The following is a 71,555-nucleotide window of genomic DNA, read 5'->3' as shown; positions in this document are numbered from 1 at the left end:
ATTCAATATATCAAACGAAGATTATTTAGTGTATTGGTATCATTACTATCTTATTTATATTATTTCATTATTTTGTTTTTTGAAGTTGGGCACGTGATCTTACTGCTGTCGAACTCAATCAACGCGGGATCGGTGTAAACCCTACATTCTCTGGAGATGCCGAATGGGAAATACCTCGAGCCAACTTGAATGTTGAGAAAGTAATTGGTCATGGTGCATTTGGCGTGGTGTCACGTGCTTTGGCCTTGGATTTGCCTGGAAGGCCTGGTTGGACTGTTGTAGCGGTGAAGAGTGTGCAAGGTACTTTAATATTTCTCACCTTTACAACTAAGCTGTGGCTTAATTTTAAAAATAGTTCCAAATAACACGTCAGTCGATGATTAAGACCAACAAAAAAGCAAACAGATGCAAAACTGGAACACAATTCTCATCGAGGTTTCGTAAAAAAGGGAGCCCATTTCACATAGACGTCAGAGAATTGAAAAGCCGTAAATCATTTTCTGTCTTCGCCATTTGCAACAATAATGTTACTGTGGTAAAGTGCGTTTCGGAGAATTGACTCTCACTGACGGCGAATGACGAAAAAAAACACTAAATATAAAAACAAAAACAAAAAACTGCGAAAGAAAATAAAACAAAACAGACATGAGCAGATACATTTAACAAAAAAAAAGGAAAATACGTGTTCAAGTTCAGAAGTATTTCCTGGGCTGTTATTGGATGAGTTGCGTGGAGAAAAACTCGTACGTTTTCATTCTTTGTCATCCACGACGATTCTACGAGAATTCTACGTCTGTTATCGTGAAGATATAATTTTTTAATGAAGGTTATTGAGTTGACCGTGACGAGTGCTCTTTCTTGGGATTTTCGGCGAACTCTACGGCGGATGAACATGTCTCTGTGATAGCCACATCCCAAAGGTATGGTAGCCACCACTTTGGTTACCACACTCCATAATTCGACAAATTTGTTTTAACCCTCAGTTATACTAACGCTTGAATGGCTGAAAGAATCACCCCTTCTCTTTTTTTTTTTTAATCATAAAACAGAGGACGCTTCAGAAAAGGAAAAGCGCGACCTGTTATCCGAGATGTCAGTCCTTAAAAACCTTGAACCCCATCCTCACGTCATCCGATTGCATGGCTGTGTCAGTACTGAAGGTTGGTTGATACTTTGAGACTTTGCGTCTCAGTTGCGTATCAGTCAAGTTCACAAATCATAGTAAATTATTCTAATAACCTCACAACCAACAAATATTATACCTTTCTATGAGAGATAAGCGACAGACATCATCTGAATAGAGTACGGATTCGATTTTCATCTGCACATTGAATTTTACTCGACGTGTTTGGAACTCAGAACATGGTTAAAAGCCACCGTGAGAGCTTTATAAAAGATAAATAATAATGAAGTGCGTAAACTATGGGCAAACGTCTTTTTTGCACACGAAACAACCAGAAGCAAAACCGATGAAGCAGTATATAAATCAGTAAACGTGGTGAGATTATGATGGAATTTTTCACTTGGCTTCCATTTCAAGTTATCTTAAAAATACTGTCGAAATATCTTTAAGAGGCCTTCCAATAATTTGTTTTTAAAGCTCGTCCTTTGGTTGTCGTGGAGTATGCACAATATGGTGACCTGCTTGGTTACCTCAGGAAGAGTAGGGGCATGCGTGATAACTATTACAGTGACCCTTCAGTCAAACCTCAGACCAGCCTTACATCCAGGCAGTTGCTGAAGTTTGCCTGGGAAATCAGTGATGGAATGGACTATCTTTCGACAAAAAAGGTGATTTTTGACTACGATTTATGATAAGTACCTACTGACTGTGAGGGCCTGATGATAAAATGTGTCATATAAAAAAAGGTACAATTGGTTGCGATTGCTTCGTTATACACCCACCAAGTCTCACTGCATTAGCCTCAATGCCTTTGAAGTTACGAAGAGGGGGAAGGGGGTGGGAAATCCCCCTCCCTCCCCAGAGGCTCAAGAATGAAAAAAGTCTATGATCAATAATAGCATCGCTTGGTGCCTATTTATAATGGCGAGTAGAGAGGGGGACCACATGACCATATTGAGTAATGTTTGTCTAAGGCTACAACGCCACAACTATACCTGACTAATCTAGCCATGAACCAAAGACCCTCCGATCTTCCGATCGATATTCTAATCAAAAGTCCTTTACAGTAACTACTATTCACTGCACCTTCGCGAAGAAAATTTATTTCACCACAACTCAGGACCTTCTCTTGGTTTCGATTCTATCGTATGTTGCGGTTTATTTTAAATACTTCAATGATTTTATTTTATTTTCAGATTATTCATCGTGACCTGGCAGCGAGAAATGTCTTGGTCGGTGAAGAAGAAGTGTGTAAGATCACTGACTTTGGAATGGCCAGAGACGTCCAAGAAGAGGACATATATGTTCGAACACACGAGGTAATGACACTTGAATATTGTTTCATAATCATGGGAAACACTTAAGTTAGCTTTATACGTTGAAAAGATGAACGTTCCTCTTTGTATTCTTTGTTGCTTTGAAATTTTTATGAAAAGAGTGATCTTTTCTTTCTGATTTCAGGGTCGCCTGCCAATCAAATGGACAGCACCAGAGGCCTTGTTTGGCAGTGGAGCGTACACAACAGCGAGTGATGTGTAAGAATGTGTCGGTGTTGTTTTTAAGCGGCGCATTTCAGTTCAAGGCTTGTGCCACTTGACATTCTCTGAGTGCTTTTATTTGGTAACCATGTGAATGCGAGATGGTACCCAATGGTGATCGGTTTGGTGCACTAGTGTGTAAATAGTGGAAGAAGGAGCATGACCAGCCATTGACCATCATTCAGGATGTTTCTGTGCGAGAGCAGTGAGCAAAAGTGTTCGTCCTGTTCCTGTGGCTTAGTGAAAAGAGATAGGCCCGGGAAATGCTGTTTGACTTAGTTTTTCTTTCATTCTTTCTTTATTTATTTTGTGTCTTTTCATCGTAACTGCCGAACTAATTCTAGGGAAAATTGCATTATGAATATGTTGAAACCAGACTAGCCTGAGATAACTCTCAAATTCTTCGTATTTTGTTCTATTCAGGTGGAGTTATGGTGTTGTCTTATATGAAATATTCACTGTTGGTAAGTTAAAGCCCATAAGTCTGAGATTCCAAGAAATATGAATAACATGGAAAATAAATTTACAATAATATGTATTTGACTACAGGATAATACAGCTTCACGTAATCACCCAAAGTGTTTCAGTTATATCAAAAAATCGTCAGTCTCAGCCACGCATGCAACCAAACTACTCTGCTTTGTTTTAGGTGGAGATCCTTTTCCTGGTGTATACATGAGAGAAATTCCGACCTTGTTAAAGAACGGCTACCGGATGTCACGCCCCAAATTCGTCAGTCCTAAACTGTAAGTTCAATGTACATATAGACCTCGATCTTAATTCTAAAGTGTGTAGATCATTACAATTCAAACGATTTTTAAATTGAGCCTCGGAAGGTGAAGAGCAATATAAAGTACTGTGCATACCAAAGTTCAGTCGATTTCCGTCGAGCTGAATGCAACTCAAGCCTTTAAGCCTCTGGAAAACTGATAAAAATCGCAATTAATCGGCCCAATAACCACGCTTTATTTTGAAGGGTCGATGGCCTTAAAATCAAACAGAGTCCCGATTGATTCTTTTACGTTAACGCAATTCTGTTAAACTGACATAAGTACACCCATTAAATGGGGCACTATTGTGTTATTAATGTAACAGCATTGCTCTGTCAAGCGTGATGTAGATGATAGGCTGATCAGACCGTCGTACAGGATTCGGCGACGAAAGAACAACCAAACACAAAAGCAATGACCTTAGTCATGAAAAAAAACAATTCCTTGCGCAAACCAGGTCCACCCGTGTAAGCTAAAGGAAAAATACGTTAACCTCTATCAGTCAAGAGTGATGAAGGGAGTCAGTTTCACAAGGGTTTGGATATGTATTGTCACTGTTCGCTTTTGGAAATCTATTTTTGTTAAGGTGCAAATGATAAACATAAAATGACGAGCGCTTAAAAATGGGAATTAGTTTTATAAATTGATAGCCGTTCTTGTTATAATAGGCACGAAATTATGATGGAGTGCTGGAATAACGAACCCTCTCATCGCCCCAGCTTTGCTTCCTTGCGTCCCACACTGCACCATATGAAGGAGGAAGAGGAACAGGTAAGTGGTTCATATTGATTTTAAATAAACTATCAATTAGGTATCGAACCACGCAACCAACCAACCAACCAATAACCACTTATCCAACGTAATGCAGCGACCAATCAACCAAATTACCTAAGAAACTTTCCAACCAACCGATGAACCGATCGACTACCCACCCACCCAACCGTCTTTGAATTTTCTGGCTATCAAAATTTAAGAGGAATCCAGCGTAAAGTACGTGGATAGAAAAACACGTAAACAAATACGCCAACATCTATATTTCAATAAGTGAGCTTTTCGTTCAGACTCTTACACTGTTTCATCATTTTTGCTTGCGTAGGAATACATTAATCTGGAGGAGCTTTTCTACGAAAATGTGCTGCCAACCAGTTGCTTGAAGAGCACAGACGATGAACGACAAGAAACTTGCATTTAAAGTAAAGGGTGTGGGGCGGTGGGGTTAACTAAGGACCCCAAAGTTTTTGTGTTTCAACGATCGTATTTGCACTCAGTTTAAAATTCTAGTTACTGATAAACCAAAACTCCGTGGAGGATGTATGAAAGCAAGCCCTTTTTTTTTGTTTTTAAGTATTGCATTTTTAAAGGAGTAATGTCACTTATTTTATCGTCTTGGGTAGAATGAAATGATGGTTTCGCTTTGTTAACAATTAGCCTACTAAAGCACTCAAGCTACAATCGTGGAGAAATCTCGTTAAGAAATCTGAACGCGGCCCACAAAAAACAATTATTCACTATTCCTCCCCTCGAATTTCTACAAGTTACTTCTCCCTCTCCCCTCCCCCTATACAATGTTGAGAAGTGTTGATTGCCGGGAAACTGTTTGTGACCCACCAAACAACTTGAGTCGGGGGGAGGGGGGCAGGGGAAATATGGTTGTTCGATTGTTTACTTGTAAAAAGGCTTGGAAGGGTACGTTTTCTTAACAGTTTTGTCCACAATTGAAGCAAAGTCAAAGCCCGGTATTACGGACACCGTTGGAACCAAAAAAAATTTGTCTGGGTTACGGAGTGTCCTTATTAAGCGGGTTAATTTTAAGGAGAATGTATGGTGTAAGACCAAGAATCCTGTCCGTAATACGAGATGTCCGTATCAAGCGAGTATTCGTTAAGCGGAGTTCAACTGTATTAATTATCTTTTGGAAAAAAAAAATAACAAAGGTAATTACGGTTTGGTCTTCTTGTGATAAAATATTTGATATTCTCTACTCGATGCTCTAAGAGAATTTTCATACTGACGACAGAGATACTTTCTCAATATTCTGTACAGTGTTGACCAGAACACATCAAAATCCCCTTGACAATGCCCCTTTAATGAAGCAAACAATTGTTAAATTTTACAGTGCCAACAACTGTTAACTGACCCGATAGCAAACAAACACAACCTAAACCTTGAACTCTGCAAAAAATGCAAGCAACAGAGCCTTTAATACTGTAGACATAAACTGATGAAAAATAATAAATTATTGCTCTTGTCCCTTTGGTAACCTTAATCAGCAATTGGCGTATAATATAAAACGTCGGTGTTCGAGTGTTATTGAGGGCCATAAAATACAGTGTTCCAAACAACCTTGTGCACACACAGCGTCAACCGAAAGAAGGAAAAAGCCAGCCGCGCTCAACAGCTTTAATAATCGTCTCAAGGAGCTGCGCATTTTCATTTGAAACATTTTTTAAGCTGGCTTGAACTAGCAGTATTAGGAATGCAAAATGTACCAATGGACTCCGGTTTGCCGACTTGCCAACTCCCTGCTGTACATAGTTTGATCAACTAATAGTTCGAAACTAGAGAAGGGCCTAGTTGGTCCTAGATTAAGCTGGGTAAACGCGAACTTTGATACGAGTTTAATTACTAATAAATTAACATTTTTTACAACGCTATTTTTGGCACCCAGTTTAGAAGTAAACACTTTTTAACCATCAACTTTTTTTGTATTTTTTTTTTCACAATTTTTCACTAGCGAGATTAGGACCTCGGTTAATTTTTAATGGTTGATTAGCGTTAATCGGCTATAGAAAAACGGGGCTCACTTTGGTATCATAAGTTCGGCTATAGTGTACGTTTATAAAAGTAGTAAGTGCCAATTAGGAAATGCCAAGTTTACTGAATGAATGTAAAAAAAAAAAAGAGTAGCACAGTCATACGGAAAGACCTCTCTTTAAGAACTTCAATAGTAAATAAAGTGTTTCTCAAAATAATTATGCTTCTTTGCTTGGTTGTTCATCTTGGTGAAAAACTGGGCGTAGCGAACAAACACCATTACTTAACTCTTGGGCCCGTGAGAATTAAAATTTCCGTGATAGATTGATCACTATTCTTTAAAGGAACGAAAGTGATGTTTCAAACTCGGTCTCCAACTTTTTAGTGACGTTTCCTCAGGGTTACCTGTATGAAATGGTCTCAGACTATAAATGAAGCCTGAGACACATTTAAATTCCCATTGTAATCAAACTTCTTCTGTACACCTTGTCAGAAATTAAGTCGGATCGTAGCAATGTCGTGACTGTATCAATACCATTCCGACTATATAACTAGTTCTAAGAAAGTGAGAGTTGAATTAATTTCGTCTTCTATTTTTTAACTCGTAAATGCGCTTGCCCAGTGAACGAGTCAATGACGGGAGGTACTTCATGTAAAACCTATTTGGTTAGGTTCGGGTAGTTGCCGCGATAGTTCAGAACAATATAAGTGGTTTTACTTGAAGTAACTCGCTCGTTCCATTGGTCACTCACTCAGCTGTAATCGTTCGCTCATGGACAGTGCTGGAACCTTTCACCAGATATGGCGTACTCTCACGGCAAGCTTAACTTTCTCTCTTCCTTTAGCTAAAATTCTCGTTTGTTGGGGTTCAAAATTACAGTGCGACTACTATTACCGGGGTCACTTAAAACTGCACTGCACTGTAAAAGAAATAGCCTAAAAAACACTCGACTGATGTATACAGGGTTGGTAGGTTTTTATTTTGGAGAGCAAAACGCCTTATTAAAAGGCTGAAGCAGAATGATCGAGATTGTCGTCCAAGACAGTTCCAAGTCAACAGGGTAAAGAGGGTAAAGAAAATCAATTTGATAGTCCATATCTTGCTTTTGAAACTATATAAAGATTTCTGGAGACCAAAAATATCACCTACAGTTATTACGTTCACAAGGTTTCATTTTTGCATGCCCAGCAGATTATCTGTTTTCAATTTGCAGCTTGTTCACTGCGTTAATTGCGCAGCAAACACCAATGACGAACATCTCACGGCAACACGACAAACTCGGTAGTTCTAGTATTATTCAGTATTGAGGAAAACACGACACTCCTGCGTTTTACAGACATGTTTTGGCAGTTGCCTCTGCCATCTTCAGTATGAAATAAACAACAAATTTCAGTGAAATAGAAATGCTAGAGAAATTACAATAATAATAGCAATAATTAAGACTATAACAATAGTAATTAAAAATTAAATAGAAAGTTTTAAATTAACATGTTTGACCTGTGCGTTAAGTGTTGGTTTGTCCCAAACTATGTGCAACGCCTCTTTGATTTTAAGGGCAAACTGCGAGGATGCCTGATCGATGATGGCAAAATTGTCACGGCAGCATGCAGAGCGACATGCTGACAAAGTCTCCAGATGCTTGAAGATATGTGAGGCTCTGTCCGTTTCCAAGTGTTCTCTTACACGCGTGTGTTGAAATGTCTGGCGGTCTCACCGACATACCACGCTGCACAACCTGCACACGAAAATTTATAAAACACACATGATCGGAGTCCATTGGGGATAGGGTCTTTCACACTAAAGAGGCTACCTACTTTGAAGGAGGAAAACGCTAACAAAATGTTTGCATTTTTACAATAGAAATGGGAAAGTCGACGAATGCGCTTTTGAGCGATGCTAGAAAAATAACCTATGTAACCTATTCCATTCACGAGTTCGCGCACAGAGCGCTTTAATTTCACTTTAAAAGTAGTGTCGCGTGGCTGTTTGTTACCTTTCCCAAGGAAAAATCATGACCCATTTCTAAGGATAACTTAGAAGTCCAAATATACCCCCCGCCCCTTTCTTCCCTCTCCCCACCCCTATCGCCAGCCCACAATCAATACGCGCCCCGACAGTAAGCAGAGACTTTTAAGGTCATCTGTTTTAAGGTGGCTCACCTTAATTCTCCAAGGGCGCGCCTGAGAGGCTATACGAAACTGCAAAGTTTAAAAACGAAACTCTGCAAAATTGTGCATTGTGGAGTTGCGAGTTGCGGGATGCAAACCTAGAAAATGAAAATATTTCTAATTCCAGTCAAGATAACATATAAAAGTTAGGGATCACAAAGACGTAAAAACGAACAAAACACGCAAAAAAGTAACAACCCCTGGGTGGGTACTTTTAACTTTTTTTAGGTTCAGTTTTCATATCTGCTTAGTTACACCCTCGGTGTTACCTTTTTGAGTAAAAGAAGTGCTGGGAATCGATGTCGTTGCTTTATAAATGTCAGACTAGTCAAAACATTGGACGAATGCAGACGTTAATTTGTATCGTCCTGTGAAATCTTGGCCTTTTCGGGCAGTTTGTCCAAGGAAAACCTTTTCCTCGTCCTCAGAGTTACTTTGATTTTGTGCTGCTGTCCTCCTGTTTGCCATCTTTTTGTTTAGTCGATTGACCAACGATACGTCTTTGATTTGTAGTGCGTGTAGTGTTTTATGGAGGATTTCTTTAATAACCTAATAAACCTTTCTCCAAAATGGCGGTGGAAAATTCAAATAATTTAAAATTAAAAACGTATACCAGCACTAGAAAGAGCACTTTTACTTCAGTAACCCTGCAAAGTTTCGGCTAACCTTCTGGCTACAACGGGTTTTACTTCGTCTTTTTGTTTTTTTTTTCTGAAAGCTCACGTCTCTGCGATCAATAACTTTTTTTTTTTTTTTTTTTTTTTATAAATAAACGATATCTTGACTGGAAATTTTCATTTTCTAGGTTTGGCAACCTGCAACACCAACTGACAACTCTACAACTCGCAAGTTACTCAGTCCCATAAACAAAATAAAGTATTTTCAGTCAGTGCCACAGGCATACCCGCTGAACGATAATCTGAGTTCTTTTCCCGAATATGGGTATGTCGATGACTCAAAACAATAAACATCTTTCATTTATTGCGAAATAATTCATATGGAAATAATTTAATGGCCTAGCTCCCACGAATCTCCTATAGATCAGTGATCCGAAATAGTAATCGGCAGGTCATAGGCCCGAAATATATCTTTTAGATTCTGTTTCGTCTTGTTTGTTTGTCGAGTCAAGAATTTTAGTATATTATAGGTGTGGCACTGCATCACGTTCAATTTTAGTTAATAGTTAACACTTGAAAGTGTCTTACCCCGGTTGCCATCGCGCCGTAGTGAAATTTTACAACACTTAATTCCGCGCTTCCTTGTTTGGACTGTCACAGGATTTTGCGTACAAACTCTAAAACATTTCTAGAAGAAGGACGATAAGAATTCACCACAAATTTTGGCTGTACCCACTGGTTCAATAAGAGGAGCTTCATATTAACATCCCTTCGCGATAGAGAATGGTTTGGGGTGTGTCCTGTATCACGAACTTCACCTATTTCCTTTTGCTGATTTGTAAGTAAAATCCATATGCCAATTTACTGTCAAGGTACAAGTCATCTAAATTAACACCCTTACTTCACAACGTCAATAACGTAACTCGTAACGCCTTTCTAACGTGAGATGTCCTGTCAATAATACTCCAACGCATCCATGCAATACTTTGTCAAGTGAAAGAAGGGCGTGAAACACATTAAATGAATAAGGTTAAGAAAAGATACAGTTTACAACGGTAGAGATACTGAGACGATTGTATAAATGTCCTGGCTGGCATCAAACCTTGCCGCATTATTTGCTCTTAAGATCAATCCACAGTTTGCCAAAATACTATTAAATACAACTACAGACTGACTAATAAACAATAAATATCTTTTCCCAGATAAACAACAGCAATATCTGGCCTAAGATATTAAGTCTTTTGTATCAGTATTAAGAACTGCGTTTTTTGAATTTATTTTCTTTGCATATCGATCCTTAGTTTTAAATCTATCTACAATATTTCCCCAGTGCGATACGCCCCTTAACTGTGATCGTTGTATTTTCATTATTATTGTTATTATTATTATTATTATTATTATTATTATTATTATTATTATTATTATGCGCAGTAAAACTATCTGTGTGCACAGTATAAGAAGCACCACAGGGCGCGTAGCGTAACCTGTGAGCCAAGCGAAACTTAAAATATCACGTAAATAAATCAATAAAATATATATACATATATAAAAAATATAAAATAAATAAAAATATATTATTATTATTGTTATTATTATTATTATTATTATTATTATTATTATTATTATTATTGTTGTTATTATTATTATTATGCGCAGTAAAACTATCTGTGTGCACAGTATAAGAAGCACCACAGGGCGCGTAGGGTAACATGTGAGCCAAGCGAAACTTAAAATATCACGTAAATAAATCAATAAAATATATATACATATATAAAAAATATAAAATAAATAAAAATATATAAAAGCCATAGTCTAAAAAATATAAATTATATAAAAATATCTAAAAGTCATAGCTTATATAAAAATGTATAAAAGTCATAGCTGGTCTATTCATGGCTGGTCTATAAATCTTGGTATAATAAAACATCATGTCGCTAGTTTGAAAGTTCTTGCAATGTTCAGCGTCGCCGATAAAACCGCCTTCTGCATTTTCTCTAGGACTTGAGTAGTCCTCCGCCCAACCAGTGATCGCACACTAATCTCTGTCTCTTCCGACCAGCCGCCTAGCACATCCATGATAATGTTATACTGGTGCACCTCATATCCTTTGTATTGCTCCTTCAGTTCCCACCTCAAAGGACCATACTTCATGGTTTTCTCCTCGCTCTTCTTCTCTCGATTACTAATCCATGGACAACTCATCTCTATGGTCATGACTTTCTTGCTCTCTTATTATTATTATTATTATTATTATTATTATTATTATTATTATTATTATTATTATTATTATTATTATTATTATTATTATTATTATTATTATTATAACTTTTACGGCTATACTAGTCAGCTTTGGGAGAAACATAGACCCTTTGCTTAAATGGCGCCCAAATTTGAATAACAATACTTGATACATCCTAAGCCTCATATTCATGTGAAAAATCCTTTTTCTGGAAACATAAACACGAGGCTTAGGATGTATCAAGTATTGCTATTTACATTTGGGTGCCATTTATGCAAGGGTCTATTGTTTAGATGAACTTCGTATTTAACAAGAGGGAAGATTAGTATACTCTGAGGAAAAGCCGAAGAATTTTTATTCCTCGGCGTGATGACCATCAGTCAATTCAAACGATCATACAATGTCACTCAAACAAGTTCCGCCACAGTTTGTGGATTGAGAAATTACTTGACCTTACTTGTTCTGAGTTGGATTTGCTTAATCGTAACTCAGTCTTTTGTATCACCTTTGTTAGTAATTTATAATGGGGGTAACTCCGCATGACCTTTAGACTACTTTCATGTATAATTTCAGTGTTTTACAAAGTCAGGGGATTGAGTTTCAACACTGAGCCAAATAGGACAATAGTGGCATTTACTGGATCCAACCAAACATTCAAATGGAGCTTGAACCTCACTGCTGAAGAGAAAACAAAAGAAATGTGGGCGTATTTTGGTACTTGGGATGAAAGCTACCAAGAGATTTCACAGTATTTCCTAAAGATCGTTCATGAGTCGTCTGGTAAAGAAACTATGTATAACTTTTCAGCTGTGGCAAGGCGTTTGGTTTGGACGGGAGATTTATCGCGCAATTACTATGTCTCCTTCCTGCTTGTAAATGTTCAACCCACTGATTCGGGGAATTATGGGCTCGAATTTCGTGTGGATGGTTATCCTCCAGTAACGAAAGAAGGGTGGTTTAGTCTTTCTGTTCAGGTAACAAACATTTTTCTTTTTAGCCAGTCTGAGTTACAACTGTTCTGTAAAAAGATCTTTCGTGAGTCGTCTGGACAAGAAAATATAATAAGAACGAACCCTTTAGCTGCGGCAAGGCGTTTGTTTTGGACGGGAGATTTATCACGCAATTACTATGCCTCCTTCCTGTTAATAAATGTCCAACGTACCGATATGAAACATTTTTATTTCATTGCATATAAATATATAAAAACTGGCAAGGGCTAACATCATTGAACGAGATTCGAACTCGAGAAAAAAGCTACGTCCTAGCATTAATAAGTATATTGCACTTAGCTAATTTATTTGAGATAACATGCAGTAAAATTTTTCGAGAACACACTTAATTGTTTAATAAAGTGTTACGATTAATTTCAACTCTGGAGCGTACACGAAATTTAATGAAAGGTTGCATTGTCGTAAAGTCATGACTCCTGCTCTTGATTGAGTAAAACCATTTTAGTGTGCGGCGTGAAAATCTAAAGCCGGGAAGCCTATCTAGGCCAGTAGCTTTACAAAAATTGGAGAAATTAAAAAGAAATAAACATGGTGTTGTTTGTTTTCAGGATCGACCCATCAAGCCAACTGTTGGTAAGACGTTGCAGTTTTTTCACTTCTAATTGGTTCTTGCAGGCTCTACCCAAATGCTGCAAAGCTTATTTATTTATTTATTTTATTTGTTTATTTTTGCGGGGGGTTATACTCAAGTTTTCCAAGTGGTTGCCCTTTTGCAATTACAATTTGTTTGCGTGATTTATCTTTGAAAAGATAGGTGTTTTCCCCCTGCTTCACCCTCTCACCCCACGGCTCAGTAATCTATATATTATTTGTTGTGGGACAAGACTTTGTAATACTTGTGTAATCAACCTCTTAATAAACAGAAAAATAAGATGAAATTAATGCAGGATTAGCTCAAGGTATTTATTCATTTTTAAGTTGCCTTGATCCTGTCATATTGACCACTTCGCGGCGGAGAATTTCCCCTTCAAAGTGGCAAGTGTCTTTCTCGCACACAAGGTTTCCATTTCACCACGGAATTGATTTGCAAGTTTTATCACGTGACAAGGGATAGTGAAAGTTACGTGACAAAGATCCAGGTAGATCACTGGGAACTCGTACCCGCTCTTTCGAAACAAAAACATCTCTGTGAATTTTTCTTTCATTGCTTGGTAAGAGGAAATTAAAGCCATGGAATAAATATAGAACATAATGTATAACTGAAAGTTTGACTTGTTTTTACTTCAAAAGCGTTTCAGACATCCTTTCTGAAGTTATTGCAAGCCTTCGCGGGTGTTTCTCAGAAAACAAACATTGTATCCGAGCTGCTCATATAGAAACCCTACAAAACTATATATTACTGTACAGCTAATAAACTGTAGAATCTTAAAAAAACCGCTATCTTTAAACGTTTTTGCTTTAGCGAGCCCAAGCCGTGAAACTACAAAGTGGGCTACAAAGTGTCATGCTTTTCCGATATTTCCACTGGTTCCTGAGAAAATCCATTGAAAAGTTTGCCAATAGAATATTTTTCAATGAGTCTCACGCACTAGGAAACCACAAGAAAGCTATTTCGAATTTCGTAAAATCTGACACGCTTTAATGCATTAATATGTGAAGAACAGTTTGCCTGAATTTCGCTGAAATCTGATAAATCTAGATACCCTATTAATTAATTTGAATGGCGGGAATACTCGCAGAAACAAGTCCTGAGTTTTTGGCCTCCAAAGATTTGCATAGTTTTTGACCCTCATTACAGCAGTTGCTAACGAGGCTAGGCCACAGACCAATAGGAAACGGCATAGGAACTCCCTACCGATACTCGTAACAAAACAATCAATTGAAATTCGCGGGGAAGGGCATAACAGTCACCTTCTCCTTTATTTGCTTCTACCGGCGCGTATTATAGTCAGGCAAACTAAAGAAAAGCGGTGCGCCGCATTGTACCTCTTTCCATTCTTCGTCGATCTGTGAAATTGAAGGTTGATCGAACCAGGAGCCCTTGTCACTGTCCGCGGGAGTTTTGTTTTTCTCAGTACATTTTTCCCCTTCATCTGGGAACCTTGGGTTAGGTCTGATTTGTGTCCAAGGCCTTGAATTTCTTTCCGAACGAAAAAATATCCCCCCTATGAAACGTAAAGCAGGCTTCCAGGTGAGCCCATTAACCGCGTAAAGGCCTGTGGTGATTATGTCAGTTTGGCAATCAATCAACTTTTACTTTAAACATTTATTTTCCTCAATAACTAGTGCGAAGTTTAATATTTCTTTTTGTTTTTATTTTTTTTTTATTTTTGGGAAATTATTAATCTAACGAATAAACTTTAATCTGGTTGAAAAATAAAGGGTTTTTTTTAAATAAAAGTAACTCTGGGAACCTTTGGAATAGCCGTAAAGTTCGATTCTAGATTTATTGTTTTTATTTCATTCCACGAACCCTTCAATTTCATATATCTAGTTTCCTGTATACAGTCAACTCCCTTTACTACGGACGCCCTCGGGAGCAAGTTAGTTTCCATAGTAACGAGAGTCTGTGATAGCGGGAATTTATTTCAGTCAAACATCTGTAATTTATCTTCGCCTGGGATTTAGCTGCTGTCCGTAATCGGGGTGTCCGTAATAGCGAGGGGTCCGCAAGCCGAGAGTTGACTGTACAGTCTGACTCCCTTTATTGCGGACACCTTTGGAACCGCGAGTTAGTGTCATTAATAGCGAGAGTCTCTAATAACGGGAATTTATGTAAGTCAAACGTCTGCCATTCATTTTTGCCGGGGATTTAGCTGCTGTCCATATTATCGGGGTGTCCGTAATAGCGAAGTGTCTGCAAGGCGAGAGTTGACTTTATTTTGTACAAAGTAGGAGATTATATCCTAAGTTCTCGCCTTAGTCAGCTTTATAATCTAGCAAATGTATCTACCAAATTTATTTTGGTCCTGTACTAATAGTGTTCGAATAAGGAAAAATTGTTTTGGAATCCCGCACTTTACCGTTTTTACGTTTTGCAGTCTTGATTTCAAATTTGAAATAGTGATAATTTGCCTAAATCTTTATACAGCATTATTTTTTTTGTTAATAAAGCAATTTACAGTTTTTAGTTTGTATTTGTCGCAGTGGTATTTTCTCAATCTCCTAGTCTTAAAAGTTCGCAAAAGCCGGTGTACTACTAGCAAATTAAACACCTGGCGCCAAACCTATATGGAACCCGTTGTAAACGGCAAATAAACAATATTTTTTCCATCTAGATACGCAAAATATTAAAGAAGGGGAAAGGCTGAATTTCGTTGTACATTTGATTAATTTTTAACAGCGTGAAAGAAATAGTTCTGAGTTTATCTTTCCTTTAATAAACCAACTTTTGTTCTCATCTTGATATCTAGATACGAAAAATATTTCTCTGGAGGTGGAGGAAGGGAAAAGCCTAAACATTTCATGTCGTATTATCATGGAAGGAGACCGTCCAAATGTTGTGTGGATGAGGGACAAGATTCTCGTGCAGACAGGACAAAGCAAGTTCCTCTTTATTGAGAGTGTGAACAGATCACAGGCAGGGAATTACGTCTGTATCTCACTGAGCCCAAGTGGAAACAGAACGTCACCTATCACAGCTGTAAATGTATTGTGTGAGTACATGTTTTGAATCATTTCATGGCCTGATGTCTCTATAAAAATGATAATGTAACTTATAACCTAAATTTTTTTTAGCAACATGTCACCAACTGATTTAGCAATACGGTAGCGTTTCTGTCCAATCGTTTGTGCATTATGCTTAGGCTTACACACACACATTTTAAATCTTAGCCGAAACATCTGCATATTAGATCTCTTCATACACGTTCATTGAAATATCAAACATTATGGCGATGTGTATTTTTAGAAAAAAAAAATAAATAAAAAGACTAAAATAGTATAACATCAGTAGAACTGTCAGTAGTAATTTGGAAAGGAAAATTCAAATATATTGTATTTTTGACCCATAAAAAACGAAAACGGCAAATTAAAACGAACAGCAAAGAGCTCACCGTGGTGAATTCAGTACTAAATTGAAGAGACGTCGTCGACCTTTGCGTACTGCTAGGAAGGTAAAATGTAAGGCGGTTTTCTTAGCCAAGGCTTGTTTCTCTCGATTTTCGGTTTCTTTGCTCTGTCATTTTCGATAGTGACGCCCAAGGCCAAAATAAAGTACCGACATATCTGAAAACTATGGTTGAAAAATAAAATCTGAATTATATCGCTTTGTTCACTCGAGATCAGTAACACCCGAAATACCGTAACCCACAATTGTTTAGGTATACTGACAATTTATTTACCAACTAATAGCGCGCAGTAGAACTCCCATCTGAGTTTTTAAGCATTAGATACCATTGGAAACTGCAGCTTTTGTTTTTTTACGTGAACACTTTTTTAATGCTAAACGTAAAAGGACTCTAAGCTACTCTAGCTATCAACACGCTTTCACAGTTGTGCCCACGATTAATCCGCAAAACAAAGGAGGCCATGCTTAGTTTTGTTTTAAAAAAAATTATATCCTAAGAACTATGCAATGATCTTGCCATTCATGAAATAAAGATAAAAATAAAGGTTTATAAGCGAAATATATTAAATGTTGAGTTGAAAACAATCATTTTTTCGTGTCAGTCACAACAATTAGAGGGCATGACTGATCCCTAGGCAGCTAACAGGACATATCAGTACAACCTGGCTCGTCTCGAGTTGCCCTGTAGCTATATACCATGCTCATGACAAATGTATGGCGTTTTTCAGATCTAGATGAGCCACGCATACGAAAACATGAACTGAAAGGGTCCCTAATAAGCCTCAAGTGTGAAGCAGACGGAAATCCTCCGCCGACATTTTCTTGGCGGAAAGATAAAGAAACTATCAGCAAAGGTATCATCAGTACGCGGAATTCAAGTACTTTGACGATGAATCTCACAAATGATGAATATTTTGGTCTCTATGTGTGTACAGTCAAGAATGGGGCTGGTACTGATGGAGCTACATTCAATTTGGTCGAAAAAGGCAAGTAAAAATCTTTCTATTCTGGGCGAAATTTCAATGGCGTTTGGTAGATAGACAAGCATGATAGTCACCAGGTATATATACATCCTGAAATATGCCAGATCTCAGAATCAGAATGGCTCTAAGTCGTTTCACGCTTTAAGGTTACCGACAATTATAATCAGGGAAATTTTGTTTCCTGCCCGTCCGGAACATTTCAAAGTCCAAATTCTCCACGTGACGCCAGCAAAAAAGTGAGACATTTCGCAAAAAAATATCTTCCAGTTTTCAGTCTGGAAACTTGAGCGTTTTGATTTTACAGGACAGAAGCGCATTAAGAGAAGCAAAAGTACATGTAGGACAACATTTTGCCTTAAGGGTACTTCCTGGGTTCGATAGGGTGAAAAAGGGAAAAAACATTTTTTTCGACCAAATAGAATTTGGGGATTTTATCTAACATTTACTGAAAAAAAAAATTGAAAAATATTAAAAAGCGCGCGAGATATTTTGGAAAACGTATTTCCATCTAAAAGTAAATAAATAAAAAAGGTGTCATAATCTTCTTAGTGCGAGACGCCCCAGAGGAATTTTCGCGGCAAACGCTTCATCTGGGAGCTCTTATTTCAGAAATAGGCATATTTTGTTTACATCTCGCCTGCAGAAAATTTCTCACTTCGAATTTTCTATTCTTTGCCGGCGCTGCCCACATGGAAAAGTCATCAAAAAACGAAAAGAGCCTGTGGATAAAATCCCGGAAGATGCCAGGGCCTAAGAAAAAGCCGGAAAGATAGGTTTCAGCGAAGATCGAAAACGTGGTCTTGCAGAGAGCAACAAAGGCTCTTGGTTCGACCAAGAAACTCTAGTCGACGTTGAAGGTTCTGTCGAAGGTGATCACGAAGAACTGGAGCAGCGGCCTTCAATTTAATCCACTGTTATTGGATCAAGTACACAGAGGTCGATTGCCGTGCAAAAGTCCTGCAGCCGTAACTTTGCAAGCGTCCTGTGAAAATATCAAATATCATATTCTACATCCTCTGGGCCGATTTCTTTCTTCTGCAGCGAGATAAAACCAAATAACGTTTTACTGCGCGTTTGTAATGAAACATTGGAATAAAATCAGCAAGAATTAGACCGATGAAATAGAACTCAACAGAAGCGTATCAGCCCACGTGTAATACTGGAGATGGCGCGTTCTGCGTGGCCCTTTCTCTCGCTTTTTGCTCCGCTCCACGCTATCTTGAATATTTCTTACGAAGAAATCACCATCGTACCTACATAACAGTAAAAATGCGATTTTCTTTCATTATACATTTCCTTTGATACGAAATGAATAGTCGCTTTAGCTTGAAGCGTAAATTACATTACACGCAATCAAAACGAACAACCAACCCAATAGATTTCATCTCTGTTACCAGCGCACTCCTCCGAGGAGTGCACAGTTTGGCAAACACTCCGCTGACGCGCTTCTGGTTTCGTTAGCCTTGGTTTTTCCCGTTTTCCTGGTTGATTTTTACGTTTTCCTTTCGCCACTTTCCCCATCTCGCTCGATCACAACAGCGGAGTCTAAAACGTGTCTGCAACGCGATACTTTTTCCGCGAAATTCTGTGCTATTGTTGATGACGCCATGGGGTCCTGTTGCTCGATTGGCTCGCCACCTAATGAGGTGTCATAATCTCCTGTGGAGGCTTGTTTTTCTTGCAAACCTTTATCGAGCGAAAACTCGCACTTGAATTTTGGCAGAGTATGTCGACTTTGAACGAATTAATAGGGTATGTAGTTTTGACGGATTGTCGTGAAATTTGGCCAGAAGATTCGAGGAATAATGACAAACAAAACGGTGTCAGGGAATTTTGATTTTCAAAATATTTTTCCCGTGGCGACTGTTTACGCAACACGACTCAAATATTTTTTGCTACTCAAACTTTAGACGTGGATATCTAAATAACCAATCAGAATTTCGAAAAAGCCTGACACCTTTTTGTTGATTGATGCCTTGTGAATAACACTGGGCAGCGATTTCGTTCTTCGCGCGGCGTTCGATAACCGATTAATTCAATGGAACGACCATCGGTCGATTCGAGGTTCTACTGGCTCCTGGCACTTAAAAAAGGAAAAGATCGCTCAATTATATTTTTTATAGGAAACTACATCTATTAAGCTTTATAATGATATATAGTTTGTTAGAGGTTTATTTAAACTTGCGCGCGTACGATTTTTTTTTCAAAGGACACCCGCGAACCCAGGAAGTATCCTTAATGAACTTACTGACTTTATTTATTGTGGGACGTTGATTTATTTATTTATTTATATATATTTACTTATTTCTTTATTAAATATAGTTGTTTTAGATGTATCCCTCTAGTATCGAAATGTCACCAAAGTAAAAGGCGTTCCGTTGGGATCCTTATTGGAAGAGACGTTCGACTGTGCGGGTAGACAGCTGTGGAATGATTGGTCGTTCAGGTAAAGAAACGCTGGAAAATTCGCGGAACAACAGGAGTAAATGCATTGTTGAAGGATTGTCGCGGAGATTCATATTCAATTTTCATCCAGAAATAGAATTTGCTGATAATTCGATCTTTTCGCACCACGGGCTGTTGTCACGCTGTAGATAACTTTTGCGTCCAGTAATTGAAGCTTATCAATACATTTCATCATTTTATTGACATGAACGGTCACTGTTTATGAATAGCCAATTAGGAGGTTTTGAATGGCCTGAATTCTTTAGAATTAGGAGTTACAAGTCTTGAAAAATTCGCGATCTCGCCACTGGAATTCGAGCACAGCTAGGGGCACGAAGGGATGGAACCAGAAAATTTAAAGAAAGTTAGATTTCTCCGACCTCATTACATCTTTGTCTACAGCGAATACTATTTCTGGGTGAAAATTGGGAAAATTGAGAGAGTAGCTCAGTAGTGAGTGAAGTCAAAAATGTAAAATTGAACCAACAGGGTAAACGATTTCATGTGTAACGAATAAAGAGTTATAATGCATCTTACAGGTCCTGAGGCGGAAATTCTAAACGCTCCAGCAGGTTGGTACAACCAAGCAATTTGGTCTTTGCTTTCACTTCTTTCCAGTGGCTAGTATCAACTCTCATAACAAATTGACGTTGAACTGTTGGAATGAATTCCAATTTTAATACCTTTTTAACAAGTGATTTTGTAATGTTTAAAACACGAGCATCAGTGTTTTATCGGGATCTCTCAACCTTATTACTAATTCATCAAGCCAAAACAAAGCAAATCTCTTCCGTGAAGGAGGTTTAGAAATGTGATCTTAATTGTCATAACATTTTGTGAACTTTTGCTTCGAATTTCTCCAAGAATTATCAATAGTTTGAGAAGCTATATCAAACACTCGAAAGATTGCCGCTTTTGCTGGTTAACATTTACAAGTTTTTTTGTATACCATATGACAACATTGTTATCATGGTAACGTTTCGCCGGTAAAAATTGAAGGGAGATTTTACCAACTGTTCAACGTCAAATTAATGGATTGAATATAATTTTTGAGGTCGTTAACCACTATATATAATTGACGTTTTCTTTAGTTTCGTTCTTTATGATCAGAGTTAGCGCATCGAAGGCTTTTGAAAGGCTTTTTGTGATATTTAAAACGACTTTCCGAGCTAAAGACTCAAATAAACTAAAGCATTTTACTGTTGCAAAACCAATCCCGGAGTAATCACTGCAGTCAACTACAGCAGAGGCAAACTAAAACACCATAAAGTAATAACAATTTTTTGACCAAAAAAAAATAGAAATAAGTCAATCCGTTTATATGCGTTAAAAAAGGCCTAGAAAGAGGTGCAAATTAAGGTATGTTCTAATGCGAAGCTCAAATAAACGCGAAATCACTTTCAACACTCAGTTAGAACCTGTTGTAAATCATCGTATTTTTTCTCCCAGACGACGACACAAGACTAATCAAGTATCTATCGATATCTGTTGCTTTGGCTGCTGTCGTGGTGTGCGCCTTCCTTATTCAGCGATATGTAGTGAGATACAGGCGACGGATGAATCGCCGTAAAAGTAAGTGATATTAATTGTCTTTCAACGTTAGCAAAACGGAACCTAATCGCAGCCTGGTCCGCTCAGTTGGTAGAACACCAGGCAATAGAGTGGGAGAACAAGGGTTTCGAATCACCCAGGAAAAACACTCTGAGGCTTAAAACAATCAATGTGCTGCCGGTGCTATTACATAGACCATTTCCGAGTTGCTTTGAACCTCATTATGAAAGCGAGGCTAAGTGCAAAATTTTTGTTATGAAAATTGGTTTCATTCATTTGCAAATAAACTAATTTTCATATGAAAAGTTTTGCACTTAAACCCGCTTTCATAGTGACGTTCACAGCAACTCGGAAAAGGCCTATTGCAATTGGTTACACCTGGCTAAGATCTGGCTAAGACGACTGAAAGACCGTTCACAGAGGAAAGTAAAGTTTAGACCGTTTGGCGTCATATAAGACCTAAACAAGTTTCATCACCATCAACATCACCATTCTATCCCATCACCATCATCATCAATTTCACCCTCACTATTGTCATCACTGTCATCATCGTAAACATCGCTCAGTGTTACCATCACCATCAACTTCACCTTCATCATCAAAAACAGCACCCCGCCACCATGATCATCATCATCATCACCATCATCATCATCATCATCATCATCATCATCATCATCCTCTACATTTACGTTACCCGTTACCATCAGCCGTTATCCAGTCGATAAATAGCCACCGAGCGGATAAAATGTATTAGCTGGAGTACATTTTAATGGCTTTTGCGTACTTAAATGGCTATTGGCGTCCCCGACTTTGTACTTTCAGGTAATTCTATTGTAATGACTTTTTTCAGAAATTTACCTTTGTTGTCTCTTCACCAGCGAGTCATGATCACCGCCACAATCGCCACCACCAACACCATCACCATCATCTTCAACAGTATTATCATCACCGTCACCTTCACGACCTCAATCTACATCACCATAATCATCCTCATCATCATAAATAAATCCCGTTTAGCCATGGTTTAAGTAAAATTTTGAGCGTGAAAGCACCTTCTAAATTACTAAACAGTAGACCAAATTGCCAAATTAGTGATTATTACCACAAGACCAAATTAGTGATCAATTACCACACGTCTTATATAATGCGCCGTATAAATGTTAACCCTAACATGCCTCTGGAAAAGGATCTTAGACGTGGAAAAGGATTTGAGAAAAGGGGACTGGAGAAAAAGTTGGGGTAAGGGTCAGCAAGCCAACGTCAATACCTTAGCCCTTCCTCTGACCTTAACTTCAGTCCTAAACTTAACCCTAATCAGCAATACCGTACCACATTCCTTGTTCCCCGCTCCCGTCTTTAGTAAGCAATAACGAAGTCTAATAAAACTTCATTTAACATTTCAGACGAGGACCCTGACGAGACACACACGTATGTATATGTTACCCCTCTTTCTAAAGTTTGTTGAATAGGGTTAATTTAACCTCAAAACGCAAGCAGTGTCTGTGATGGAAATGGTTATAACACTGATGGCAACCAGTCCAAAGTCTAATTGTCACGATCAGTACGGCCTCCTTACTAATTTCGTTTTCGACTACCGCGGTTTAACGATGATTAGTTAATAGCCCGGAAAAGACTTATACAAGTCTTTCTCACAGAAAAAAAGATTTTGAGTATAAACAACCGCGTTTAGATTTCCAAATTCGGTGATCAGAAAAATCGTCACTTTTTGATTTGTCTCAAACAACACAAGATCCTTTGTTTTTTTAGAGTCGTGAAGTTTTCTTTAGTCTGAAATGTCAGCCGACATTTCAGATTAAGTTTTCTTGTTTGTGATTTTTTTTCATAAGCCATGCATATTTACCACCGACTGTGTAGATAACGGGTCTGCGCTTGATAAAGACACATGAAAAACATTGCAATTAATGGTTGTTACTATTACATATTTACAGTATAAATTTTCCTTTTGCAGCTGGTTGGATTCTGCTGCTGCTACCGACCTCAATCAACAAGGGTCAAGGGGTCCTGGTGTAAACATTACATTCTCTGGAGATGCCGAATGGGAAATACCGCGAGCCAACTTGAACGTTGAGAAGGTGATTGGGCGTGGAGCATTTGGCGTGGTGTCACGTGCAATGGCGTGGGATTTGCCAGGAAGACCTGGTTGGTCTTTGGTAGCGGTTAAGAGTGTCCAAGGTACTTTAATATTTCTCACATACACAACGTACAATAGAACTCCGCTTTTCGGACACCGGCTTAATGTGGACATCTCGTATTATAAACAGTATTCTTGTTACACCTACACCTCTTCCTACATTTTGCTTAAAATTAACCCTCTCAATAAGGACACTCCGTAATACGGACGCTTTTTCTGGTTTTAACGGTGTCCATAATAAAGCAGTTTGACTGTAGTGGCTTTCTGTCGAACAGTTACACTTTTAATCGTCTGAAATAGCTGAACTTAAAAAGCAAACAAATAACTAAAACGAACATACAAACAAACACACACACAAAACAAGACAAAATGGTAAATAAGTTTATTTTATAGGTTACCCAAAACAGATAACCGACTCGACGCTGGTTTCAAAGTAGAAAAATTAGAACTCAACCACAAATCGTTAGTGTTTTTGGCTTGTCACAATTTTTTTTTTGTTATCAGCCCATTATTTTCGAACACTGACTTAAACTGCTGCGCTGATGCCAAAAGAGGTGCAATAACAGACATTTCTATATAAAAGAAACAAGACGTTTTGTGTTTTAACTTACGATTGTCCTATTCCGTCGTTTACGACGATCGTACCAGAATTCTACGACGGATTTTTTTAGGATTTTAATTATTAAATAAATAAAATCGAACTGACAGTGATGTTTCTCTCTTATGATTCCTATGGCACCTCGATGACGTCATGGACAATTCTTTATCCAAAAACAGCTTTGTAACTTGAAAAATCAATGTCAACTTTTCTCTGTTGCTCTTTTTTCGAATGAGGAAATAACTCCTCTTTTCCCTTTTTGTCTGAATAGAGGACGCTTCTGAGAAAGAAAAACGCGATCTGTTATCAGAGATGTCGCTCCTAAAAAACCTCGAGCCCCATGCTCATGTCATTCGGCTGTATGGCTGCGTCACCACTGAAGGTTAGTGCATTTTTGAGTCAAATTTATACGCCCCCTCCCCCCCACCCCCCTTCCACAAAAAAGGAACACACGCCCGCGCACAAGGGTCCAAATCACTGTTATTCATTCCAATAACTACTCATCCAATAACCTTAATGTGGTAGTTAAATAGTAGTAACGTCGAATAGAACCCGGATTCAATTTTCACGCGTAAATTGAAATGCATTCATTTATGTTTATTCAACGTGACTGAAAAGGATCGTATCATTCTACTAATTCAATTTAAAACGGGTTAAGGAACTAAAACTTCAAAACTAACTTAATAAATTTTCAATGATTTATTTGAAAGCTCGCCCTCTGGTCGTTGTGGAGTATGCGCAATACGGTGACTTGCTTGGCTACCTGAGGAAGAGCCGGGGACTGCAAGACAACTATTACAGCGACCCTTCAGTCAAACCTCAGACCAGCCTTACATCCAGGCAGTTGCTGAAGTTTGCCTGGGAAATCAGTGATGGGATGGACTATCTTTCAGTGAAAAAGGTAACTTTCGCCTTAATGTTATTTATGTGAAAAGGTGTTTCTGGTTTTGGCTGCTTCTCATTTGCTGTAAGAATGGTGAAAGGATATGATTGTGATGAAAAGTAAAAGAACTCCACACGGCGGAGTTTAACGTGAAGCAGCCATGTGTATTACTACTCCTCCAGGATGGATAAGTGCCCACTTATACAACATTTTCACTTATAGAGAGGAAACTCATGCACAACCTTGTCAAGAACCATGAACTACTCTATCACTACCCCACCTAATTGAAAACTGCAAACTTTTTCAATTCACTATGGCATAACTTAACTTGTCAGGGTTCAGGGTTTTCGTATGGTGTGTCTTGCTCTTTTTGATTGTGGTTTTGCTAATTGTTAGATTATTCATCGTGACCTGGCCGCGAGAAATGTCTTGGTTGGCGAAGAAGAAGTATGTAAGATCACCGACTTTGGAATGGCCAGGGATGTCCAGGAAGAGGACATATATGTTCGAACACACGAGGTAAACATGGTAAAAATTATTTCTTTTCCGTTGTTTCATAAGCACATGGGAACATTTAAGCGATCTTCGTACGTTTAGAAGACAGACGTTTTTCTTTGCAGTTGCCGTTCTGTGCCTCTTTGCACTTCTTATTCAGAGTGACCATCTGTATTCTGTTTTTAGGGTCGCCTGCCAATCAAATGGACAGCACCAGAGGCCTTGTTTGGCAGTGGAGCGTACACAACAGCGAGTGATGTGTAAGGATATAGTCTTGGTTTTTTGAAACTACACTGCAGACTAAATGATTGCTTTTGCGAAGGCTCAGTGAGTGGTATTGAGATATACCACTGGAGAATTAATTTAATTGTCAGGAGACCATGATCCGAAGTCTCTGTCTCCCATGCTAAGCATTTGAGGCAACATTTTCCCGAGTAGATTAACCTCTAGAACGGGCCCAAGGGTACCTTAGGCAGACCCACAGTTGAGACACACTATCAAAGAAGGTAAATGCCAATTAAAATGTTGTACTTCATATCTTTCCCCGGAAAAGGAGTTATTTTATAAATCAACTCGGTAAAGGAGACGACGCAAGGAACTAATACAGATTATTGTTTATTGGTGCCCTTGTCGCTAGGACAATGCCGTGTTTCTAGAAATGTCATTTAAGTTTATCTCCGAGATCCCTGTTCCCTTAGGACTATCGAGATAGGTACCGGTGCTGATCGGTCTGACAAAGACTAGTGGATGAGTAGTGCTAGGAGAAGGGTCAGCCATTGACCATCATTCCAATACGTGATAGGGGAATGAGCAATAATATTAACGTCCGTCGCTTCGCTATGATACAGACAAAAGTGATAGCTGCAGGCATGTTCGGTAACACAAATAAATATTTTTTGGCTTGTTTGTTTGGAGTTTGTTCCTCACAACTGACTGGAAAATAAGTCTAAAATAACTCAAATTTCTAATATATTTTCTTTTTCAGGTGGAGTTTTGGGGTGGTTTTGTACGAAATATTCACCGTGGGTAAGTTAAAGCTGACAAGAAAAAATCCCTGGAAATAGTAGGAGCTTAGAATTGTAGGTGGATAAGCTTGAAAATAACAAGGCCAATTTTATGGCAATCAATTGGACTGACAAAGAGAATGTAGAAATCAAGGTTATTGAGTCTACTGCTGGACTTGCATGGACAAAAGAACGAAGACAAAAACTAACAACAACAAAACCATTAAATGAAGGAGATGAAATAGTTTATAGTTGCTGCAGTAAAATCTCCATACTGTAACAATTGTCTCTTTAATTGTTAATAAACTTTACCTTGCCATATTAGTCAAACAAAGGCTCGTATGTGAACAGGAAACGTGTATTTACATGACCATCATTTTTCAATCAAATTACCCTGCTTTGTTTTAGGTGGAGATCCATTTCCTGGTGTATACATGAGAGAAATTCCCTCCTTATTAAAGAATGGTTACCGCATGTCACGCCCCAAATTCATCAGTCCTAAACTGTAAGTATGTACATGTACATGTTCATACACATTGATTATATCGATTGTAGTTCAATACACCTCGAGGGGAGTGAAGTACTCTCACGTTTGAACTCGAATTTAAGTGACGACTATGGATTTATTTTTCTTCAAAATGGCGTAAGAAATACAAAAAAAGGCAATCGGTGATCGATAAAGCGACGTTTTTGGAATAATTACGCTTGCAAACACAGCGGCCAAATTCTACGGAAAGTCACGGACGAGTACCGATCGCATACGCTTGGTTTTTCCACAAATCGCGAACCGTGCAAACTAAACATATTTTGGCAGCCATTTAAAGTAACTGGTTTAGTTTTATTTAGCAATAACCAGAAAATTTTCCAGCTATTCACGTAACAGTGAAAATGGCAGCAGATGTCGCGTCGCGTCAAAAGCAACACGGGTCCAAAGAAAACTGCGACAAATCTTATTAAATCCGGCCAATAACAAGGCAACCAACGCGTTATAGACTTTCCTTGATAGGTGAATGGCATGATTTCATTTTTATCTGTCTATGAAACTAAACTGGGTGCAAAAGAAATGCAACCATAAACTAAGGAGAACCATGCCACTGTTCGGAACACAAATAAGGTCATGACAAGTATTATATTACAGTGGGTTTCAACTGGGAAATCTCCATCTGATAAGGTGCAAATAATAAAAAGAATAAAGATTGAAGTTGTGATGTTCTTAATATTTCTATAAATCATCACTTTTTCGTATTTGAACAGGTACGAAATTATGATGGAGTGCTGGAAAAATGCCCCATCTGATCGACCAGGTTTTGCTTCCCTTCGTTCCACGCTGCACCAGATGAAGGAGGAAGAGGAACAGGTTAGCAGCTCTTATTGATTTCAAATCAATCAATCAATCAATCAATCAATCAATCGATCAATAAACCAATCAAGAACCATCCATCATAAACCAGGGACCAGTCAGCCAAATCATTCAACTATCCAACCAACCAACAAACTGACACCTAAGCCACCAACACCGCGCTCATCCATGGGTGCCAGTGGAAATTTAAGAGAAGTGCACACCCGAGTAACTTTTACAGGACAACACCAAAACATACATTATTAATGTAGGATACCTGTACCAATTTTCAGACGCTTACACTGTTTTTTCGTTTTTACTTCCATAGCAATATGTCAACCTGGAAGAGCTTTTCTACGAAAATGTGCTGCCAAGCAGTTGCTTGAGGTGCATTGACGACGAAAGTGTAGAAACGTGCATTTAAAGTACATATCTTTTTAGCTCAAGGATCTCTAGAGCATTTGCAATTGAACAATTGTGATTATTCCGAGATCGTATTGGCATTTAGTTTAAAACTTTGGTAAGTAATTAAATCCATATGCTATGTAGATTTGTGTTTAAGCAAACCTCTTTTTGTAAAATTTTTAATAACGCAAGTTTTTCTCTGCCAACTATAATAACTACTAAACTGACGCCTCGACGTCAACAGGGACTGCCGGCCGATTTGGATGAAACTACCTAATCTAAAGTCACTTTGATTTGCTTTGGACATAGAATGTAAACTAAGCTTACTAAGCTTAACTAGCGGTTCAATAACGATATAAAAACTTTGGTCTCTTGCGTTTCCAAAAGTCATGACAAAGAAATTCCGTAGAAGCCGTGTGAAAACAAAGCAGCCGCATTAAGGAGGGTATTGAGCCCAAAAACTGAAGATTCCAGATTTAACTCTTTGAGCCATAACAATGATCAGCATCAAATATCAATGCTTATTCAACCCTGAGGTCAGGAGAAGCGAAGTACATTTTCTTGATATTTTAATAACTTCTCCCCAGTACACTGTACTTTTATAAGAAAAGTGTGGGGACAAGATAGGAGAATTTGGTCTTGGATATTAGGGATTAAATAGTTAACCTTGAATCTCTATAGTTTAGTAACCACTATAAGTAATGCAAAATGCATCAATACTATTGTTAAGAGAGTTGAAGCTTTGCCGACTCAGTTGGCCCTTACATTCTGTTGTTTTGTTTGTTTGTTTGTTTTACTTTTTTTTCTATTTTTTTTCTTTTACTGCGGCCCTGATCTCAGCCCATAAAAGGCAAGGATACCCCAAAAAACGTTAAGGTGTGTAGTGTGAATCAGATAAGTTCCGCTTGTAATTTAGGTATCTATTGTAAGTGTCACATAGAAAAGACTACGTTTCTGTTAATCAAAACTGGAACCACCCTATCGACCTGCTTAAAGCTCTCCCGCCTAAAGTTTGTAAACAGTAACCGGAAGAATAGAAAATATCGTTCAAATAGCAGTGGGAGAAAGTGAAAGGGGGTGGGGGGGGGGGGGGGGGGTGTCGTTGGGCAAACGAAAATAATTCGAAACTATATTTCAAAAAGTGTACGGATAATGAATAGATAAAATGAAAAACAAAAAAAAAAAAAAAAGAAAACTGCAGGTAAAATAAAAATTGTAGAATTTCAGGATTGCACTCTTTTTCATATTTTTTTATATTAAAAACTTTTTGTAGGAACGTTGAGGCTGAGATTAGCTATTATAATACTCCTAAGAAGTTTATAATGAAGCTCCTATTTTGTCCAGTTTTTTAATTAGCTTTAAATAACTTTTTTTAACAAAATTGTAATTTAACAGTTTCCTTGGAGTAAATGTTTGGTTCAGCTCAGCCCCCCCCCCCCCCCCCCCAACCCCTCCAAAAAAAACCAAAACAAAAAAAAAAAAGGCCAGTTTCTGGTTATATCTGCATTGGCATTGGTTATGCAACGAACCGTATGGATATTTTCAACTAAAGACCGTTTTAACTCACATCTCTAACATTATTAATTGAGAACAGCCTCAGCTCAACGTCCTCAGAAAGTATAAAATCAGTAGTGTATGAGTACCCTAACGAGCTACTAGTGCCGTTGCTTTTCTTTTCTTTTTCTTTCTTTCCTAATAAGCTCTTTAAGATTTAATAAAATGTTTTCTAAACAATTTTGACTCTTTACATGCTGTGAATCTTGGCAAGAAACTTTTAACGGGAAGAGCAAACAAAGACTATTTCTAGCACCCGAATAACAAATTAACCATTACAACATTTAAGTCGAATTCCTCAACAGGGCACAGTGTCTCAAAAACTCTAGACATTAGCCAATGAAACCAATTAAATGCCTCTAAATTCCCAGTTCTTTTGATAGCCCGCAGGTTTAAACATAGTAAACAATAAATTTTGATACAATCTTTAAACTCCCTACCTGGATCGCACGAGGTTGTGGTTTGATAGCGACTGTCTCGCTGCTACTTTCTCGTTGTCCCGGTTTCTTTCCCGAAGAACATTTTTCACTCCTCTGCAGAAATATATTCACCAGAGTTTTCCAATTCATCGCAGTATTCATCACCATCGAATTCTGAATCATAAACCACATCTTCATCACCAGAATCGGCCCATATTCTATAAAGAGCGTCACGGTCACTTAATCTCCTCGTGGCTGCATCGCAAAAATGCGCAAAAAGTTTCACGTATTCAATATGGCGGCTCCAGGCAAACCAAGCCAGTTTCATTGTTCTGTACGGCTCACCAATTGTCCAAATCTTTACCAGTCCCTTTGGGCTTTCTCAAATACAACTACTTAAAAGCAGAATTACATCCTTGAGGGCAAAGTATTGGATCTGTTTTACATCTTAACTTTATATCAAGAGTCCCTTTTCTCTTTTCGTCATGGGAATGACAACTCTTATTTCGTATTTGCATCTTTGATATCCATGTTTGACACGTCGCTTGGTCATATACAAATTCTTTGGAGAGCTAAATGAAGAAGTACGCTACCGAAAACTAACTCCACCTTAAAGGTGGATTTCCACTGTCGCGTAAATTTTACGTACGTACAGACGTAAATTTAGCTGGCTTAAAGGTGGATTTCCACTGTCGAGTAAATTTTACGTGCGTACAGACGTGAATTGAGCTTGCTTTACGTACTTAAACAAAATAAGAAGCTATGTATGAGCCGCGTGCGTAAACGTAAAAAGTTTAATGCTGTTCAACTTTTTACGTTTACGCACGCCGCTCATACATAGCTTCTTGTCGTATTTTCGTACGTAAACCCAGCTCAATTTACGTCTGTACGCAAGTAAAATTTACGCGACAGTGGAAATCCACCTTTACGTACGCAAACAAAATAAGAAGCGACGTATGAACGGCTTGCGTAATCGTAAAAAGTTGAGCATTGTTCAACTTTTTACATTTACGTACGCGGCTCAAACATCCCTTCTTATTTTATTTACGTACGTAAAGCCACCTAAATTTACGTCTGTACGCACGTAAAATTTACGCGACAGTGGAAATCCACCTTTACGGGGATTGTTTTCCTTACTTTAATTTCTTTTATAAATTGCTTCTCTTGCTCGAAATGTCGGATTATACGGGAAGTAAAACTTTATTCTGTTGGAAACGATCAAAACGAAGCAATAAAAAAGGCGATTTAAGCGGAAAAGGGGCTTGTTTGCTAGACGGTAGAACCGAAATGAAATAAACAAGCACAGCGAGGGTGATGCGCATCTTTTACCAGGCGTTTCAATAAGCTCTGTCTTATAAAATGCTATTGAAATAGTCTAAGTTCAGAGAAATTTTCGGCGGCTTCTCGTTAAACTTTCTCTGTCTAGATTAATGAGAGTGGACTGCTCGTTTTCCATCTTATGTTTTTCAAGCCAATTTCATGCCGATCAGTTGATATTATTTCCTCTTATTGTCTTTACGAGGTCAATAAGATTGTCGTGACCTATGACGCCTTATAAGCATACTTTGGTGATTACACACACGTCAAATAGAACAGAAACACTGCTGGCAGACAAATAAAAGAAGATTCTGTGAGAAATTGGCTGTTGTTGCACTATAAAACATTCGCTGGCCTCACGGCCTCTACTGTCTAATGCGGTGATCGCGGATGGCCTCGAGTTGATAATATACTTTACCCGATGGGAAGCATGTGAATACCCCCCCCCCCCCCCCCCTCCCTCTTTGGCCCAAGTAGTATATCGAAATTGGTCTGGCCGAGCAAAAGACGGCGAAATTTCAGATGGAGGAAATAGCGTATTATGTTCTAAATCAAAGCTAACTAATTATCACTAATTATCCCCATCGATCACAATGGCTTGGTTGAAATGATTAGGTTAAAAAAGTTTTGTAGAGCCGGCTCTATTGCTGCAAGCAAGCAATACAGATAATACGATTGAGAGATTGAGGTAAAAAAAGGATGTCCGGGGACTATTGAGCAGGTGGGCCTGGCAGCTACCTTTGATCTTGCCGCTTTTCGGAAAGGCGTGATCGCCCCAGTAAAGAAATCTGTCAATCATTCGAAAACCGTAACGAGCATGCGCGAAATGAGAAGGATTCATGCGAGATTCATGCCATTTTGTCCGTGGCGACTCGACGGTGGTAAACGTAGTCGTATTTAGTTATTGTTTATTTACTGTTAGCATGTTTTTTTGCGGTAGTACGAAGTTTGAACATTACGATTAATGAAGACCGCTGGAATGAGGTGCCAGCTTTGTTTTAGGTTAGTAGAACCGTCAGCATTGAAATTACGAGCGACATGTTCTCAGCTGAGCTGAGATTTTACCAGCGAGTGTATGTGGTGAAGAATGTAGCGAACGATTATGGTTTTTGTCGTCTCAGGAAGATATTGTACGTCGACAAAATAGTAGATTTCAATTTCGATTCTTGTTCAGTTCTGAAGAAACTAGAAGCCACCACGCAGTGTTTCACGACTGTCATCGCGAAAGCCCAGAATGTAAGCTTAATTATTTCTCAAGATCGGCTTGGAACTTTAATGTAAACTTATTAAAAGTATTTGTCCTACATTTTATGTGTATTAACTGTTGAAAGCGTAGTTACGAATGAAACAGCATGTTTATTTTATGGAATTCTCCTTCTGTTTAAATGTTGCGTGACGACAGTTATTCCTGTAAGTTTAATTTTAATGCACAAATAGTTTAAATGCATACACAAGGAAAAAGGCTTGAGTCCTTGAGAAATTTTTAGATAAGAAAATTTTACAACTGGAAAGGATAGCTTATAAAGATCTCAGAAGAAGATTGCTTAACATTATTGTGAATAGAGCTACCAGGTTTGTATGACCGGTTGCAAGGGTGTTTGTCTCTTGTCTTTACAGGGAGATTAACTTACGTGAAAAGACATTCAGGTCCTTATTCTCTTGTGCAAAAAATTAGGAAGTTGAGTTCAGTAGCACCGGGTGAACAAATATGTACTGATACACTGAGATCCTGCAGATTTAAAACCACATGCATGTCTGGCATGTGCAGAAACCTTGGAAGGTACATGTAAATATTATTGACTTACCTGTCACCCTTACAGATGTCCATGACCACCTGTATAGGTATGGTGGTTTTCCCCCATTAATGGATGTCAAAAAGGGGCTACTGAGAACACACCCTAAAGCCCAACTGCAAGGGAGATACAGTACCAAATATATCCCGGGATGGCAACCATGGTTTTTCTATGTAGGCAACAGCCATTTCGGAGAAGATAATCTAAATTATCACCCCTTGATTGCTGAAGTGTTTCTAGCAACTCAAGGATTAACCCAGATGACCACATTACTCTGCAGTATAATTATGTCATCAGTACATGACAATACACATCAGAACTGTAACATATTGCAATGTTGTTTAATTGGTACATATTGTGTTACATAGTCAAGTGTAATTAGCATATTGAGAATTATTCAATAAATTACTGCACATTTTCACACACTTGCACAGCTAGTGTAATGACTGGCTGGAGTATTGCTGCGCCCTGCCTCTTTTATGTTTCAGTTCTCACCCCAGAGATATGATAGACAAAATCTAAAATAATGAAAGATAACTTCACCCCTTTTTTTAAAATGATGACATTCATTACCAAACATACATACTGAATCCAAAAGTCAATATTTGTGGCTCACTTGGCAAAGTTGAAGAGCAAAGTGCTGCTAACATCACCTCTCAACGTTTCACCATTTAGAAGAGATTGAAAAAGAAAAACCTGTTGTTGAGGGTATGATAGTAACATTTTAACTTAAGCAAAACAGAAAATTAGATCACCAGAACCTCCACAGTTTGTTGACTGCCAGTATGTAGTTGCTGTAAAGGGAGGAAATTCTACAGTGTACACAAATGAACAAAATAGGGAAGGTAACGATAAAGTGGAATGGAGGAAGTCTTACGACCTCTCGCGAGTGTCAATTTCTACAGGAGCAGGTCTAGCCCTGTGAACTATGTGTCAGATCCAAGTACAGTCAACTCTCTCGTAAGCGACCACACCACCCCTTGATGCACGACAAAGTGGTCGCTTACAGGAGGTGGCCGCTTAAAGGGAAACAAGGGTCTAGAAAAATTTTACCTAAGACGAAAATTGACATTTTTGTCTCACGAGCAGCCATTTTTGTTTGTGAAACTGAAACGAGGTTATGACGTCACGTTAGACAAGGATTGAAAGGTGGCGGGGATAGATATAAACAGTGATATAGAAAGTGACAGCGATTCAGTTCTTGAGCTAGATATCACTTCAGATGGTGCTATACGCCCGTTTATGTTTGAGCCACAACACGGCTCTTTTTTCAGAAGAAGAACTTGACATGAGCATCACAGAAAATCAACCCGAAACAGAGGAAACCGAAATTATAGAACGGACCATTCGATCGCGCCTTGGCCATCGGGAGTGGTGTATATGCAGCAATTGCCAGGTTATGTCCACAGAAGTCGAAAGTATTTGCTACCAGGAGATGGATGTTTTGGGTGACCGATTGGACCTCGAAGGTAGGAAATGAACCTTTCCAATAACAGAGACATCGGACTACTTTGCATTCTCCGCGCACGGGCGAATTACAAGAATTAGAATTCAATTACTAGTGGCGGAATAATTGTTTCCATTATTTCCAGGATTACCGCATAGATGTATAACAGAGCACCAGTCCTTTAGGCCTGTCTGTTTGCTTGCTGATGTTTTAAGGACGGCTCTTGTCGGCCTTCATCAAGTGCGCAGTGATCCACTAGAAGATCCCCCACGGAATGCGTAAGTGTTTACAAAAATAGTTTTCGTGTTTAGTAAACGTCAAATATAATGTTCGTAAATAATTTTCTACACCATTGCTCTTATCGGCTTTATAGATATGCCTCACTCGATTTTGTGAACGGTATATATTTTCTTGGAGAGGGTGGCTATGCGCAGATTATAATATTTTAAACACAGTCTGGACTTTGCCACCGGAAATCGTATGTTTTGCTGGCCGAATGTTTATCTGTTGTACTTTGTTGCATTTTTTGATACTGACGAAACCTGGCCTTGTTTAGTAAGTTTGATGGACGCAATACTCTTTGTCCCGCTAAGAAATACCCAATTAGTACATTGCCAGACTAAATATTTATAATCACGAGAAATTAACATCATAGGAGCCATAAACTTTGCGACCCTACCACCTCGGGCGTCAGAGGTCAATTACTCTGCGGGAAAAAATATAATGAAGAAGCATAATTCCAACCATGCGATGTTTTTATTTATACTGGTACATGCGAGTTATTGGGGTTGAAAGATATATACTTCTGATTCTTCAAGGCTTATACTCTTTTAGGAATATCAATTTGTAATTTTAATATTACTATTTACAGGAGCATGAGGTCGGCTGCATACAGACAGTTCACGTGGTGGACTTACAACAGACTTGGAAAGGGGAATAGACGCGTGATTCCTTCCTGTGTTGTCTCGGCAATCCGCAATAAATACCCAGAAGAAAGTGGCAACTATACAGGCTTTAAGGATGCCGAGGGCAACGAATCGTGGCCGGGATAATAAAAAAAAAAATCACTAAATATTGTCTTAGTATTGTGTGTCTTCTTAAAGAAATAACGAAAAAGCCTAAGCACGAACCGGAAGAGACCTTATTAAATTAATACATAAGATATCTTTTATCGTCTAGAGTTCATAAAAAGGGCGTTATTTTGGTATCGTAAGAGCTGCTCACTGTAAATGGTTTTACAAATCACTGTTTATAAGCAACTGCTACGTTGGTCCCGGGGAAATCAAAACGTGAAACACATTTTCCTAATTTGAAAGCCGAGCTGATGTTCTTTGACACGAAGACCTAAATTGTTTTCCCAAATCTTCATGCGTGGCGTGCTTGCAGCTCCTCTTTGGGGGGACGGGGTACCGGAGCGATAGGTCAGGCACTGCAACTGGCTCTGGTTCTTCACCTGTTGCCCTTGACTCCAACACAGCAGAAAGCATTTCAGCCACGTGTGGCTTGGTCTTCTTTTCAAAGACGGGCTTGACGACCCAGTCTTTCATCCCCTTTGGAAACACGTACCGATATCGTTTATCCCCACTTGATGACGCTGCTTGCTTCCGACCTGCGCCTGAATTGTGGTCCAAAGCAGCCAGTTGCGACCGTGCTACCATTGCCTTGAAACCAAAATGCTGCCTCTTCGGAAAGTACCTGTTGTAGAGAGAGTGGTAAACTTCAAGGGCTCCCGTGTGAATGAACTTGGAAAGAAGCTGCAAGTCGTTTAGTAGCCTCTTATCCAGTACAACCCGCTTCAGTGCTTCATGTGCTGGGGAACCCTCTTTCAGCCACTTCGTTTTGCGGCGGGCAGTTGAAGGAATGGGATCATGTGGACAACGATTGTAGATGACAGCTGAGTCCCATTCATGCTTGTCAACCACATGATGCAAGATGCTGGTCCACTTCTCTTTCAGTAGCTGAGGGTTTCCTTCACAAGTCATAGATGACCACCAAAGGTGATTTGTGATCGATTTAATCCAAGGTGCAAGGTCCTTACATTCCTTTTTCTTCGCCTTTGCTGCCAGCTTAGACTTAATATTTTTACAAAGGTACCAAACATCAACCTGGTGCTCTACACCTCGATCTTTGTACTCCTGTTTCATAAGAGCTTTGATTCCAATATGGCGATCGGTACCCACAACATTTACTGGAATTCCGCTGTTTAATGCACGGTCAAGGCATAGTTGAAATCCTCGTTTCTCCATTGCCTGGGAACTTGTTGTTTGCTTCACATGGGAAACCTCGAAATCGACAATTTTTTTAGTTTCCTCGTCCATCAGTGTATAGGTCCCATATTTTGCACTGTATCCTGGTGAGTCGCACCGCCCATCACCCAGGAGAGTTACTGACTCTCTGTCCAAAAGATCAGTGAGGACTGAAGCCTTTTCTTGCTGCCAGCGCTCATTTATAACGGGAAATAGGTGCTTGTTTTGCTACTGGAGATAGTCCGACTCACCGGGAAATGCAAGATTGACAATCGAGGCCATCTCTGATGCGCGAGAAAACGTATTTCCTGTGAATAAAATAGCGCCTGAAAGCAAGAGGTTGCCCGCGGCCGCTCTTTTAACTTGAGGCTGTGAATTCCACTCGTGTGTATGTGAATTCTTACACAAAGTTGTTACTTTCAAGGCAGAACCCCTTTTAATTAGGCCTTTCTCCAACACATCTTCTCCGCAGATAGCACAAAGCTTGAATAATTTAAGGAGTTCATCCTCAAATACAATGTATTTGGGAGCTGAACACATGTTTTCGTACTTGCCCATTGAATCTACTGGATTTTCAGCATCACTTTCAATGCTGTCGTCCAGTTCTTCGAAGCTCACTTGGAAAGAGCTGTCGTTGCGGTCATCATCGACAGACGACAGTGTAATGTCGGTGATATCATCGTCGAGGTCGAAAAACGGAGGTAGTGGGCTGGACGGCGATTTCTTTGGTGTTGAGGTAAGTGGTTGGGTGGTAAGAGGAAACGGTATAGGTTGCGGGTTCCACGGTGGTACACAACAATACGTGTGGTCCTTAAGAAGTAAAGCATCTCGCGTATCAGCAGCAAGCCATTGAGTTCCATGACCCGTCATGGTCATGTTGAACTGTATTTACATTTTCAGCTAGCACTGTATGGGATATTGAAGACGACGTCAGGGTTGCGTTACCATTAGGTACTGGGGATGTGGGTGTTACGGTCTTCATCGATAATTATTGGTTTTGGTAATTCTGCAACGGTTGGCAGCACTGAAGTGGTGTCTTCTCCTTCTTCGAGTAGCGAGCTAATCATCTACAGAGACATAAATTCAAAGTAAAATATATCATTCTCATTTCCGGTGTCATACAGGTTGCCCAGAGAATAGCTCAGTATATTTCCAACTCACCTCTCGTTTACTTTGACGGTTTGCTCGGTCAATACTTGTTTTGGCGGACCTTTTTCTCCGCTGGAGCGTGGCAAAATACGGAAGGGATAGCCTCGTCCTTCAATGGTGGTTTCCTTTTTCTCCCCTTTCTTCCAAGAAGCTCTGCCTGTATAAAGGTAAGAAACAAGCGCGGAATTAAATTTAATGTTACATATCCTGGAAAACGAAGGAAAACAATCGCTTAATAGTTCTTCCTTGTAAGAAATCAAAAAGGGCTGATGTAGATAATTACTTTCTCAATATTCCGAAAAAATACCAGCCATATGTTTTCTTTCGTGACCAAATCTTGCCACCTATGGTCACATGAAATTCGCGCAGAATACTATACGATGAAATTAATTTTAGAGCAGGTCTTCCCATATCCAAACAATTCACTTTAATATACACTGTAATAAAGTGAAAAAGATGGGAGCCGAATTACTGTAGTAAGCATATCTTTTAGAAAGGCGCTAAACACAATACGTACCTTAAGATCTCGCGTGAAGTCATCTGGGGTGAAATGGTCGGAACAAACAAAGCAGTTCTCCGGCTTCGGTAATTTATCCTTGCGCTTTATTTTAGCGAGCCACAGTTTTCTAAGTCCTTCATCGTCAGGTAGCTTGTAGAAGGATACCGTTTTGGTGTTTTTATAGGTGTTGTTACAGCCAACAGCAAGACAATGAACCATGTTTTTTCTTCCTTAGAGAAATCCTTATTCGCCAATGCGACTTTCCACAAAGGTCAGACAGATTACGAAACATGTCTTGTCTAATGCTACGTCATAGCCTCGATGTCGTTTTTGACTTCCAAGATGGCGGCCGTATGCTCTCTAACACGGCAATTATGCGCGATTTCAAAGACCTCTAGCAAAAATTCAGGAAGGCGCTTAACCAAACAAAAACCAGTTTTCAAATCCTGGGAACATGAACTTTTATTTAAGGTAAAGTTTTTCCAGACCCTTGTTTCTCTTTAAGGGAAAGATCAACAAAATGTCTTATGCTGGACTGATAAATTAATTACCAAAAAATATTACCCTAGCAGCTAAAATTAGGCAAATGGAAACCAAGTTATTTGATTTTTTCACATCTATTCATTCTTCTGACGAAACTTTGTGTAACATTTTAGAACAGATCACTGAAACAATTCCCATTTATCTACAGATCTAATTATAGTAATCTTCTCTGTCTGTAAACCGTCAATTGTCCGGGGTAGCGTCATTAACAATTGCACTTTTGTTACTTCTGAGTAATTATTTACTCAGATCATACGCGAATATGTTGGGTGGTCGCTTACCGGAAACAGAAAACAAAAAAATATGTCAAATTTCTGGCCTAAAAAGTGGTCGCGGTCCCTTAGAAATTTGAGTGGTGGTCGCTTACGAGAGAGCGTTTGAAACAGTATTTAACTGAGAAACAAAACGGTTGTTTACAAAGTGGTCGCTTACGGGAGGTGGTCGCTTACGAGAAGTGGTCGCTTTGAGAGAGTTGACTGTACTGATTCTCTCCGGGGTCAGCTAGTCGTTGGTTGCAGTATTTTCGTTTTTCGTTCCAGAATTTGCATCCGTGATCCCACTTGGTGACCAAACTTCAGGTAAAAAAGCAACCGAAACCTTCCTGTGTTGTTTGGACGTCGAATAGCCAAATTGTTTGCGAATCCGCACAGACGCGCTCTCACATGAAATCGCCGCCATGTTTGTTTGTCAAAAAATCAGTACTTAGTCTCATTCGGCCAAATTTCTTAACTGGGGCGATCATGTAAACTCGGATCCAGGCCTCGCTGCTGCCCCCCCCCCCCCCCCCCCCTCATTCCCCTGCTATTGAGTCACAAGGACAAGCAGCATCAAACATCAGTGTTTTGCTTTGGATGGAAAAAACTGAGACATGAAGCGAATTAATTTGTTATCAAATGTGTGAGTTAGTTGTAATCGTCAATTAGCGGGCTCAAATAGCGGGCAGTAGAAAAAAAACCCAAAAGATTTGCTGCAAACTATAAAATCTATTGTAAGGCATTCATTTACCTATAAAATTATGGTTATTGCGAATGGCATGCGCAGTTTTGATTTGCCACTACAGCTGCGTTTTCTCAGTTAAATGCATTCCAGCATCTCGGCGGAAGGACGCTCAGTGTTGTTGTTACTAAACGGTCGCATCGCTTCTTGAAGCTTGCGGATTTCTCGTTCTTCACCTTCTCCGGTCTAGGAAAATCAGGCAATCGAACGAACACACCATAGCTAGTTTATCACTGAATGCTGATGAAATACTGGTCGTAAGTACGTAAGTTTGAGGTAGCTTCTCGGCTTTTCGAACCCCGCGTAATCAAAAAGATCGATGCGGCGAGATATGCTGTAATGCATTGTACTAAAATAAAACCGTATGCGTTCGTATAAGTTCTGGCATTTCTTGGATGTCATGAGACATTTGCTCGAAGCGTTGCAAAAATCCCTATGTGTTCTACATGGGCAGCCTTTTCGTTTCTTTCTGAAACGTGACTGAAACATTGGCCGCTCAGTTTTATTTTATTCCAGTAAGTTATAACAGTTGCCCGCCGTATCCCGCCGGTGTTGTGTACTCGCCTCTAATTGGTAAAACAATAAGCTTGACAGCGCCTACGTCATCGCTCGCACATGCGCCGAACCGTGAAACTCTCCCTTTAAAGATGCAGTTTCTTGCCCAAGTCTGTTATGCTTATAAAGGAGCGACTGAAGTAAGAGAACATGAGAGTACGGAATCGCTGGTTATTAGACTTACTTGTCTTCATCATTGGACAAGACATTTTCAAAGGTAAGCCATTGTTCTAAACAAGGCTTTCGCTTTATCTCTCTCAAATCAGCTAAACAACGCCGCATTTTGAGTCTTATTCTAGTAGCGATGCTCTTTGAGACAAAGGCACATTCAGGTAGTTTGGTGGCCGTGTGATTTGACAGGGAGAAAGACGAAATAATTGTCGAACTGAGCGACGCAAAGCAACGTCAGTAAGGCCCTTTCGCCATGTCGATTAAAAAGAGCTGAAGTTTAGCATCGTTTCCTCATAGGAAGGTTCGTGAAACGGACACCGATGGCAACCAAACATTATTCAATGAACTGTAAATTGTGAAAGCACTAAATATTTTTGGTTTTGACAGTTAACAACTTAGAAAAGAAAATGAATATTATTTTTTTCAAAGCCATATAAGAAATCGTTAACTTTTTACGACAAACGGGTATTGCAAGGATGTTATTTCGAAGTGATTATCTTTTCTATGTCGGCTCGATTCAGAATAGATTAATCAGTTATTTTGAGGGAAATGATAATTTGACGCGAGACATATCGAAAGGTGGATGAATGCAAAAGTTTAAGTTACTGAATTTCGGACAGACAAATCACCTAAAAAATATCCATTTAGTCGAGGTAGATTTTAAATTGAAGTATGTTGAACATATTGAAATTAGCCAACAGCTATACTTAAATGAAAAATATATATTGGGACGCCAGATAACATTATCATGGGGTGTCATAATTTCGTTGCCAGATGTTATCTCTAAGATCAAATTGATCGCGTTTTCCAATCTGATTGGTCAAAAAATGACCTGATGCCAGTCGCGACATCCTTTTCGTGCAATTATTCAATATTTAATTACTTTGCATGTACGAATACGGAAAATTTACGAATAGTGTGATGCATCGATTTGAATACCATTTTTAATTTTTCTTAACAAGGTACTAGTGAGCAGCACACAGCAACGGAATCTTGTTCACTCAAAGTTTATTCTCCGACCGCTTTCGACTGATAACTACAGACTTCATCAGGGAGTTTGAAACAAGATTACATGGGAAACTTATTTATACATAACTTTTACAATACAAATCACGCTCCCGTAAGGATGTAAACAACAAAACACCCACAAGAAATACGTGTAGGATATGACAAAAATCCTGCGTAGAATGTGTGATTTTGGGGCTCACGGATTTAACGTTAAATCGGTGAGCCGCAAAGGTTGCCGTTCAAAGTTTTATTTAAAACTTTGCTTGGGAAAAACATTCTTCCAACGGCAATCAATGCAACATGGCTTTATAAGCCCCATCATCTGCAGACTGCAAATTGTTAAAGCTTACGATTCTGATGCTATTAAAAAAAATACAATAATCATATATCGTTTTCTTATTCTTCGCGTCAGTTAACAGTTGTTGGCACTGTAAAATTTAACAATTGTTTGCGTGATTAAAGGGGCATTGTCAAGGGGATTTTGATGTGTTCTGGTATTTTTTTTTTTCACAATTTTTCACGAGCGAGATTAGGACCTCGGTTAATTTTTAATGGTAAAGATTAGCGTTAATCGGCTCTCAAAAAACCGGGCTCACTTTGGTATCATAAGTTCGGCTATAGTGTACGTTTATAAAAGTAGTAAGTGCCAATTAGTAAATGCCAAGTTTACTGAATGAATGTAAAAAAAAAGTAGCACAGTCATACGGAAAGACCTCTCATTCATTAACGTTAAGAACTTCAAGAGTAAATAAAGTGTTTCTCAAAATAATTATGCTTCTTTGCTTGGTTGTTCATCTTGGTGAAAAACCGGGCGTAGCGAACAAGCAACACCATCACTTAACTCTTGGGCCCGTGAGAATTAAATTTCCCGTGATAGATTGATCACTATGATCACTATTGATCACTAGCAACGAACGTGATGTTCCAAACTCGGTCTCCAACTTCTTAGCAACGTTTCCTTAGGGCTACCTGTATGAAATGGTCTCAGACTATAAATGAAGCCTGGGACACATTTAAATTCCCATTGTAATCAAACTTCTTATGTACACCTTGTCAGAAATTAAGTCGGATCGTAGCAATGTCGTGACTGTATCAATACCATTCTGACTATATAACTAGTTCTAAGAAAGCTAGAGTTGAATTAATTTCGTCTTCTATTTTTTAACTCGTGAATGCGCTTGCGCAGTGAACGAGTTAATGTCGGGAGATACTTCATGTAAAACCTATTTGGTTAGGTTCAGGTAGTTGCCGCGATAGTTCAGAACATTATAAGTGGTTTTACTTGAAGTAAATCGCTCGTTCCATTGGTCACTCACTCAGCTGTAATCGTTCGCTCATGCACAGTGCTGTAATCTTTCACCAGATATGGCGTACTCTAACGGCAAGCCTAACTTTCTCTCTTCCTTTAGCTAAAATTCTCGTTTGTTGGTGTTCAAAATTACAGTGAGACTACTATTACCGGGGTCACTTAAAACTGCACTGTAAAAGAAATGGCCTAAAGAACACTCGACTGATGTATACAGGGTTGGTAGGTTTTTATTTTGGTTAGAAAAGCGCCTTCTTAAAAAGGCTGAAGCAGAATGATCTAGATTGTCGTCCAAGACAGTTCCAAGTCAACAGGGATTTCGGGCAAGAGGGAGAAAACGTCTGACGGGCAAAGAAAATCAATTTGATAGTCTATATCTTGCTTTTGAAACTATATTAAGATTTCTGGAGACCAAAAATATCACCTACAGTAATTACGTTCACAAGGTTTCATTTTGCATGGCCAGCAGATTATCTGTTTTCAATTTGCAGCTTGTTCACTGCGTTAATCACGCAGCAAAACACCAGTGACGAACATCTCACGGCAACACGACAAACTCGGTAGTTCGAGCATTATTCAGTGTTGAGGAAAACACCACACTCCTGAGTTTTACAGACATGTTTTGGCAGTTGCCTCTGCCATCTTCAGTGCGAAATGAACAACAAATTTCTGTGAAATAGAAATGCTAGAGAAATTACAATAATAATAGCAATAACTAAGACTATAACATTAGTAATTCAAAATTAAACAGAAAGTTTTAAATTAACATGTTTGACCAGTGCGTTAAGTGTTGGTTTGTCCCAAACTATGTGCAACGCCTCTTTGATTTTAAGGGCAAACTGCGAGGATGCCTGATTGATGATGGCAAAATTGTCACGGGAACATGCAGAGCGACATGCTGACAAAGTCTCCAGATGCTTGAAGATATGTGAGGCTCTGTCCGTTTCCAAGTGTTCTCTTACACGCGTGTGTTGAAATGTCTGGCGGTCTCACCGACATACCACGCTGCACAGCCTGCACACGAAAATTTATAAACCACACATGATCGGAGTCTATTGGGGATAGGGTCTTTCACACTAAAGAGGCTATCTACTTTGAGGGAGGAAAACGCTAACACAATGTTTGCATTATTACAATAAAAATGTGAAAGTCGACGAATCCGCTTTTGAGCGATGCTAAAAAAATAACATGTGTAACCTGTTCCATTCACGAGTTCGCGGACAGAGCGCTTTGATTTTACTCTAAAAGTAGTGTTGGGTGGCCATTTGTCACCTTTCCCATGGAAAAATCATGACCCATTTCTAAGGATAACGTAGAAGTTCAAATATTCCCCATCCCCCCCGCGCCCCTTCCTTCCCTCTCCCAACCCCTATCGCCAGCCCCCGTTTTAAGGTGGTTCACCTTAATTTTCCAAGGGCGCGCCTGAGAGGCTATACGAAACTGCAAAGTTTAAAAACGAAACTCTGCAAAATTGTGCATTGTGGAGTTGCGAGTTGCGGGATGCAAACCTAGACAATGAAAATATTCCTTATTCCAGTCAAGATAACATATAAAAGTTAGGGATCACAAAGACGTAAAAACGAACAAAACACGCAAAAAAGTAACAACCCCTGGGTGTTAACTTTTTTAGTAAAAGAAGTGCTGGGTTAGGGTTAGGGATCGATGTCGTTGCTTTATAAATGTCAGACTAGTCAAAACATTGGACGAATGCAGACGTTAATTTGTATCTTCCTGTGAAATCTTGGCCTTTCCGGGCAGTTTGTCCAAGAAAAACCTCATCCTCGTCCTCAGAGTTACTTCGATTTTGTGCTGCTGTCCTCATGTTCGCCATCTTTTTGTTTAGTCGATTGACCAACGATACGTCTTTCATTTGTAGTGCGTGTAGTGTTTTATGGAGGATTTCTTTAATAACCAAATAAACCCTTCTACAAAATGGTTGCCAAAAATTCTAATAAGTTAAAATTAAAAACGTATACCAGCACTATAAAGAGCACGTTTACTTTAGTAACCCTGCAAAGTTTCAGCATATCAGGTGTAATATCAGCTGAGAAAATGTAAGTTGAAAAATGAAAAATTTATAAACGTTTGTATGATTAGGGTGTGACGTATACCCCCAGTCATACAAACGTCTGTAAATTTGTCAAATTTCATCTTACATTTCCTAAGCTGATATAACACCTGATATGCTGAAACATTGCAAGGTCACTAAAGTAAAAGTGCTCTTTCCAGTGCTGGTATAGTTTAATTTTAAACTGGTCAGTTTTAATTTTAAACTAGTCAGTTTAATTTTAACGCATTCAAATCTATTGTGGCCATTTTGGAGAAGGGTCTATTAAGAGCCTATGAACTCAGTTCCCATTCCTCCAATGTTTTGCCTGTCAGAGATCTATAAAGCCGTGGCATACATCTCGAACACTTCTTTTACTCTAGAAGGTAACCTTCTGGCTACAACGATTTTTACGTGTTTTTTTCTGAAAGCTTACGTCTTTGTAATCAATAACGTTTTTTTTTTTTTATAAATAAACATTATCTTGACGGCAAATTTTCATTTTCTATGTTTCGCAACTCGCACCAATAAACGAAAAAAAGTATTTTCAGTCAGTGCCACAGGCATACCCGTTGAACGATAATCTGAGTTCTTTTCCCGAATATGGGTATGTCGATGACTCAAAACAATGGTAATGGTAATGGTAATGCATTTATATGTCGCATTTTCTATTCATATATATTAATAGTAATCTTTAGGTCATAGATTCGAAATACATCTTTTAGATTCGCTTTCGTCTTGTTTGTTTGTCGAGTCAAGAATAAGAAAGTTTAGTATATTATAAGTGTGGCATTGGATCACATTCAATTTTAGTTAATAGTTAACACTTGAAAGTGTCTTACTCCGGTTGCCATCGCGCCGTAGTGAAATTTTACAACATTTAATTCCGCGCTTCCTTGCTTGGACTGTCACAGGTTTTTGCGTTTCATTGCTGTCAAACACAAACTCTAAAACATTTCTAGAAGAAGGACGATAAGAATCCACTACAAATTTTGGCTGTACCCACTGGTTCAATAAGAGGAGCTTCATATTAACATTTCTTCGCGAAAGAGAATGGTCTGGGGTGTGTCCTGTAACACGAACTTCACCTGTTTCCTTTTGCTGATTTGTAAGTAAAATCCATATGCCAATTTACTGTCAAGGTACAAGTCATCTAAATTAACACCCTTACTTCACAACGTTAATAACGTAACTCGTAACGCCTTTCTAACGTGAGATGTCCTGTCAATAATACTCCAACGCATCCATGCAATACTTTGTCAAGTGAAAGAAGGGCGTGAAACACATTAAATGAATAAGGTTAAGAAAAGATACAGTTTACAACGGTAGAGATACTGAGACGATTGTATAAATGTCCTGGCTGGCATCAAACCCTGCCGCATATTCATTATTTGCTCTTAAGATCAATCCACAGTTCGCCAAAATACTATTAAATACAACTACAGACTGAGTAATAAACAAGAAATATCTTTCCCCAGATAAACAACAGCAATATCTGGCCTAAGATATTAAGTCTTTTGTACCATTATTAAGCACTACGTTTTTTGAATTATTTTCTTTGCATAACCACAATAATAATAGACGATCCTTAGTTTTAAATCTACCTACAATATTTCCCCAGTGCGATACGCCCCTTAACTGTGATCGTTGTGTTTTCATTATTATTATTATTATTATTATTATTATTATTATTATTATTATTATTATTATTATTATTATTATTATTATTATTATTATTATTATTATTATTATTAACATATACCGAGCAGCTGAAATTGTTATTTACAAGTTAAAAGTTGAGAAAAGAACTTATTATTATTACTATTATTATTATTATTATTATTATTATTATTATTATTATTATTATTATTATTATTATTATTATTATTATATTTTTTTTTTTATAACTTCTACGGCTATACTAGCCAGAGTCAGCTGTGGGAGAAACATTGTTAAGATGAACTTCGTATTTAACAAGAGGCAAGATTAGTATACTCTGAGTAAAGCCGAAGAATTTTAATTTATTCCTCGGCGTGATGACCATCAGTCAATTCAAACGATCATACAATGTCACTCAAACAAGTTCCCCCATAGTTTGTGGATTGAGAAATTACTTGACCTTACTTGTTCTGAGTCGGTTTTGCTTAATCGTAACTCAGTCTTTTGTATCACCTTTGTTAGTAATTTATAATGGGGGTAACTCAGCATGACCTTTAGACTACTTTCATGTATAATTTCAGTGTTTTACAAAGTCAGTGGATTGAGTTTCAACACTGAGCCAAATGGGACAATGGTGGCATTTACTGGATTCAATCAAACATTCAAATGGAGCTTGAACCTCACTGCTGAAGAGAAAACAAAAGAAATGTGGGCGTCTTTTGGTACTTGGGATGAAAGCTACCAAGAGATTTCAACCTATTTGCTAAGGATCGCTCGTGAGCCGTCTGGAAAAGAAACTATAAGAATAACGAACTCTTCAGCTGTGGCAAGGCGTTTGTTTTGGACGGGAGATTTATCACGCAATTACTATGTCTCCTTCCTGTTAATAAATGTCCAACGTACCGATGAGGGGAGTTACGGGCTCAGCTTTAGACTGTATCCTGGTCATCCTCCAAAAGAGAAAAAAGGGAGTTTTGCTCTTTCTGTTGAGGTATGAAACATTTTTGTTTCATTGCATATAAATTAAAAAGAATGTTAGGTAAGAGACAAATAAAATTGGCAACGGCTAACATCCTTGAACGAGATTCGAAGTCGAGAAAAAAAACTACGTCCTAGTATTAATAAGTATATTGCACTTAGCTAATTAATTTGAGATAACATGCAGTAAAATTTTTCGAGAACCGACTTTATTGTTTAGTAAAGTGTTTCGATCAATTTTAATTCTGGAGCGTACATGAAATTTAATGAAAGGTTATATTGTCGCAAAGTCATGACTCCCGCTCTTGATTGAGTAAAGCCATTTTAGTGTGCGGCTTGAAAATCGAAAGCAGGGAAGCCCATCTAGGCCAGTAGATATACAAAAATTGGAGAAATTGAAAAGAAATAAACATGCTGTTGTTTGTTTTCAGGATCCACCCATCAAGCCAACTGTTGGTAAGACGTTGCAGTTTTTCCACTTCTAATTGGTTCGTACAGGCTCTACCCAAATGCTGCAATGCTTACTTATTTATTATTATTATTATTATTATTATTATTATTATTATTATTATTATTATTATTATTATTATTGTTGTTTTTTTATTGTTGTTTTTTTTTTTTTTTTTTTTTTTTTGGGGGGGGGGGGGGGGGGCTATACTCAAGTGTTCCAAGTGGTTGCCCCTCTGCAATTACGATTTGTTTGCCGTGATTTATCCTGGAAAAAGATGGGTGTTTTCCCCTTGCTTCTCCCCCTCGCCTCACGGCTCGGTAATCTATTAATTATTTTTTGTGGGACAAGAGGTTGTAATACTTGTGTAATCAATCTCTTAATAAACAGAAAAATAGGATGTAATTAATGCAGGGTTAGCTCAAGGTATTTATTCATTTTTAAGTTGCCTTGATCCTGTCATATTGACCACTTCGAGGGCGGAGAATTTCCCCTTCAAAGTGGCAAATGTCTTTCTCGCACACAAGGTTTCCATTTCACCACGGAATAAATTTGCAAGTTTTATCACGTGAATTGGGATAGTGAAACGTGACAAATAGCCTGAGTATCGGGCTTTTCGGGGGGGGGGGGGGGGGGTGGGGGGGAGAGGAAGGGGAAAAGGGAAGAAAACCTGACAGGAAAGCGTCGAGACGAGTATTCCGCCCCCTCGATGAGCATGACGCTTCGCCGCAAATAGTAGCCATGTCAGCGATGACCGCTGTGAGAGATATGAATTGAAGTTACACACACAGCTCCATTGCGACGGACTCTCCAAACAGAATATTTTCTGTTGAGCACCACTGAGCAGAATTCGCGACTAGGTACAGCTTCATTACAGGAGGAAAATACAAATCTCACAGTTCACAACGGCAAGAAGTGATGACAAAAACGCAGCGTAACTAATCAAGAGACAAATAGCACTGATAAGACACAAGATCTCATCTACGAAAACAAATAGGCGGCCGGATAAAGATTATTACACAGTTAAAATCCTAACTAGTGAGGCTGTACTATCACCGGACGCACTGAAACAAGCCAAACCAAACCCAAATAAAATTCCTCAACGGGTATAAGAACGACGGTTGCTAAACAGGCGATAAACGCAGCACTCCTAATCCAGAAATGACCTTTGATATCAAAATACAAAACATGCAACAGTTGCATTGTTTAGTCTATCATGCAAATACTCCAAATCATCATGTTAAGCCACTGCAAACATACAAAAAGCTAAATTGGTGAAAAGACCGAAATAGAAGCGGCAATATGCGAGTAGAAATCTCTCAAAGACACTGCAAAGACATTCTAGTAGAGCTAAATACAACGTACGAACTGTACAGGAGTCGTGTTGACTCGTCAACACGTTTTAAAAAAACTCAGACACGATTCTTGTTCTTTTATCAGTTCAATACCAGTCCACATACCAGGAAAGAACCTCGGTTGGTTTTGACTCTGTACAAGTCAACTCGACTGAGCTAATAACGTTTTTTCGCTATCACAGTCTTTCGAAATTTAAGATGGTTCCCAGCCAAAATAATCCTGGCACTCTTGACAATTTTTGTTTCCGGCGGTGTGACGTAACCTTTTGTGTTCTTCCAATCAGCGCCAACGTCCGAAATTTCCGTGTCAGGCCTTCCTTTCCTCTTCTCCCCCTTGCCCTTCCTCTCCCTCTCCCCCGCCCCTTCCCCCCTCCCCTTAGGAAGGCCTGATACTCAGGCTACGTGACAAAAAACCAGGAAGATCACTGGGAACTCGTATCCGCTCTTTCGAAACAAAAACATCTCGGTTAATTTTTCTTTCATTGCGTGGTAAGAGGAAATCAATGCCATGGAATAAAAATGCAACATATTGTGTAACTGAAAGTTTGACTTGTTTTTACTTCAAAAGCGTTTCAGACACCTTTCTAAGGTTATTCGAAGCCTTCGTGGGTGTTTCTCAGAAAACAAACGTTGTATCCGAGCTGCTCATATAGAAAGCCTACAAAAGGCTACATATTACTGTACAGCTAATAAACTGTAGAATCTTAAAAAAACCGCTATCTTTAAACGTTTTTGCTTTAGCGAGCGCGAGCCGTGAAACTACAAAGTGGGCTACAAAGTGTCAGGCTTTTCCGATATTTCCACTGGTTCCTGAGAAAATCCATTGAAAAGTTTGCAAATAGAATATTTTTCAATGACTCTCACGCACTAGGAAACCACAAGAAAGCTATTTCGAATTTCGTAAAACCTGACACGCTTTAATGCATGAATATGTGAAGAACAGTTTGCCTAAATTGCGCTGAAATGTGATAAATCTAGATACCCTATTAATTCATTTGAATGGCGGGAATACTCGCAAAAACAAGCCCTGAGTTTTTGGCCTCCAAAGATTTGTACAGTTTTGCCCCTCATTACAGCAGTTGCTGACGAGGCTAGGCCACAGACCAATAGGAAACGGCATAGGAACTCCCTACCGAGACTCGTAACAAAACAATCAATTGAAATTCGCGGGGAAGGGCATAACAGTCACCTTCTCCCTTATTTGCTTCTACCGGCGCGTAATATAGTCAGGCAAACTAAAGAAAAGCGGTGCGCCGCGTTGTATCTCTTTCCATTCTTCGTCGATCTGTGAAATTGAAGGTTGATGGAAACCAGGAGCCCTTGTCATTGTCTGTGAGAGTTTTGTTTTTCTCAGTACACTTTTTCCCCTTCATTTGGGCCCTTGGGTTAGATCTGATTTGTGTCCAAGGCCTCTACTTTCTTACCGAACGAAAAAATATCCCCCCTATGAAACGTAAAACAGGCTTCCGGGTGAGCCTATCAATCGCGTAAAGGCTTGTGGTGATTATGTCAGTTTGGCGGTCAATCAAATTTTACTTTAAACATTTATTTTCCTTAATAACTAGTGCGAAATTTAATATTTCTTTTTTTTTTTCTGTTTTAGGGAAATTGTTAAACTAACGAATAAACTATAATCTGGTTGAATAAAGGTTTTTTTTTTTTTTTTTTTTTAAATAAAAGTAACCCTGGGAACCTTTGGAATAGCATTAAAGGCCCACATTCACCCAGGATGTATTGCGCGCCGAGGAACAGTTTTAATATATGAACCCCCCCCCCCCTTTTTTATTTGATCGGGAGTCGAGTGAGAAAGCAATAAGCGATCACACATATATTTTTTCCTTCCAGCACGAGTCGTAGAGGAAACCCGCATGAACCGCTTCAGTTACTACAGCCAATAAGATCACGCGTTTAATTTGGACAATACAGCATTTCAAAACAAAAACAAACCACCGCAATGACTCTCAGGTGAAGGTGGGCCTTTAAAGTTCGATTCTAGATTTATTGTTTTTATTTCATTCCACGAACCCTTCAATTTCATATATCTATTTCCCGTAGCCTGCTTTAAATAGTGACTGAAAATACTCGTGATATATCTTAAATAGTTTCCTGTATAAAGTCAACTCTCTTTTCTGCGGACGCCCTCTGGAGCAAGTTAGTTTCCTTAACAGCGAGAGTCCGTAATAGCGGGAATTTATTTTAGTCAAACATCTGTAATTTATCTTCGCCTGGGATTTAGCTGCTGTCCGTAATCGGGGTGTCCGTAATAGCGAGGTGTCCGCAAGCCGAGAGTTGACTGTACAGTCAACTCCCTTTATTGCCGACACCCCAGGGACCGCCAGTCAGTGCCATTAATAGCGAGAGTCCCTAATAGCGGAAATTTATTTCAGTCAAACGTCTGCCATTCATTTTTGCCGGGGATTTAGCTGCTGTCCGTATTATCGGGGTGTCCGTTAGTGGGGTGTCCGCAAGGCGAGAGTTGACTGTATTTTGTACAAAGCAGGAGATTGTATCCCAAATTCTCGCCTTAGTCAGTTTTTAAGCCATATTCTGTCTTTATACTCTAGCATATGGATCTACCAAATTTTTTTGGGCCTATACTAATAGTGTTCGAATAAAGAAAAATTGTTTTTCACTTTGCATTCTTGATTCCATATTTGAAATAGTGATAATTTGCCTAAATCTTTATACAGCATTTTTTGTTAATAAAGCAATTGACAATTTTTTTAGAATTCCGCAAACGTTGTAAGTTTGTATTTGTCGCAGTAGTATTTTCCCAGTCTCCTAGTCTTAAAAGTTCGCAAAAGTCCGTATACTACTAGCATTTTAAGCACCAGCACGCCTGGCGCTAAACCTATATGGAACCCGTTAATTATAAACGGCAAATAAACAAATTTTTCCCATCTAGATACGCGAAATGTTTATTGGGACGTAAAAGAAGGAGAAAGGCTGAACATCACGTGTCGTATCATCATGGAAGATAACTCAACTATTGTGTGGATGAAGGACAAGATTCCCGTGCAAAGAGGACTAAGCAAGTTGCTCTTTATTGGAAGTGTGAACAGATCACAGGCAGGGAACTACGTCTGTATCTCACTGAGCCCGGCTGGAAACAGAAAGTCACCCATCACAGCTGTAAATGTATTGTGTGAGTACATGTTTCGAATCATTTCATGGCCTGATGTCTCTATAGAAATGATAATGTAACTTATAACCTACATTTTTTTAGCAACATGTCACCACCTGATATAGCAATACGGTAGCGTTTATGTCCAATCGGTTTTGCATTATGCTTAGGCTTACACACACACATTTTAAATCTTAGCCAAAACATCTTTCAATCTGCATATTCGATCTCTTCATACACGTTCATTGAAATATCAAACATTATGGCGATGTGCATTTTTAGAAAAAATAAATAAATAAATAAATAAATAAATAAAAAAGACTAAAATAGTATAACATCAGTAGAACTGTCAGTAGTAATTTGGAAAGGAAAATCCAAATATATTGTATTTTTGACCCATAAAAACGAAAACGGCAAATTAAAACCAACGGGAAAGGGCTCACCGTGGTGAATTCAGTACTAAATTAACAGACGTCGTCGACCTTTGAGTACTGCTAGGAGGGTAAAATTTAAGGCGGCTTTCTTAGCCGAGGCTTGTCTCTCTCGATTCCTGCGTTTGTGAACATTTTCGGTTTCTTTGCTGCCATTTTCGATAATGACGTCCAAGGCCAAAATAAAGTACCGACATATCTGAAAACTATGGTTGAAAAATAAAATCTGATTATTTTGTTTTGTTCACCCGAGTCCAGTAACACCCGAAATACCGTAGCCCACAATTGATTTAGCTATACTAACAATTTATTTACCAACTAATAGCGCGCAGTAGAACTCCCATCTGAGTTTTTTAGCGTTAGAAACCATTGGAAAATGCAGCTTTTGTTTGTTTACGTGAACAATTTTTTTTAATGCTAATCGTGAAAGGACTCTATCAACACGCTTACACAGTTGTAGCCACGATTAATCCGCAAAACAAAGGAGAACTTGCTTAGTTTTGTTTAAAAAAAATTATATCCTAAGAACTATGCAATGATCTTGCCATTCATGAAATAAAGATAAAAATAAAGGTTTATATTAGCGAAATATATTAAGAACGGTTTGCTGTAAGGACCGACTAAGCGTATACAAAATAGAAAAAACCGATTTCCCCAAACTTTGCCAGAATAAAGGGCTTGGTGAACTACCTCTAAAAATAAAAGTTTCATTTTGTTTAGAGCTTTATTTATTTTGGGGGAATTTTTTTAAGATTTTACCCATGGAGGCGGGCTAAAATCACGCCGAAGTAGGTACTTTTGTAGAAGCTCCCTTTTATACAAGGAGCCTTTTCTAGAAAAGATTAACCCAACAGAAGGAACAATTTTATTTTCTTAGATGACTAGCGGCGTTAAAGTTAAATAAAACGTAAACATGAATTTTTGACCAATTTTTTAAGTTGCGCCTTTTTACCGGTGATTATAACAACCTAATTTTGGCTAAATTCAAGGACGAAAAAAGCATTTTGGTACATCGCTTTGTCTCACGAAACTACACTCCGGGAAAACATAATCATTTCAACTAAACATTGATCGAATAAAAAATTGGGGTAAATTAAACAGCGAGTTCTCAGAGCGTTTTCAAAACATGTCACTTCAGCAATTAAGAGCGACCTTTGACCTTTTATATCGAGGGGAAATATAAACGAGAGCTCATAAACCTTGACTTTCCTTCGCCTAAAGACGCTTATTTTTACTCTGCTGGCACATTTTGAGTAAAGGAAAACTACACATTTGAATTTGAAGTTATGTACTAGCTATGAAAGATAATTTGAAAAGTAAAATTAGCAATTCAATTCGACTTTGCGTATTTGTTTACTACGAAATTGCGATTTTAAAGCCTGTTTACAATACAAATACGGCATCAACTACAAGGTAAACCTCATTCTACTGAATGATTAATAAATCCTTCTTACCTTAGAGATCTTTTCCTGCCTAAAAAACACGGTCCGTGTTCATTGCAAAAGTGTATTGACCGAGATCGCGGAACGCCTCAAGTCAAAGAACAAGTTAACGAAACCACAGGAATGCCAGGAGTACATTTCGTACTGAGATGTGTACTTACATATTTCGGTATACTATGACACGTCAATTCAAAATGCCTTTTTTTCTTTTCGGACACTAAGATGTAATATCTTAATTACTTAAAGATCACGTAAATTGAAAAGAGCGCTGTGTCCCGAAAGCTAACTTCTTTTGTTCGTTGCACCTCGTACTTGCTGAGTGTACAGTGGAGTTTATCGTCGGTGGCTACGACCACCGGAGTCAGTGGTGCTTATATATGGCTGTGTGTGAATATGGGTAGACTGTAGGGGGAACATGGGGTTCAAGTGTGAACAATTTAGCCAATGTGAAAAGCTTAATCCTTGCCAAGGGTACCAAATCCACGCAAGGGCATCTGCGTAATTGCAACACTCGAGACGCTATGTAAGACTGAAGCAAAGTTGTTTAATATCGGCACGGGCAGGTATGTTTTAGTGGTGTGTACTGTGTATATGAATGTCCAACATAAATTAATTTAAAAATGTTTACTCTCAAAACAAAGAGAGTTTTTTTTTTCTTTTCCTTCTTTTTTAACGTTGAAAGTTACAATTAACCTCTAACTCACCTAACGTGGTTAAATTTGTATATGATTTGCGTTTTTTATATCAAGAATCGTCACGGATCAGTAAGTTTTCGTTTATCTTTAAAGCTTGAACATCTTCTAAGGAGTAATTTTTAAACCAAAACCCTTCTGTAGCGAGCTTAACAGAGGTAAAAGGCCGCAAACGTTAGTAAACATTGCGATGTTTTCGATACGTTTACGAAACGCTTAAAATAATTTAATTTAATTAAAACTTGTTTAAAAGTCACGAAACAGCTAAGCTACGGCAAAAGTAAAGGCAAAAAGCTTTCTTGTTGCTTTATAAATATACAAAGCGAAAAGTTTCCCTGATCATCAATACTTAAGTCCGTGAAGAAGGATTTTTTGCCTAAAACCACAAAAGATGTACGGACGAGCATGATAGCCTTGTTTGTTTCACAAGAAGAGAACGTGACTTATTAGATTTGCGGGCCTTCAAGGAACCGAATGCATGTGACAAGAGAAATTGAATTTATTAATTCATCCAGGTCGGGGGCGGAGGGGGGGGGGGGGGGAACAACAAATGTGGGCGGTGGTGAATAAAACATTAATGCATTCTATTTTCTATATGTTAAAATTTCCAAGGTAAAAAGCAAGGTAAAGTACCTGTAGTAATTGACTGTTTTACCTTCAAAGGCATTTTTGAGAAAAGCGAAAGTCACCTTGAGCTCACTATTTGACCGAGACATCGGGACACATTTGGTATCAGATGGCGTTCAAATAAGAGGATCTGTGCCGCTCCCATTGGATGGGCATGGCATGGGACGTCAGTGTCAGGGGAGAAGGGAATATCATCTATACATGCTAACGGCTTTTTGGGGGCGTCTACAGACGGATTCCACCTAAGGCGCAAAGCAGAGTCCCTTTCCGTGTTGAGAGATCTTGTAAAGGGCCTGATGGTAGTTGTAGCACCTCATATTACTACTCACCCGAGACAGTCGCCGCATCCCTATCTATAGTTTTGGTTGAAGTTTATTGTTTCATTACAATTATTACTTGTTTGTGATGCAGGGAATTTATTTCTATTTCTGTATCTTTTTTCACTTAAGACTTCGTTGGATTGACAGCAAGTGGTAAGATCACAAGAAAGAAAAAATGGGTACAGCCACAATGTGGAATTAGCCTATATCATTCCCATTTTTATCGCAGTTTCCTAAATGTCACGGAGATCTGACAAGTCGCAACGTTTGTCATATAAAGGTAGTTCATTATTAATGGACAGTACAGTGCAAAACGAATCACTGTTATATAAATAAAAAGAGCTGTGCGGTCCCGGTATTGTACAATTTTATACAGTGGGATTCCTGTGGCCTTATTTGGTTAATCGTTTAGCGATCGGGCGGCTTAATAATTTTGCAATGAATGCAGGTTATGTCTTTTTTTTAGTCAAGAAAAGATCTCTAAGGTAATTGAATTGACGTGTCATAGTAATACCGAAATATGTAAGTACACATCTCAGTACGAAATGTACTCCTGGCATTCCTGTGGTTTCGTTAACTTGTTCTTTGACTTGAGGCGTTCCGCGATCTCGGTCAATACACCTTTGCAATGAACACAGACCATGTTTTTTAGGCAGGAAAAGATCTCTAAGGTAAGAAGGATTTATTAATCATTCAGTAGAATGAGGTTTACCTTGTAGTGGATGCCGTATTTGTATTGTAAACAGGCTTTAAAATCGCAATTTCGTAGTAAACAAATCGGAACCGCCTACGCAAAGTCGAATTGAATTGCTAATTTTACTTTTCAAATTATCTTTCATAGCTAGTACATAACTTCAAATTCAAATGTGTAGTTTTCCTTTACTCAAAATGTGCCAGCAGAGTAAAAATAAGCGTCTTTAGGCGAAGGAAAGTCAAGGTTTATGAGCTCTCGTTTATATTTCCCCTCGATATAAAAGGTCAAAGGTCGCTCTTAATTGCTGAAGTGACATGTTTTGAAAACGCTCTGAGAACTCGCTGTTTAATTTACCCCAATTTTTTATTCGATCAATGTTTAGTTGAAATGATTATGTTTTCCCGGAGTGTAGTTTCGTGGGGCAAAGCGATGTACCAAAATGCTTTTTTTGTCCTTGAATTTAGCCAAAATTAGGTTGTTATAATCACCGGTAAAAAGGCGCAACTTAAAAAATTGGTCAAAAATTCATGTTTACGTTTTATTTAACTTTAACGCCGCTAGTCATCTAAGAAAATAAAAATGTTCCTTCTGTTGGGCTAATCTTTTCTAGAAAAGGCTCCTTGTATAAAAGGGAGCTTCTACAAAAGTACCTACTTCGGCGTGATTTTAGCCCGCCTCCATGGGTAAAATCTTAAAAAAATTCCCCCAAAATAAATAAAGCTCCAAACAAAACGAAACTTATATTTTTAGAAGTAGTTCACTATGCCCTTTATTCTGGCAAAGTTTGGGGAAATCGGTTTTTTCTATTTTGTATACGCTTAGTCGGTCCTTACAGCAAACCGTTCTTAAATGTTGAGTTGGAAACAATTATTTTTTCGTGTCAGTCACAACAATTTAGAGGGCATGACTGATCCCTAGGCAGCTAACAGGCCATATCAGTAGAACCTGGCTCGTCTCGAGTTGCCCTGTAGCTATATACCATGCTCATGACAAATGTACGGCGTTTTTCAGATCTAGATGAGCCACGCATACGAAAACGTGAACTGAAAGGAACCCTGATAAGCCTCAAGTGTGAAGCAGACGGAAATCCTCCGCCGACATTTTCTTGGCGGAAAGATAAAGAAACTATCAGCAAAGGTATCATTAGTACGCGGAATTCAAGTACTTTGACGATGAATCTCACAAATGATGAAGATTTTGGCCTCTTTGTGTGTAAAGTCAAGAATGGAGCTGGATTTCATGCAACTACGTATACATTCAATTTGGACGAAGAAGGCAAGTGAAAATCTTTCTATTCTGGGCAAAATTTTAATGTCGTTTGGTAGATAGACAAGCCCAATAGTCATCAGTTATATATACATGCATGAGACATTCCTGAAATATGCCAAATCTCAGAATCAGAATGGCTCAGAATCGTTTCGCGCTTTTAGGTTAAAAACAATTATAATCAGGGAAATTTTATTTCCTGCCCGTCCGGAACATGTCAAAGTCCAAATTCGCCACGTGACGCCAGCAAAAAGTTAGACATTTCGCAAATATATATATATATATATATATATATATATATATATATATATATATATCTTCCAGTTTTCAAATCTGGAAACTTGTGCGTTTTGATTTTACAGGGCAGGAGCGCATTAAGAGAAGCAAAAGTACATGTGGGACAACATTTTGCCTTAACGTCTGTGTAAACAGTCCTCTTCTGGATGCTCCTTGAAACTCGCCGTGTTTGGAGAACGCCGCTCTAAAAAGATAAATAAATAAATAAATAAATAAATAAATAAATAAATAAATAAATTAATTAATTAATTAATTAAGAAATAAATAAATAAATAAATAAACGTCACACAATATATTAAGTCAGTTAAATCGCTTCAAATATAGTTGTTTTAGATGTATCCCTCTAGTATCGAAGTGTCACCAAAGTAAAAGGCGTTCCGTTGGGATCCTTATTGGAAGAGACGCTTGACTGTGCGGGTAGACTGTTGAATGATTGGTCGTCCAGGTAAAGAAGCGCTGGAAAATTCGCGGAACAACTGGAGTAGATGCATTCTTGAAGGACTGTCGCGAAGATCCATATTCAATTTTCATTCAGATCGAAATAGAATTTGCTGATAATTCGATCTTTTCGCACCACGGGCTGTTGTCACGCTGTAGATAACTTACGCGTCCAGTAATTGAAGCTTATCAATACATTTCATCATTATAGGAGGTTTTTAATGGCCTGAATTCTTTAGAATTAAGAGTTGCAAGTCTTGAAAAAATTCGCAATCTCGCCACTGGGTTTCGAGCACAGCCAGGGGCACGAAAAGTTGGAACCAGAAAATTTAAATAAAGTTAGATTTCCCCGATCTCATTGGATCTTTGTCTACAGCGAATACTATTTCTGGGAGAAAATTGGGAAAATTGAGAGAGTCAAAAGTGCAAAAATTGAATCAACAGGGTAAACGATTTCTTGTGTAACGAATCAAGAGCTATAATGCATCTTGCAGGTCCAAAAACTGAGGAAATTCGAAACGCTCCAGCAGGTGGGTACAACAAATCAATAAATTTGTTCTTTGCTTTCACTTCTTTCCAGTGGCTAGTATCAACTCTGATAACAAATTGACGTTGAACTGTTGGAATGAATTCTAATTTTAATACCTTTTTAACAAGTGATTTTGTAATGTTTAAAACACGAGCATCCGTCGATAAACACGTGCTGCGAGTTTTTTGAACGGCTTCAAAAACATTCCTGGAAAAGCGTGTGTCAAGAGAGTTCATAACAATGATGCTTTTGTGAGGAAAACATTAAACACCGTATACTAATAAGGAGGAGGTTTTATCGGGTTTTAAAACCACTGCACGTGATCTTTTATCGACCATTTAATAGGTCAATGGGATTATGAATTATTAATGAATTTCTAAATAGTGTATAAATATTGCCTAGTCTCACTTTCAGATTTCCTGCGCGCTACCCTTTTAAATTGTTAAACGTTAGTAGATTGCTGCTTTTGTTTTTACATTTACATTTACATTTTTTTCTTTACCATATGACAATATGGAAATTCGAAATGGCGGTAAAGGTATCCTGTTTCCTTTTTACATCGAAACATTGTTATTATGATAACGTTTCGCCGGTGAAAATTGAAGGGAGATTTTTCCAACTGTTCAACGTAAAATTAGTGGATTGATTATAATTTTTGCGGTCGTTAACCACTATATATAATTGACGTTTCCTTAGTTTCATTCATTATGGTCGGTGTTAGCGCATCGAAGGCTTTTGAAAGGCTTTTTGTGATATTTAAAACGATTTTCCGAGCTAAAGTCTCAAAGTAACTAAAGCGTTTTATTATTGCAAAACCAATCCCGGAGTAATCACTACAGTCAACTACAGTAGAGGCAAACTAAAACACATTAAAGCAATAACAATTTTTTGAAAAAAAAAATTGAAATAAGTCAATCTGTCTATATGCGTTAAAAAAGGCATAAAAAGAGGTGCAAATTAAGGCATGTTCTAATGCGAAGCTCAAATAAACGCGAAATCACTTTCAACACTCAGTTAGAACCTGTTGTAAAATGGTAAAATGCAATTCAATCATCGTATTTTTTCTCCCAGACGACGACACAAGTCTTATCAAGTATATATCGATATCTGCTGCTTTGGCCGCTGTCGTGGTGTGCGCCTTCCTTATTCAGCGATATGTAGTGAGATACAGGCGACGGATGAATCGCCGTAAAAGTAAGTAAAATTAATTGTCTTTCAACGTTAGCAAAACGGAACCTAATCGCGACCTGGTTCGCTCAGTTGGTAGAACACCAGGCAATAGAGTGGGAGAACAAGGATTTCGAATCACCCAGGAACAACACTCTGGGGCTTAAAACAATCAATGTGCTGCCGGTGCTATTACATAGACCATTTCCGAGTTGCTTTGAACCTCATTATGAAAGCGAGGCTAAGTGCAAACTTTTTGTTATGGAAATTGGTTTTCATTCATTTGCAAACAAAACTAATTTCCATATGAAAAGTTTTGCACTTAACCACGCTTTCACAGTGACGTTCACAGCAACTCGGAAATGGCCTATTGCAATTGGTCACACCTGGCTAAGATCTGGCTAAGACGACTAAAAGACCGTTCCCAGAGGAAAGTAAAGTTTAGACCGTTTGGCGTCATATAAGACCTCAACAAGGTTCATCACCATCAACATCACCATTCCATCCCATCACCATCATCATCAATTTCACCTTCACTATTGTCATCACCGTCATCATCGTAAACATCGCTCAGTATTACCATCACCATCAACTTCACCTTCATCATCAAAAACAGCTCCCCACCACCATGTTCATCATCATCATCACCATGTTCATCATCATCATCATCATCATCATCATCATCATCATCATCATCCTCTTCATTTACGTTACCCGTTACCATCAGCATCAAAGTCAGGATCACCGCCACAATCGCCATCACCATCACCTTCAACAGTATCATCATCACCGTCACTTCACGACCTCAATCCACATCACCATAATCATCCTCATCATCATAAATAAATCCCGTTTAGCCATGGTTTAAGTAAATTTTTGCGCGAGAAAGCAATTTCTAAATGACTTAACAGTGACGAATCTGACGGTAGACCAAATTGCCAAATTAGTGATCATTACCACAATAGCAAATTAGTGATCAATTACCACACGTTTTATATTTTGCGCCGTGTAAATGTTAACCCTAACATGCCTCTGGAAAAGGATCTTAGACGTGAAAAAGGATTTGAGAAAAGGAGACTGGAGAAAAAGTTGGAATAAGGGTCAGCAAGCCAACCTTAATACACTAGCCCTTCCTCTGACCTTAACTTCAGTCTTAAACTCCAGCAATACCGTACCACATTCCTTGTTCCCCGCTCCCGTCTTTAGTAAGCAATGACGAAGTCTAATTGAACTTCATTTAACATTTCAGACGAGGACCCTGACGAGACACACACGTATGTATATTTTACCCCTCTTTCTAAGTTTGTTGAATAGGGTTAATTTAACCTCAAAACGCAAACGGTGTCTGTGTAGAAATTGGTTATAACACTGATGGCAACCAGTCTAAAGTCTAATTGTCACGATCAGCACGGCCTCCGTACTAATTCCGTTTTCGACTACCGCGGTTTAACGATGATTAGTTAACAGCCCGGGAAAGACTTATACAAGTCTTTCTCACAGAAAAAAAAAAAAATGCTGAGTATAGCCAACCGCGTTTAGATTTCCAAATTCGGTGATCATAATGATAGTAACTTTTTGATTTTTCTCAAACAACACAAGGATCCTTTGTTTCTTTAGAGCCGTGAATTTTTCTTCTTTGCGATTTTTTTTTCATTAGCCATACATATTTACCACTGACTGTGTAGATAACGGGTCTGCGCTTGATAAAGACACATGACAAACATGGCAATCATTAGTTGTTACTATTACATATTTACATTATAAATTTTCCTTTTGCAGCTGGTTGGATTCTGCTGCTGCTGCTACCGACCTCAATCAACAAGGCTCAAGGGATCCTGGTGTAAATGTTACCTTCTCTGGGGATGCCGAATGGGAAATACCGCGAGCCAACTTGAACGTTGAGAAGGTGATTGGGCGTGGCGCATTTGGCGTGGTGTCACGTGCTATGGCGTGGGATTTGCCAGGAAGACCTGGTTGGTCTTTGGTAGCCGTTAAGAGTGTCCAAGGTACTTTAATATTTCTCACATACACAACGTACAATGAAACCCCGATTTTCGGACACCGGCTTAATATGGACATCTCGTATTATGAACAGTATTCTTGGTACACCTACACCTACATTTTGCTTAAAATTAACCCTCTCAACAAGGACACTCCGTAATACGGACGCTTTTTCTGGTTATAACGGTGTCCATAATAAAGCGGTTTGACTGTAGTGGCTTCCTGTCGAACAGTCACATTTTTAATCGTCTGAAATAGCTGAACTTAAAATGCAAACTAATAACTAAAACCAACATACAAACAAACACACACACAAAACAAGACAAAATGGGAAATAAGTTTATTTTACAGGTTACCCAAAACAGATAACCGACTCGACGCTGGTTTCAAGGTAGAAAATTAGAACTCAACCATAAATCGTTAGTGTTTTTGGCTTCTCACAAAATATATATTTTTTTTGTTATCAGCCCATTTTTTTCGAACACTGACTTAAACTGCTGTGCTGATGCCAAAAGAGGTGCAATAACAGACATTCCTATATAAAAGAAACGACTTTTTGTGTTTTAATTTACGATTGTCCTATTCCGTCATTTACGACGATCCTACCAGAATTCTACGACGAATTTTTTTAGGATTCTAATTATGAAATAAATAAAATCGAACTGACAGTGATGATTCTCTATTATGATTCCTATGGAACCTCGATGGCGTCATGGACAATTCTTTATCCAAAAACTGCTTTTTAACTTGATAATTTACGCAACTTTTCTACTCTTGTTCTGTTTTCGAATGAGGAATAACTCCTCTTTTCCCTTTTTGCCTGAAATAGAGGACGCTTCTGAGAAGGAAAAGCGCGATCTGTTATCAGAGATGTCGCTCCTTAAAAACCTCGAGCCCCATGCCCATGTCATTCGGCTGTATGGCTGCGTCACCACTGAAGGTTAGTGCATTTTTGAGAAAAAAGCACACACGCCCGCGCACAAGGGTAATTCATTCCAAAAAACACTCATCCAATAACGTTAATGTGGAAGTTAAATAGTAGTAACGTCGGATAGAACCCGGACTCAATTCAATTTCCACCTGTTAATTGAAATCCATTCATTTATGTTTATTCAACGTGACTGAAAAGGAACGTATTATTCTACTAATTCAATTAAAAACGGGATAAGGAACTAAAACTTCGAAACTAACTTTAATAAATTTTTCAATGATTTATTTGAAAGCTCGCCCTCTGGTCGTTGTGGAGTATGCGCAATACGGTGACTTGCTTGGCTACCTGAGGAAGAGCCGGGGACTGCAAGACAACTATTACAGCGACCCTTCAGTCAAACCTCAGACCAGCCTTACATCCAGGCAGTTGCTGAAGTTTGCCTGGGAAATCAGTGATGGGATGGACTATCTTTCAGTGAAAAAGGTAACTTTCGCCTTAATGTCATTTATGTGAAAAGGTGCTCTGGATTTGGTTGCTTCTCATTTGCTGTAAGAATGGTGAAAGGATATGACGATGATAATGATGATGATGATGATGATGATGATGATGATAATGATGATGATGATAATGATGATGATGATGATGATGATGACGATGAAAAGTAAAAGAACTCCACAAGGCAGAGTTTAACATGAAGCAGCTATGTGTATTACTACTCCTCCAGGATGGATGGGTGCCTACTTATACATTTTCACTTATAGAGACGAAACTCATTCACAACCGTTGTCAAGAACCATAAACTACTCTATCACTACCCCCACTTAACTGAAAACCGCAAACTCTTTAAATTCACTATGGCATAAATTAACTTGTCTAGTTCAGGGTTTTCGTATGATGTGTCTTGCTCTTTTTGATTGTGGTTTTGCTAATTGTTAGATTATTCATCGTGACCTGGCCGCAAGAAATGTCTTGGTTGGCGAAGAAGAAGTATGTAAGATCACCGACTTTGGGATGGCCAGGGATGTCCAGGAAGAGGACATATATGTTCGAACACACGAGGTAAAGATTATTTCTTTTCCGTTGTTTCATAAGCACATGGGAACATTTAAGCGAGCTTCGTACGTCTAGAAGATAGACGTTTTTCTTTGCAGTTGCCGTTCTGTGCCTCTTTGCACGTCTTATTCAGAGTGACCATCTGTATTCTGATTTCAGGGTCGCCTGCCAATCAAATGGACAGCACCGGAGGCCTTGTTTGGCAGTGGAGCGTACACAACAGCGAGTGATGTGTAAGGATATAGTCTTGGTTTTTTGAAACTACACTGCAGATTAAATGATTGCTTTTGCGAAGGCTCAGTGAGTGGTATTGAGATATACCACTGGAGATTTAATTTAATTGTCAGGAGACCATTATTCGATGGGGGGAACGAGCAATAATATTAACGTCCGTCGCTTCGCTATGATACAGAGAAAAGTAATAGCTGCAGGCATGTTTGGTAACACACATAAATATTTTTTGGCTTGTTTGTTTGGAATTTTTTTTTTATCAGAACTGACTGGCAAATAACTTTCAAATTTCTAATATATTTTCCTTTTCAGGTGGAGTTTTGGGGTGGTTTTGTACGAAATATTCACCGTGGGTAAGTTAAAGCCGACAAGCCAAAAATTCCTGGAAATATTAGGAGCTTAGTATTCTAGGTCGATAAACTTGAAAATAACAAGGCCAATTTTATGGCAATCAATTGGACTTACAAAGATTTGACTTTCGGAAAGTTTACAAATCAAGGTTATTGAGTCTACCGCTGGACTTGCATGGACAAAAGAACGAAGACAAAAACTAACAACAACAAAACCATTAAATGAAGGAGATGAAATAGTTTAAAGTTGCTGCAGTAAAACCTCCACACTGTAACAATGGTCTCTTTAATTGTTAATAAACTTTACCTTACCATATTAGTCAAACAAAGGCTCGTATGTGAACAGGAAACATGTATTTACATAACCATCATTTTTCGTATTTACATAACCATCATCTTTGTTTTAGGTGGAGATCCATTTCCTGGTGTATACATGAGAGAAATTCCCTCCTTATTGAAGAATGGTTACCGCATGTCACGCCCCAAATTCATCAGTCCTAAACTGTAAGTATGTAAATGTTCATACACATGGATTATATCGATTGTAGTTCAATACACCTCGAGGGGAGTGAAGTACTGCGCATGCTAGCACAGCAACTATGTAGTGTAACCGGCCAGGCGTCCGATCTTAATTGTAAACACAACTGATTTTCTCACGTTTGAACTCGAATTTAAGTGACGACGATGGATTTATTTTTCGTCAAAATGGCTAAAAAGTCAATCGGTGATCGATAAATCGACTTTTTTGGAATATTTACACTTGCAAACGCAGGGGCCAAATTCTACGGAAAGTCAGGGACGAGTACGATTGCATACGCTTGGTTTTTCCACAAACCGCGAACCGTGCAAACTAAACATATTTTGGCAGCCATTTAAAGTAACTGGTTTAGTTTCATTTAGCAATAACCAGAAAATTTCCCAGCTATTTACGTAACAGTGAAAATGGCAGCAGATGTCGCGTCGCGTCAAAAGCAACACGAGTTCAAAGAAAACTGCGACAAATCTTATTAAATCCGGTTAATGACTAGGCAACCAACGCGTTATAGACTTTCATTGATAGGTGATTGGCATGATTTCATTTTTATCTGTCTATGGAACTAAACTGGGTGCAAGAGAAATGCGACTGTGAACTAAGGAGAGACATGCCACCGTTCTGAACACATACAAGGTCATGACAAGTATTATATTACGGTGGGTTTCAACTGGGAAATCTCCATCTGTAAAGGTGCAAATAATGAAAAATAAATAAATAAATATATAAATAAATAAACAAACAAACGAACAAACAAATAAATAAATAAAGATTGAAGTTGTGATGTTCTTAATATTTCACTTCTTCGTATTTGAACAGGTACGAAATTATGATGGAGTGCTGGAAAAATGCCCCATCTGATCGACCAGGTTTTGCTTCCCTTCGTTCCACGCTGCACCAGATGAAGGAGGAAGAGGAACAGGTTAGCAGCTCTTATTGATTTTCAATCAATCAATCAATCAATCAATCAATCAATCAATCAATCAATAAACCAATCCAGAACCATCCATCATAAACCAGGGACCAGTCAGCCAAATCATTCAACTATCCAACCAACCAACAAACTGACACACTAAGCCACTAACACCGCGCTCATCCATGGGTGCCAGTGGAAATTTAAGAGAAGTGCACACCCGAGTACCTTTCACAGAACAACACCAAAACAAACATTATTAATGTAGGTCTCATACGCCTACCAACTTTCAGACGCTATAACTGTCTTTTCGTTTTTACTTCCATAGCAATATGTCAACCTGGAAGAGCTTTTCTACGAAAATGTGCTGCCCAGCAGTTGCTTGAGGTGCATTGACGACGAAAGTGTAGAAACGTGCATTTAAAGTACATATCTTTTTAGCTCAAGGATCCCTAGAGCATTTGCAATTGAACAATCGTGGTTATTCCGAGATCGTATTGACATTCAGTTTGAAACTTTGGCAACTAATTAAATCCATATGCTAGGTAGATTTGTGTTTAAGCAAGCCTCTTTTTGTAAAATTTTTAAAAACGCAAGTTTTTCTCTACCAACTATAATAACTACTAATAAAACTGACGCCTTGACGTCAATAGGGACTGCCGGCCGATTTGGATTAAACTACCTAATCTAAAGTCACTTTGATTTGCTATGGACATAGAATGTAAACTAAGCTTACTAAGCTTAACTAGCGGTCCAATAACGATATAAACTTTGGTCTCTTGCGTTTCCAAAAGTCATAACAAAGAAATTCCGTAGAAGCCGTGTGAAAACAAAGCAGCCGCATTAAGGAGGGTATTGAGCCCAAAAACTGAAGATTCTAGATTTAACTCTTTGAGCCCTAACAATGACCAGCATCAAATATTAATGCTTATTCAACCCCTGAGGTCAGGTGAAGCGAAGTACAGTTTCTTGATATTTTAATAACTTCTCCCCAGTACACTGTACTTTTATAAGAAAAGTTTGGGGACAAGATAGGAGAATTTGGTCTTGGATATTAGGGGTTAAATAGTTAACCTTGAATCTCTATAGTATTATTGTTAAGAGAGTTGAAGCTTTGCCCACTCAATTGGCCCTTACATTCTGTTGTTGTTGTTTTTGCTTTTTTGTTTGTTTGTTTTACTATTTTTCTATTTTTTAGTCTTACTGAGTCCCTGATCTCAACCCATAAAAGGGAAGAATACCACAAAAAACTTAAAGTGTGTAGTGTGAATCACATAAGTTCCGCTATAATGTAGGTATTGTAAGTGTCACATAGAAAAGGCTACGCTTTCTGTCAGTCAAAACTGGCACCACCCTATCGACCTGCTCAGTATAGCTCTCCCACCTAAAGTTTGTAAACGGTAACCGGTAGAATAGAAAATATCGACCAAATAGCAGTGGGGGAATGTGGAAGGGGGTGGGGGGGGGGGGGGTGTGGTTGGGCAAAAGAAAATAATCTGAAACTATATTTAAAAGAGTGTACGGATAATGAATAAATAAAATGAAAAAAAAAAAAAAAAAAAAAGAAGAAAACTGCAGGTAAAATAAAAATTGTAGGATTTCAGGATTGCACTCTTCTTCGTATTTTTTTTATATTAAAAACTTTTTGTAGGGACGTTGAGGCTGAGATTAGCTATAGTCTTAAGAAGTTTATAATGAAGCTCCTATTTTGTCCAGTTTTTTCAATTAGCTTTAAACAACTTTTTTTTTTAACAAAATTACACTTTAACAGTTTGCTTAGAGTAAATGTTTGGTTCAAAAAAAAAAATTAGGCCATTTTGGGATCATATATATCTACATTGGCATTGGTTATGCAACGAACCGTATGAATATTTTCGACTAAAGACCGTTTAAACTCACATCTCTAACATTATTAATTAAGAACAGCCTCAGCTCAACGTCCTCAGAAAATATAAAATCAGTAGCGTATGAGTACCCTAAAGAGCTACTAGTGCTGTTGCTTTTCTTGATGAAATTACAAGTTCCACTGATGTTTTGTTTCTGTTTTTTCTTTTTTTTTTCTGATAAGCTCTTAAGATTTAATAAAATGTTTTCAAAACAATTTTGACTCTTTACATGCTGTGTATCTTGGCAAGAAACTATTATCGGGAAGAGCAAACAAAGACTATTTCTAGCGCCCAAATAACAAATTAAACACTACAACATTTAAGTCGAATACCTCAACAAGGTACAGTGTCTCAAAAACTCTCGATATTAGCCAATGAAACCAATTAAATGCCTCTAAATTCTCAGTTCTCTTGATAGTCCGCAGGTTTAAACATTGTAAACAAGAAATTCGATACCAGCTTTAAACTCCCTACCTGGATCGCACGAAGTTGTGGTGTGATAGCGACTGCCTCGCTGCTACTTTCTCGTTGTCCCGGTTTCTTTCCCGAAGAACATTTTTCACTCCTCTGCAGAAATATATTCACCAGAGTTTTCCGATTCATCGCAGTATTCGTCACCATCGATTTCAGAATCATAAACCACATTTTCATGAGAATCGCCCCATATTCTATCGAGAGCGTCACGGTCACTTAATCTCCTCATGGCTACACCGCAAAAATGCGCAAAAAGTTTCACGTATTCAATATGGCGGCTCCAGCGAAACGAATCCAGTTTCACTGTTCTGTGCGGCTCACCAATTGTCCTACTCTTTACCAGTCCCTTTGGGCCTTCTCCGATTCAACCACTCAAAAGCAGAACGGTGTAATACTCCTTACATCCTTGAGGGCGAGGTATTGGATCTGTTTTACATCTTAACTTCATATTAAGACTTCCTTTTCTCTTTTCGTCATGGGAATGCCATCCATCTTCGTATTTGCATCTTTAATATCCATCTTTGACACGTCGCTTGGTCAGATACAAATTCTTTGGAGAGCTAACTGAAGAAGTGCGCTACCGAAAACTTAAATCTGGCGGCACCTTTAGGTGGATTTACACTGACACGTAAACTTTACGCGCGTATTGATGTACATTGGGCTGGCTTTATTTACGTAAACATAATAAGAAGTGCGACAAATCAAGGGCTTGCGTAAACGTAATCAAAGTGACACTATCGTTATCCCGTGAATATGGCGATGGAAGTGGCCGTTGATGCCTTGGGTTTAACTATAATAGTTTGGAATGGTCTTTGAAATGCAATAGTGACGATGATGCCGTGAATGGCGGAGACGCTCTTAGGGCTCTAAACGCGTTTGTCCCCCATGGAGGGTGGGTAATGGGGGGGGGGGGGGGGGGTTTGGAATGCATCTATTCTTCTCTGACTATACACAGATTGTTAAAACGGATTAGCAATGTAAGAAATTTATATATATTTTTTCTTTTTCGAAAAATTAATTCATGTCATAAACAGGGTAAGAGAAGTGTAAATATTTTTGTCATAAACATGGTCAGTGTTTGACAGCCTGGGCAGCTCATTTCGACTTAGACTTGAGTTAGCCTCACAAAAATTTGAGGTATTTGGCTGTCATCAAAGATTGGATAAAAAATCAATTATGATGTATAAAACTCTAAATGGGATGACACCAGAATATTTAAGATCAAGCTTTGTTTTTCGCGATAATTTCAATTATCATTTAAGGAATACTGAAAACACGCTAGCTCTTCCACAACCGCGCACTGATTATTTAAAGAAAAGTTTCTCATCCAGTGGAGCTCAGTTGTGGAACAGTTTGCCAATAGAATTACGGCAGGCAACTTCCTTAAATGATTTTAAGACTAAATTGAGACGCCACAGTTATAAGTAAGATTTTTAAACACGGCCTTCAAGAAAAGCAGCATTTATTGTTTAGCTTTGGTTATTTCTTAACTTTTATAATCCTAGTTAGGTAGATAGATAGTTAGTTGATAATGATAATCTAAGTAGCTGATGGAAAAACCGTGTATAAATGAAGTTATCCTATCCTATCCTATCCTAGCAAACAAGGAAGGCAAATTTGGCGTATGTCCTTCAAATTTGTCCTTGGGGTAGATGCTCCCAGTCCCTCACCTAACAAAAGACTTTAAATACTGGTGGAATGATTTCTTTGCCCTATATGACCAGATATAAAAAAAAAGGCAATTTTATACTTTAAGGGCTGGATTACGGTAACCAGAATGTGTAGGTCCCAAAAATACACATCCCCCCCCCCCCACCCACGGAAGGGATTTGATTTTCCAGGGGGAGGGTGGTCAGTTTGCCTAATTTTTCAGTGGGGAGGAGGCTCGCCGAGACCCTTGTTTAAAATCCGAGGCCGAGACTTTAACTAGTTTTTCAAACGTAGTGCTTCAAAAATCCGAGCGCGAGATGGTGTGATCTGGAAATCCGAGCGCGAGACATCACACTGTGCCTGGTGCTTATTATCATTTGATATTCCTTCGTTCAACCTCAAAGGGCTGGTAATCGTCCTCGACGAATGATTCTGTTCTTCCACGACATCGATGGAGTTGTAAGTGCATTTTTACAGTTTTAGGAAACAGAACTTCCGATCAACTATATTTTCACTTATAATTCTTCGTTTTCGACTTACCCGACGACTGATCAACGGAAGGGGCAATGTTTTCTTCGTTATCAAAGCAAACACCTCAAAGTGAGAAAAGAATTCGTAAGCATAAAAATACATTTCCCTGTATTTTTTTCCCGCGAGCTATTTTTAGAGCAGTTCACGGCTGGTTCGCTAACAGACAAATGTATGGAAAGTTCAACGACTGGACGCTTTCTGGCACAGCTACGTCCCTCCTTTTCCTACTGCCAAAAGTTTCCAATTCAGAATTTTTCAGAAGCGATGTTTTATGAAAATTATTTGACATCGGATTTCCATACAAACACTGTTATTTCGAGCCTGTTTGCCTACTCGTCAAAATGGCGTCGAAAACCGTTATAAGGCCTTTTATTTTCCTTACTTGTAAATAGCTTTCCGACA

General features: G+C 38.5%; 4 protein-coding genes and 1 pseudogene across 5 annotated transcripts in view; 4 read left to right on the top strand and 1 right to left on the bottom strand.

Moving 5' to 3' along the window:
• LOC146469748 (fibroblast growth factor receptor 1-like) overlaps window positions 1–6,315 on the top strand; it is a 15,494-nt gene extending 9,179 nt beyond the window's left edge. Inside the window, exons 10-18 of the mRNA XM_085122888.1 lie at window positions 86–300; window positions 1,050–1,160; window positions 1,601–1,791; window positions 2,320–2,442; window positions 2,585–2,658; window positions 3,085–3,125; window positions 3,311–3,407; window positions 4,100–4,202; window positions 4,528–6,315. Coding sequence (XP_084979014.1) covers window positions 86–300; window positions 1,050–1,160; window positions 1,601–1,791; window positions 2,320–2,442; window positions 2,585–2,658; window positions 3,085–3,125; window positions 3,311–3,407; window positions 4,100–4,202; window positions 4,528–4,623 — 1,051 coding nt within the window. The 3' untranslated portion in view covers window positions 4,624–6,315. The remainder of the gene's footprint in view (window positions 1–85; window positions 301–1,049; window positions 1,161–1,600; window positions 1,792–2,319; window positions 2,443–2,584; window positions 2,659–3,084; window positions 3,126–3,310; window positions 3,408–4,099; window positions 4,203–4,527) is intronic.
• Window positions 6,316–9,543: 3,228 nt separating this feature from the next.
• Window positions 9,544–29,453, top strand: LOC146469747 (proto-oncogene tyrosine-protein kinase receptor Ret-like). The gene is made up of 18 exons (XM_085122844.1): window positions 9,544–9,809; window positions 11,784–12,184; window positions 12,769–12,793; window positions 15,574–15,816; window positions 16,958–17,219; window positions 19,535–19,545; window positions 20,197–20,229; window positions 21,107–21,229; window positions 22,612–22,636; window positions 23,178–23,401; window positions 24,230–24,340; window positions 24,669–24,859; window positions 25,238–25,360; window positions 25,523–25,596; window positions 26,322–26,362; window positions 26,749–26,845; window positions 27,595–27,697; window positions 28,008–29,453. Exons 1-18 carry the CDS (start codon window positions 9,755–9,757, stop codon window positions 28,101–28,103), a joined length of 2,238 nt encoding a protein of 745 aa, XP_084978970.1. The 5' UTR covers window positions 9,544–9,754; the 3' UTR covers window positions 28,104–29,453.
• Window positions 29,454–34,337: 4,884 nt separating this feature from the next.
• On the top strand, window positions 34,338–35,666 carry LOC146469746 (P2X purinoceptor 7-like). Its single transcript, XM_085122843.1, has 3 exons — window positions 34,338–34,636; window positions 34,760–34,892; window positions 35,486–35,666. Exons 1-3 carry the CDS (start codon window positions 34,390–34,392, stop codon window positions 35,664–35,666), a joined length of 561 nt encoding a protein of 186 aa, XP_084978969.1. The 5' UTR covers window positions 34,338–34,389.
• Window positions 35,667–35,918: 252 nt separating this feature from the next.
• LOC146469745 (uncharacterized) lies at window positions 35,919–37,669 on the bottom strand (annotated as a pseudogene).
• A 2,997-nt stretch (window positions 37,670–40,666) lies between these two features.
• Window positions 40,667–68,419, top strand: LOC146469744 (fibroblast growth factor receptor 4-like). 2 transcript variants are annotated; one of them, XM_085122889.1, is made up of 17 exons: window positions 40,667–40,819; window positions 47,375–47,784; window positions 48,203–48,227; window positions 52,480–52,719; window positions 57,916–58,179; window positions 59,400–59,435; window positions 60,506–60,628; window positions 61,851–61,875; window positions 62,381–62,607; window positions 63,432–63,542; window positions 63,826–64,016; window positions 64,470–64,592; window positions 64,746–64,819; window positions 65,130–65,170; window positions 65,575–65,671; window positions 66,519–66,621; window positions 66,941–68,419. In XM_085122889.1, exons 1-17 carry the CDS (start codon window positions 40,753–40,755, stop codon window positions 67,034–67,036), a joined length of 2,253 nt encoding a protein of 750 aa, XP_084979015.1. In that variant the 5' UTR covers window positions 40,667–40,752; the 3' UTR covers window positions 67,037–68,419. The 2 variants fall into 2 exon arrangements, with proteins under 2 accessions (XP_084979015.1, XP_084979016.1); XM_085122890.1 differs by lacking the exon at window positions 40,667–40,819 and adding an exon at window positions 45,948–46,242.
• Window positions 68,420–71,555: the final 3,136 nt, after the last annotated feature.

This window comes from Pavona decussata, unplaced genomic scaffold (genome assembly GCF_977016875.1).
Source record: "Pavona decussata unplaced genomic scaffold, jaPavDecu1.1 SCAFFOLD_119, whole genome shotgun sequence".
NCBI classification, from domain to species: Eukaryota; Metazoa; Cnidaria; class Anthozoa; order Scleractinia; family Agariciidae; genus Pavona; species Pavona decussata.
The sequence above is the reverse complement of the archived record's forward strand: the minus strand, read 5'-3'. Positions and strand labels throughout refer to the sequence as shown.

What these genes read in the sequence shown, in the direction of transcription:
- LOC146469747 (XM_085122844.1), top strand. Translation starts at nt 9,755, where the DNA reads ATGGTTTGGGGTGTGTCCTGTATCACGAACTTCACCTATTTCCTTTTG. An exon ending in GGTTTAGTCTTTCTGTTCAG is followed by an intron (nt 12,185 to 12,768) that starts GTAACAAACATT and finishes GTTTGTTTTCAG; the next exon opens with GATCGACCCATCAAGCCAAC. An exon ending in ACTATCTTTCAGTGAAAAAG is followed by an intron (nt 24,860 to 25,237) that starts GTAACTTTCGCC and finishes GCTAATTGTTAG; the next exon opens with ATTATTCATCGTGACCTGGC.
- LOC146469746 (XM_085122843.1), top strand. Translation starts at nt 34,390, where the DNA reads ATGGTGCTATACGCCCGTTTATGTTTGAGCCACAACACGGCTCTTTTT. An exon ending in TGACCGATTGGACCTCGAAG is followed by an intron (nt 34,637 to 34,759) that starts GTAGGAAATGAA and finishes CATTATTTCCAG; the next exon opens with GATTACCGCATAGATGTATA. An exon ending in GAAGATCCCCCACGGAATGC is followed by an intron (nt 34,893 to 35,485) that starts GTAAGTGTTTAC and finishes TACTATTTACAG; the next exon opens with GAGCATGAGGTCGGCTGCAT.
- LOC146469744 (XM_085122889.1), top strand. Translation starts at nt 40,753, where the DNA reads ATGAGAGTACGGAATCGCTGGTTATTAGACTTACTTGTCTTCATCATT. An exon ending in GACCCTGACGAGACACACAC is followed by an intron (nt 61,876 to 62,380) that starts GTATGTATATTT and finishes TTCCTTTTGCAG; the next exon opens with CTGGTTGGATTCTGCTGCTG. An exon ending in TATATGTTCGAACACACGAG is followed by an intron (nt 64,593 to 64,745) that starts GTAAAGATTATT and finishes TTCTGATTTCAG; the next exon opens with GGTCGCCTGCCAATCAAATG.